At 39.3% G+C, this 72089-nt stretch overlaps 2 protein-coding genes across 3 annotated transcripts in view; both read left to right on the forward strand.

Annotated features, from left to right (window-relative positions):
- The first annotated feature begins 35121 nt into the window (after nucleotides 1-35121).
- On the forward strand, nucleotides 35122-51841 carry LOC121501029 (caspase-1). Of its 2 annotated transcripts, XM_041773144.1 has the most exons (11): nucleotides 35122-35256; nucleotides 35848-36114; nucleotides 37792-37854; nucleotides 39520-39774; nucleotides 43284-43399; nucleotides 44248-44421; nucleotides 45534-45768; nucleotides 46574-46717; nucleotides 47914-48023; nucleotides 49920-50047; nucleotides 51742-51841. In XM_041773144.1, exons 1-10 carry the CDS (start codon nucleotides 35250-35252, stop codon nucleotides 50016-50018), a joined length of 1470 nt encoding a protein of 489 aa, XP_041629078.1. In that variant the 5' UTR covers nucleotides 35122-35249; the 3' UTR covers nucleotides 50019-50047; nucleotides 51742-51841. The 2 variants fall into 2 exon arrangements, with proteins under 2 accessions (XP_041629078.1, XP_041629077.1); XM_041773143.1 differs by lacking the exon at nucleotides 39520-39774.
- An 11503-nt stretch (nucleotides 51842-63344) lies between these two features.
- Nucleotides 63345-72089, forward strand: part of LOC121499341 (caspase-12-like) — a 16574-nt gene continuing 7829 nt past the window's right edge. The window contains 4 exon segments of the mRNA XM_041769885.1: nucleotides 63345-63494; nucleotides 64620-64868; nucleotides 66194-66241; nucleotides 68865-69113. Of these exon segments, the coding sequence (XP_041625819.1) occupies nucleotides 63488-63494; nucleotides 64620-64868; nucleotides 66194-66241; nucleotides 68865-69113 (553 nt within the window). The 5' untranslated portion in view covers nucleotides 63345-63487.

Genomic DNA, 72089 nt, shown 5'->3' on the forward strand with positions numbered 1-72089 from the left:
CATATCAGTTTTAGAAGCACCTGGATGGCTCAGTCAGTTGAGCAGCTGATTATTGATTTTGGTTTAGGTTGTGATCTCAGGGTAATGAGATAGAGCACTGTGTGGGATTCTCTCTCTCTCCCTCTGTGTCTCCTCCACCCCTCTCTCTCCTCTCCCTCTCCAAAAAAAATATACATATCAGTTTTATACTTTGAACCTCTGAATTATGATTCTAGAAGCTTATCCCTTCATTTGTGATGCTGTAAACCCTTATGCAATACATTTTATGGTTCTATCTAAGTTCATCATGTTACTTTGCATATAAAGCCAGGCATAGAAATCTAAGTCTTTATTTTTCCTATCTGTATTAGTCTGTCTAGAGAGAAATACAATATATGATTTTTTTAAAGGAGGAAGGCTGTAACTCAAAATGTATCATTTCCTTTACACACAGAAAACTTTTCTTGGAGAAGTGCAAGTGGTTCCATCATCATCATCATCACACAACCCATAAATTATGTTCAAAAGTATTCTTGGTGTGTCACCTGACAGAAATATTTGTAATGGTAAATTTTTACCTATTACACTGTTTATTCCTATAAGTCAACGTCAATTTATATGATAACCCACTTGTATATTATACACAAATAATAGGGAATTATTCACACTGTCACATCTTGCTTTTTAATTATGTGCAAAGTACTAAGTTCTGGTAGGCAAAGACAGTTAACACATGCTAAACTTTTGTATTCAAAATATTTTAAAACTTGGGACATAAGAAAGAAAGAAATATAGAATACAGAGTATTATCAAGAAAATTAAATCTATGAAGGTCACATGTGGTATAGAATAATATTTCCTTAACTATTCAGATTGTCGAAAAAATTTTGGTATAAAACTGCATTTTTTGATAAATATTTATTTCCTTTACAAACAAGAATGAGGGCTACCTGATACAGACAGAATAATAAAAGAGATCAGACACAGTCCTTTCTTGCTCAGCTAATATTCTAGTAGGAGATATAAATAGCTTAAAAAGACTTAAAAAATATGCCATTTCTGGTTTCTGTGGAAAACAATAAGAGGCTTCTCTGAGGGGGAATACAAGAAAAGTTTCATATTAAATATGGCCATCTGTAAAGTAGAAGTTGGGTGAAATAATCCATCAATATGTTAATATTTCTAGAAAAGGGCAAAAAACAGTTACTGTAGCAGTATGCCATATGTTCAAACAGTTAAGCAGAGTCACAGAAGATATTAAAAGACCTAAATTATAGTTTGAGATATGAAAGCTAGAATATGTGAGGTGGAAAATACCCTTCATGGCATGAAGAGCTGATCTGATGTTTTAGAAGAAAAATGAGTGAACTTAAGGAAACAACCCAAGGTAAAACACCGAGAAACAACAACAACAACAACAACAACAACAAATAAAATAAAAAGGAAGAAAGAAAGAAATAGAAATGCAGTGTCAGTGAGCTCCAGGGCACACTTGAAAGGCCCCAGGTATGTGGAAATGGTGTCATGAAGAGGAAGGAGCAAAATAACATTTAAGGAAATATTGGCCAAAATATTTTCAAATGTAATAAAACTATAAACATAAGTTTAAAAAGGGTGATAAGCCTGAAATATTAAAAAAAAAAGAAAAGAAAAAATACAGCAAGTCCAAACATCAAATTTCAATAAACCACCAGTAAAAAGACAGTCCTAAAAGAGAAGGGGGGACAAACATAAATAGAAAAGGAATCATGCTATGTACAGAGAAACAGAGTTAAGGAACAGAAGCGGATTAATTATAGAAAGAATCCACACTAGAAAACAGTAGTGAAAGACCAAAAAAAAAAAAAAAAAAGTCATCCAAAAATTTTAAGTTCAGAAAAGCATAAAAATATTCTTCAAAATCAAAGGTGAAATAAAAATTTTCATCTATACCAAAGCTGAAATATTCCATCATGGTAAGACTCGAATTATTAGAAATGTTAATGTCAGTCACTCAGACAAAAAGGAATGATGCAACATGGAAAGACAGGTTTGTAAAAATGAATGAAAGTACCAGAAATGATGACTACATGGGAAAAATATGCATATATAAGATTCAAATTATAAAAAGATATATATAAATATACTAAATATTTATTTAATATATGTCATATATATAATTACATTATTAATAGAATAAATATGACATTTAATACTATATGTTATTTTAAAACATTCTTTAAAGTAAAATTGTTGGCTAAACTAAAATAACATTTGTGAAACTGTAAGTTAAATTTGTACTTTATAACCACAGAGTTTACCCCTAAAAGAACAAAATAAAAAAATTATACATAATAAGCAACAAAAGACAGAAAAAAAATCATAAAAACACTCAATCCAAGAGAAAGTAGAAAAACTATAAAGAAGGAAAAAGGATACATAATACAAGTTTTACAAAGTAGTAAAATAGGGGCCCCTGGCTAGCTCAGTTGGTAGAGCATGTGACACTTGATCTCGGGGTCATAAGTTTGAGGCCCATGTTGGGTGTAGAGCCTCCTTAAAAAATAAACAAATAGATAAACATAAAAAGTAGCAAGATAGATTTAAACCTTAACATTATAAATAATTCCATTTATTGTAAGTAGTATAAACACACCAATTAAATGTTAGATGTTATGAGATTGCATTAAAAATATATATATATAATGAAACAAATAGGTTAAAAATAAAATGATAGAAAAAGTATATCATGCTAACACTAGTAAACAATAAAATAGATTAGATTTAGATAAAGTAAATTTCTTATCAGAGAATATTACCAGGAATAAAAATGTGCATGCCAGAAGGATGATAGGATAAATCCATAGTGAAAACATAAAAATTCTAAACATTTAGACAGTTAACAGCAGTTTTAATATATAAGAACTCAAAATGGATAGAACTGCAAAGAGAAATAGACAAATATACACAGCTAAAGTCAGCGATTTCATTGACCTTCCTTCAATAATCGATCAAAAAAGGGCACAAACAAATCAAAGGAGACAGATAAAATATAAACAACATAATTAAACAACTTGATCCAATTGGCATATAAAGCAGCCTGGTCAAAACATGTCTATATAGTTTTAAAGTAATTCCAATCGTACAGAATATGTTCTCTAGCCAAAATGGAATAAAATTAGAAGTCAATAATAGGAAGGTCTGTAGAAAATATCCAAATATTTGATATTAAATAGTACACCTAAAGAGCACATGGATCAAAAGAGAAAATAAAATGTAAATTATAAATCAATTTTAATTGAATGTAAATTAAAACACAAGATACTAAAACACTAGCTGTGGGATGCTAGTGAAGATGCATTTATGAAGAATGTTAAGCCCTGTACGATCAAATAAGTAAACAAGCAATCTCTCCAAACAATGACTTCATCTTCCACCTTAAGAACTAGTTAACTCTTTGAAGAACCTCCACACAGTTTTCCAGAGTGGCTACACCATTTCACATTCCCACCAACAGTGCAGGAGGGTTCCCTTTTCTCCACATCCTCTCCAACATTTATGGTTTCCTGCCTTGTTAATTTTCCCCATTCTCACTGGTGTGAGGTGGTATCTCATTGTGGATTTGATTTGTATTTCCCTGATGGCAAGTGATGCGGAGCATTTTCTCATGTGCATGTTGGCCATGTCCATGTCTTCCTCTGTGAGATTTCTCTTCATGTCTTTTGCCCATTTCATTATTGGATTGTTTGTTTCTTTGGTGTTGAGTTTAATAAGTTCTTTATAGATCTTGGAAACTAGCCCTTTATCTGATACGTCATTTGCAAATATCTTCTCCCATTCTGTAGGTTGTCTTTTAGTTTTGTTGACTGTATCCTTTGCTGTGCAAAAGCTTCTTATCTTGATGAAGTCCCAATAGTTCATTTTTGCTTTTGTTTCTTTTGCCTTTGTGGATGTATCTTGCAAGAAGTTACTGTGGCTGAGTTCAAAAAGGGTGTTGCCTGTGTTCTCCTCTAGGATTTTGATGGAATATTGTCTCACCTTTAGATCTTTCATCTGTTTTGAGTTTATCTTTGTGAATGGTGCAAGAGAGTGGTCTAGTTTCATTCTTCTGCATGTGGATGTCCAATTTTCCCAGCACCATTTATTGAAGAGACTGTCTTTCTTCCAATGGATAGTCCTTCCTCCTTTATCGAATATTAGTTGACCATAAAGTTGAGGGTCCACTTCTGGATTCTCTATTCTGTTCCATTGATCTATGTGTCTGTTTTTGTGCCAGTACCAAGAGTTAAAAATATACCTGCCCTACCACCCAGCAATTGCACTGTTGGGGATTTACCCCAAAGATACAGATGCAATGAAACACCGGGACACCTGCACCCTGATGTTTCTAGCAGCAATGTCCACAATAGCCAAACTGTGGAAGGAGCCTCGGTGTCCATCGAAAGATGAATGGATAAAGAAGATGTGGTTTATGTATACAATGGAATATTACTCAGCCATTAGAAATGACAAATACCCACCATTTGCTTCAACGTGGATGGAACTGGAGAGTATTATGCTGAGTGAAATTAGTCAATCGGGGAAGGACAAACATTATATGTTCTCTTTCATTTGGGGAATATAAATAATAGTGAAAGGGAATATAAAGGAAGGGAGAAGAAATGTTGGGAAATATCAGGAAGGGAGACAGAACATAAAGACTCCTAACTCGGGGAAACGAACTAGGGGTGGTGGAAGGGGAGGAGGGCGGGTGTTGGAGGGGAATGGGTGACGGGCACTGAGGTGGACACTTGACGGGATGAGCACTGGGTGTTATTCTGTATGTTGGCAAATTGAACATCAATAAAAATAAATTCATTATTAAAAAAATAAAAATAAAAGCAATTATGTAAAAAAAAGAACTGGTTAAAGCAGAGTAAATGAAAAGAAAATTTAGAACAAGAGGAGATACCAGAGATTGGATTGGAGATTCATCAACTGGAAAACAGAAAAGGAACAGAGAAAGCACATGGAATCAAAAGATGGTTCCCTTGGAAGATTAACAAACCAGATAAAACTCCAAGCAGACTGAATAGGAAAACAGAGAGACACAAAAAAGTATTATCAGGAAGGAAAAGCTGACATGGCTATGATTCTACAGATGGTAAAAGGATAACAAGGGACTATAATTAACAAGACTATGCAAATGATTACTACAACTTCTATGAAATGGATAAATTCCTCGAAATACTCAGGCCATTAAAACTCAATGAAGAAGAAATAAATAACCAAAAGAGCCCAATATAAATTGCACAAATTAACTTTGTGCTTAAAAACATTTCCACAAAGAAAACTCCAGGCCCGAATGGCTTCAGTTTTGAATTATACCAAACATTTCAGAAAGATGTAATAGAAATTTTGTCTACACTTGTCCAGATCATTAAAAACTAAGAAATACATCAGAATGCATTTTATGGGACCAGCATTTCATGCTAACAATACTGGATAATGACATTATAAGAATGGCAAAATATAGCCAAATATTCCTCATGAATGTAGATGTGAAATTCCCAGCCAAAGTTTAGCAATCAGCTCCAACAGTATTTTAAAAAAGTAAATATCTCACGACCCTGGAGGGTTTATCCCCGGAATGCAAGGAAGGATGGAAACCTATGTGGCCATTTCAAGACACAGAGCAACCATTTGACAAAATCCAACAACCCTTTCTTATAAAAGACCCTCAGCAACCTAGGAAGAGAACTTTCTTATAGTGATGGAGAAGGCCTATGAAAACTCTGCAACTAATATATCTAATGGCAAAAGACGGAGTACTTATCTCTGAGATCAGAAATGAGACATCTGGACACTTGAGTCTCTTCTGTAAAAATGGAAATAACAACACCACCCATCTGGTGGGCTTGAGGCATGAATTTGATAAGAAGTTCCATACAAATCCCCCTGCACAGGTCCTGGCATAAAGCAAGTGTTCATGGAATGAAGGCTGGTGTCAGCTGGCACAACGGTGAGGAGAATAAATTACACACACATGTATACACACTCACAGTCCTTGGAGAAAGAAACATAAATAAAGCAAATACAGAAAAGTGTTAACAACTGGGGGTGAACATAATGTTTATTATAATTTTTTTCTTTGTCTTTCAAATTTTCTGTATGATTGAAGTAAACCTCATAATAAATGTTTCGGGGGAAAATATTGGAATCCAGACTTAAACATATAAGGGCAACTGATTTTTGGCAACATTAGGAATGTAAACCAGTGTGGAAGAGAGTGCTTTCCACGAGTGGTGCAAGGAAAATTGGATGTCCATATGTAAATAATAAACTCCTGTTCTCTGTGGGACCATACATAAAAATTAATCCCAAATGTAACTGAGACCTAAATATAAAACCTATAATTATAAACGTTCTGAAGGAAAAGTGAGGAGAGAATTCTTTGTGACCTTTGTTTATGCAATTATTAGCCATGACATCAAAAGCACAATCTCTTAAAAATGATATATTTGACTTTTATCAAACATAAGGTTATTTCCTCATCTAAAGACATATGTAGGAGAAGAGACAACTCTAGATTGGGAGAAAAGTTTTCATTTTTTCATAATATAAAAAGAACTTCTATTTATAACATGTAAAGCTTCTATTCGCAATATATGAAAATCAAAGAACACTCGATATTAAAAAAAAAAAAAAACCTAAACTAAACAAAAACAACCACAGAACTTTGAACAGAGTGCAAACCAAAAAAGCTTATGGCAAATCACTATGTGTAAAGGTTTACAAAAGTCGTAAGGAAAAAGCAAATTAAAACTGAAATGAGGGACAGCAGGGTGGCTCAGCAGTTGGGCGGCTGCCTTCAGCTCAGGTCGTAATCCTGGGATCTGGATCGTGTCCCACATCAGGCTCCTGTGAAGAGCCTGCTTCTCCCTCTGCCTATGTCTTTGCCTCTTTCTCTCTCTGTGTCTCTCATGAATAAATAAATAAATCTTTAACAAAAACTGAAATGATTAATAATGAATACCTCTTAGAATGGAAACGATATGGACACTTGGCACTCAGTCAACCAAACAACTGGTTTCACCACTGTTAATCTCTCTTCTGAATGAAGGTCATCTCTAGGAACCGATGCCCTATGCATGTGTTTGCCTGAGCTGGTACCTGTGAGATAATTCCTATTTGAAATTTGGTATACTATTTATATCCTTGCCTCAGTTTATTTTGAATTAACTTTATTGTGGTATAATTTCACATAATAAAATGCATCCTATTTTAGTTGTAAAGTTCAGGGTACTTTGCTGAAGGTACACACTATCAAAGTGTAGTTGCAGAATTTCCTTTATCTTAACAAGTCCAATTGCAGTAAATTGCATCAACCTGAGTTCCAGGAAACTCCTGATCTCATTTCTGTAACCATACATCAGCTTTGCTAGTTCCTTCTTTTCATGTAAATGGAATCAGATGGCATTACTGTTTGTGTAAGCGTGTTGATCAACAAAATATTTTTAAGTGTTTTCTACTTAGATGCATATAGAAGTAGGTAGTTCATGTTTTTTAGGATATGAACATTATTCAACAGTATGCTGTATCAACATGGATCAGTTTATCCATTCACATGGTGTTGGATATTTGGCAAATTGCAGATTTTAACTACTGTAATATCGTATCGTGGCTTTAATTTATATATTGCCAATAATTTAAATTGTGGAACATCATGTACATGGCTGTCTGTGTATCTTTGTTAGTGTCCACATCATCCCCCCACGTTTTTTACTGAGTTGTAAATATTCCTTAAATATTCTTGCTACAAGATCATAGCCAGATAGATGTATTATAAATATTTTCTTTCAAGCTATTGCTTGCTTTTTAATTTTCTGAACGGTATCTTGAGGAGCAAAGGTTTATAAAGTTACGATGAGTAAATCTTTTTTTTTTTTTTCATTCTTATGTGGGCTGTGATTTTGTTGTCCTGTGCCATGAGGTTGAGCTGTGTCTCAATTTCTGCTCTTAGACTTTATCATACTATTATCTTAAATTTACAGTGTGTTTACTGTGTTTACTTTAAGCACCAAAGAATTGTGTTTTATTTTTTTATAAATCCAGTCTAACAGTCTGCGTCTTTTATTCAGAATGTACAGGTAAATTATAATTAATCATTTAAGTTACAAATTTAAATTATATTTAATATGGTTCAGTTCAAAACTGACATCTTGCTGGTTGTTTTCTACATTTGTTCTCTGTTCTTATTCTTTTTTTTAAAGATTTTATTTATTTACTCATGAGAGACATAGAGAGAGAGAAGCAGAGACACAGGCAGAGGGAGAAGCAGGCTCCATGCAGGGAGCCCAATGTGGGACTCGATCCCAGGTCTCCAGGACCACACCCTGGGCCGAAGCAGGTGCTAAACTGCTGAGCCACCCAGGGTTCCCCTCTGTTCTTATTCTTGCTTCCTTTTGATTGTTTCTGTTTAGTATCTATTTTACTTCTTACCAGCTATACTAGTATTTTTTAGAAATTGCTATAGACTTTGCAATATGCACCTTTAGTTTATTACATTTTACTTTCAAATATTACTCTTATGTACACACAGTTTAAGTAGCTTACAAAGATATATTTATATAAGCACAAGCTTGGGGACCAGAAACCAGTATAAACACCTCCTTGTACTCCTTACCTTTCCTGGACTAATACAGGCGTATCTGGAACTAACAGAGACATATTTGGGACATGACAATGCCAAAGCTATTCTTTATCATGGGAATTATGTCTGAGCAGCTAGGGCCACACCTAGCCACCTCTCCACTCTGCAGAAAATCACAGCAGAGTAGTCCTCATGTATCTATATCCTGGAGGGAATGTACCTGTCTAGCGTGATTCTTAAAATCATTTTGTATTCCAATAATTCTTGTTATTAAATTAACTGAATATCTACTGTGTTATTTATTGTGAAAAACAGTTTCCCATAGGACTAGGATTAGGGTGGTCTGGAGAGCACAGGGGAAGAAGAGGAGCTGATGAATCTAGTTGAATAAACTGCATTGCACTTATGCCACTATAGAGGTTCATCTGCTCCAAAGTCAGTAGCCTGGAGTTCTTCTAAGACATGCTACCATAGGTGTCATTCATTTCCTCCTCTAAACTCCAGATTCCCATTAGTTGCTTTCTTGTGGCTTTAATCTCCTAGTCTCCCAAGTAGTAGTCATGGATTGAATCATCTATAGGATAGTCCTGATCTAGTAGCCTTACCACATGCCCAACATTGAACAGTTTTTGAGAAACTACCCCCATTTTTAAGAATAAGCTTACAATTATCATTATCCAGCCCAGAGAATGGAATGAAAAGTTTGTGTTATCTTAGTATAGAAAGTATAAAATAATTTGCAAGTTAATCTTTGTGTAGTGTTTTGTAATGACCTGGTCCCTGTGCCCTGGAGGATATCTCTTGGGACTCGCCCTTTGTGCTATACTCTCTTTTGTTCCAGGGAAGATTCAACATGGAGAATTGGTTCCCATATTTTATTGCTCCTATATTGCTATACATATAGCAATAAAATATATCTATAGCAATAAAATATTGCTCTCTCTTTCTCTGTCTCTCTCTATATATGTAGTTCCTTTTCTCAAAACCTATAATGCTAAATCAGCATTCTGTTTAGAATTGGAGAAAACATCTTTAGATATTCGTAGGAAAAAAAGAAGAAAAGGTGTTGCTAATGGTGTGTGTGTGTGTGTGTGTGTATAAGACAGAGATATAGGAAAAATACAAAAACAAGATAAAATTAAGGAAATAAGGGGGTAAAGAAAAGAGGAATGACGAAATTAATAAGAAAGGACATAAAGGCTTATTTCCTACGGTTATAATCATTTGTGAGAAAACATATATGGTTGAAGAACTCACAGTCACTAACTTCCTAACTCAGCAGTCTCTGGCTATAGCTTTCCTAATCAGTCTAGATCCTGCTCATAAGCTCTAACACTAATTTTTGTCTGCCACTCACTATATTATGTAGTAATTATGCACCATTGTGTAACAAATTGCCCCCAAAATGCAGTGGCTAGACATAACGAGGAATTGTTATCTCACTATTTACATGTGATAGGAATCCGGGCAATATGTAGCAAATAAGATGTCACCCAAGGCTTTTATCTCATCTGAAGTTCAATAAGAGGGTCAGACCTGCTTCCAGACTCATGTGCATGGTGAGCTGAATCTTGCTCACCAACTGGCAGGGTTAAGTCAGCACTGGTTGTTGGCCAGAAGTTCTGCTCAGTTCTATAGCATGTGAGTTTCTCCACAGGGCAGCTTCCATCACAGTGATTTAAGTGAGAATGAAGAGAAACGGGCACGATGGAAACCAGTCTTTTGGTCGCCTAATTTTGCAAAACACACCTCATCACATTTACTTTGCTCTATTTATTAGACTCAAAATACTGGGTTCCGCCTACCCTCAAGGAGAAGGTATTACACAAGGGCACAACACTGGGAAGTGTGCCATATTAGTGGCGGCCAGCTACACACAGCAATAAATCATTTCCTAGTTAAACCAGCTAAAGTAAAATAAATAAATAAATAAATAAATAAATAAATAAATAAATAAATAAAATAAACCAGCTAAAGTGGTTTCTGTTGTATGCAAATGAGCCATAATGAGAGCACTCACAAAGCATCCTGAGGTTATATTCTGCACACTCTGTGACACCATAGAAGCCAGTTCCAGAATTCTTCATTCACAATTTCACGAGAAGAGAGGCACAAATGGACTTCTTACCATCCTATTCATGATCTGGATTAGACCAGCCTGGAAGACTTTTGAAAAATAGATATCTGTCCTTTTATTTTCTTTTTTCTTTTTTTAATCCTCTTCAAAGTGGGAACAATAATGTGCATCTCACAGGGGTGTTGTAAAGCATTGGCCTTCTTTGTGTTCATCACGCTTGATGAAAGGTGCCTTCTCTAGCGTGGGTCTGTATATTTCAGAACTCCAATATTCTGCACTCTGACATGATGCAGGAAACTTCTCTTTAGAAATCATCTCTTCCAGGCAGCCCAGGTGGCTCAGTGGTTTAGTGCTGCCTTCAGCCCAGGGTGTGGTCCTGGAGACCCGGGATCGAGTCCCACATCAGGCTCCTGTATGGAATGGAGCCTGCTTCTCCCTCTGCCTGTGTCTTTGCCTCTCTCTCTCTCTCTCTCTCTCTCTCTCTCTCTCTGTCTCTAATGAATAAATAAATTAAATCCTTAAAAAAAAGAAATCATCTCTTCCTCACTCTTTGTATTGTGTCTATCTGGATGAGAGGTGATGAATTTTGGTCTCTACGATTTTTCACACCTTTGCATCACAATTGTGCATAAGTAATGTTACACAGCTATGAGTCTCAGTGGCTATAGTAACAGTGACTTAATGGTGACTGATGAATTGACTATAGGGAGACCATCCTGGATTATCTGATTGGGCCCAATGTAATCATATGAGTCCTTGACAGCAGAGAATTCTCTCTGGCTGGAAGCATAAGAGATATAGCAGAAGAAGCCAGAAAGATTCCAAGTTTCGTAAGGTTTTGAAACACTATTGCTGTTTCTAGGCAGAGGACCATGCATGTGGGCTAGAGAGAGATCACAGGGAGCTAGGAGTATCTCCCAACCAACAGCCAGAAAGGACACACAATCTCAGTCCTACAACACGAGGAACTGCATTCACCAACAACCTGAATGAGCTTGGTGGTAGATTATTTCCATATCTTGCAGTTAGAAACCCAGCCCTGCTGACAGCCTGGTTTTAGGCTAGTAAAACTTGTGTTAGAAATTTAAACCTATAGAACTGTGAAATAAATGTGTGTGTGTATGTGTGTGTGAGTGTGTGTGTGTGTGTGTGTTAAAGATTTAATTTATTTATTCATGAGAGACACACAGAGAGAGGCAGAGACCTAGGCAGAGGGAGAAGCAGGCTCCCTGTGGGGAGCCAAATATGGGACTCAATCTCAGGACCTTGGGATCATGACCTGAGCCAAAGGTAGATACTCAAACACTGAGCCACTCAAGTGCCCTAAATGTGTGTTGTTTTAAGCCACTATGTCTGTAGTGATTTGTCATGGCAGCAACAGGCTACTGACATTGCTAATATACTAGACTTTGTTATTCTAACCTACCTATCTCTTACTCTCTCTGGGAGTTTCCACCTCCTCATTTCTATTGCTGGATTCTACAGAGCTTATATGCATTTATCTCGCTGTTCAACAATCCATCATCAACTGTGTGTGTGTTTATGGATCTCACTCTTTCACCATTCTCTACATTGGTCATCTGTAGTTTTTATCTGAATATCCCAACATCTGGACTCCTTCTGACTCTAAATTCCTGATTTCTTGTTTCAGCTGACTTCCATTCATAGGACTTCTTTTCTAGAGTTGTTTCCCACCCTACCTCTCTGGTTCTCTGACTCTATGTTCTTAGGCAAGAAGCTTTCGTTTCCCCATTGACAAAGCTGCCTGCACATGTCATGTTCCTGGTAGTGCTGCGCAGGTAAGAACAGAACAAATCCTTAGACCTACTTCTCCACCCTCCCTCAGTAATATTTAGATACCTACCTGCCTACAGGTTCTGGCAGCATGTCCTACCACCTATGTGAAAGCTTCCTGTCTGGTCCAGACTACATTCAATGTCAGCTTCTCTGAGATCTTATTGTACTCTCAGCCTGCGTTCTTCTGTATTGCCATACAACAGTTCCCTGTGCTTATGCCTATCATCCTCAAATTATTTTGAGCTCCTTAAGAGTGTAGTCTGAGTTCTATGCTACCTGCAGATGTTTTTCCATGTTTCCTACCACAGTGCTAGGCTGGGGAGCAAGTCACACATCACATAGGGGGCCCCTTCTGCTGGGAAAGTCTCTGAACCACTGAAACTTAGAATTCTTCCTCATAAAACAGAGATAGATTTATTTAACATAGAGAGGCATATTAAAAAGAAAACATGGGAAGCCTGGGTGGCTCAGCAGTTGAGTGTCTGCCCTCGGTTCAGGCTGTGATACTGGGATCCGGGACTGAGTCCCATATTGGGCTCCTTGCGGGAAGCCTGCTTCTCCCTCTGCCTGTGTCTCTGCCTCTCTCTCTGTGTCTCTCATGAATAAATAAAATAAAATAAAATAAAATAAAATAAAATAAAATAAAGCTTAAAAAGAAAGAAAGCATAATAAGGGATATGAGGACTTGTTAAGTACTTGATATGAATAAATACCTTCTTGCAAGTCTATCACCAGTCTGATAGCAATCTCTTTCATTTGTAGCCAGCCAATGATTTTATAGATATCTACTGAACTCCCAAACACAGATAAAGGAAATGATACAGATGAGGTAACTATATAGATAAGGCAACCGAGTCTTTGATGACTTACCTAACTCATTCAGTATCACACAACTGTAAAGTGTACTTGAAACAAGGATGATTTGACTCCAAATCTGGGAAAAGGGGACAAATTCTAGAAAAGAAAAAGTCTTATATTTGATTGATGCTCTAAGATGTGTTCACTAGATCTAGCCTAGAAGGTCAATACCTAAGAATAGACAGAGGAATGACGGATGAAAGACTGGGTCTCTCCAAGAGTTATGGATGATACAGGTAGGTCTAGGGACCTTCTGTCTGCCCTAGCACAGCCGTTCCCTGCTCCCATACAAATCTGATCACAAATCTGAACTGTCAGCAGCAAATCAAATCCCAGAAATAGGATGTGGGCCTAGATTTAAATTTTCAGGTCATTCATTACCTGTCATTTAAAACACTGCTTATTGTTTACTCCATCATTCACTTATTGTATGATCATTACATCTGAATCCAAATTATACTCTGAATCCAAGTCTGTATCTAAACAGCGGTGGGTAATTCCAGTATCAGCCATTTGCAGGAGCCCTGTCCTCTTCTTGTGTAGTCTTACTGGACTTATTTATACATTCTTGAGTGGTCTCCAGAAAAATGAGGAAAAAAGATTCAAACATTATCATCATGGACATTTTTACTTGTAAAGCCAGGAATGGACTTTCATATCCAGTAGCACCCTACTAAGCTTCCAAAAAACTGAGAACCATGCCTGACTTTGGCAATCCTGGTGCCTATGGTTTTGCTTCCTGTTTAAGTACAATCTGACCCCTGTGATGTAAGGACATCACCTGTGCTTCCAGTGTGGTGTGTTTTCCCAGCTGGATGGGGCAAACTCATACACCTCTGACTCTTCTCCCAGTCTATGAGAAACTCTATTATTATGACAATATTATTCTTTTATGTTTTCCACAGTGACATTCCGAGTATGTACATGCTCCTGCACCTTATCTTTCTCTGGATGCCAGTGTCTTCCTGGACATTACTAAATTCTGCTTTGCCACAGTATTCCCTATGACAAGAAGACACAGAGCCTCCTACAAGTTTAGTTGAGGAAGTGGGAAGGGAAGAAAAAAATACTTTAAGAAAACCATCCATTAAAGGTCCCCAATTTTCTACTACACATTGCTGAGACAGAAGATCCTATTCCCAAAGAAAGCAAATGCCATTCTTTGTCAAGAGCACAAAAGACAAATGTGAACCACACACAAGCTTTGTTTCATCTGCGTAGTGTTTTAAAACAACAGCAAACCAGTTGGATTTTTTCAATAACATATAGAATACACACAAATGTAAGTTAGAGTAAACTGGATTTTAATTCTCCTGGGAAAAATCAGTTGGGTCTAAGGAGTCTGGGCTCTTCAGAGAGGACAAGCCTCCTTAAGTGGACACAGACCTTCCCTTCACCAATCTTTCCCACCTCAGGTGAGTACACTCCTCAGCTCACAGGCTGTGACCTGTGGCCCCTGGTTCAGATTATAAGTACACATCAAATTATGTCATACATATAAGCTATTAGTGAAAAATGTGATTCCTTAAATCTTCTGAGATTCTGTTCCCTTTAATTGTTAAAATATCTATTAAGTGTTGGGAACTATCTGTATTAGCATCTAGATTGCACTCCAGCTTTCAACAAATATATTGATGAAACATATGACCACTCTGTGTTTATTTTTGAGATTCTTAATTAAACGTGTAATAAAGGGATCCCTGGATGGCTCAGCGGTTTGGCGTCTGCCTTCGGCCCAGGGCATGATCCTGGAGACCCAGGATCGAGTCCCACGTCGGGCTCCCTGCATGGAGCCTGCTTCTCCCTCTGCCTGTGTCTCTGCCTCTCTCTCTTTCTCTCTCTGTCTCTCATGAATAAATAAATAAAATCTTAAAAATAAATAAACAAACGTGTAGTAAAGATCACTGACTTTCTCCTTGCCACTTTCTCTGGTCTCTCAATACATCACCCAATCTCCCCAACATGCCCTACCTCCGTTTATTTTCTCCTCCTTACATGTAGCACTCTTAACACAGAGTATTTTGTGTGTGCTCAATGAGTATATTTGTCTCTCGTTAAAATGTACATTCTGTTGCAGCAGGATTTTTTGTCTGTTTTGGTCACTACTCTATCCTTAGCATTTATTATAGTGTCTGGCACATAAATTGGTCCTCAGTATATATATCGGATGAATTAGTGAGATGAATAAGGGCTGTTACATGGACACACACAATATTTATCCAATGCTTCCTCTAAGCTAGGTACTATGTTAGTGACTTTTAAAATACTCATTAAATACAGAAACACTACAATATAGGAATTATCATGAAACCCATCTGTCAGATGGGGAAAGCAAACCACAGTTAAGTTCCTTGCCTATCATGAGCAGTGAAAATGTTATTTCAACCATTCTGGCTTCAGAATCCATGCTCTCAGTCTCTGCTATACAGTGTCCCTTAAAATGGAGCCTATCTGAAGAGCAAGAGCCTTAGATAAAAAGAAAAACCCATTTTCATTCCTAGAAGCCAAACAGCTTCTGAGGGACACACAGCTGGAGGTGGCCCTGAGCTTGAGTGAAGCACAGTACAAAGGAGTCATGATGTCTCCTCCACTTCACACAGGTTAATATGGGTGCAATCAAAACAAACAAAACCCCAGAAAACAGTGGGCCCTAGTGACAATGTGAGAAACAGGCAGGTGCTCTGCATCGTTGGCAGAAATCTAAATGGTGCAGCCACTATGGAAAATGGCAGTACAGTTCCTCAAAAAAACTAAAAATACAATTACCCTATGATCTATGCAGCCACATGACACAAAAGCAGAATTTTCAAGAGAAATTTGCACACCTGTGTTCATGGCAGCTTATTCACAATAGCGAAAGGTAGAAACAGCCCAAGTGCCCACTGATGGATACACGGTGGGGAAAATGCATTTGCGTACACACAGTATTACTCAAACTTAAAAGGGAAGGAGCTTCTACAACATGGGTGAGCCTGAACGGCGTTATCCTGGGTGAATTGTCACTCACTAGAGGACAAATACTGTATTATTCCACTTAGCCGAGCTAGCTAGAGAGGTGGAATTCAGAGACAGAAGGGAAGCAGCTGGGAGTTGCCAGCAGCTGATAGAAGGCAGACGTGGGGAGTTGGTGTTTAGTGGCAGCTAACTTCAATTTTCTAGGATAGAAAGAATTCAAGAGGTGTGGTGGGGATGGTTACACAACACGTGGATGCACACACTCAATGCCACTGAAACTAACTGAGCATCTGGAAACAGTTAAGATGGAAAATTTTATTAGTGTATTTTACCACAATTAAAAAAAGAGAGAGAGAGAGAAGTCCTAGTACTGGATTTAAGTGACAAAAATTCCAGACACTTTGGTTAACTGTCTAGTTGAACCTCAGTGACATGAAGATCCTTTAGTGCATATATTTAAGTGTGTGTGTGCCGTCTTATTTTTGTTCTCATTTCCTTGCAACGAGAAGCCTTGGTGAAGCAAATGTCTATGGGAACAATTCCTGCTACAATATAAGGTTCAGTGACCTGAAAACATCTTGGGAAGTGAGAATAATTTAAAACTTCTTAGGACATAATAATCATTAACACAGATATGTAGGTGTCATAGTTATTTCTCAGTCTGTGCTCATGCCCCACCTGAAAACATAGTGCCACCTTGATGCCATTTCAACCCCACGCCCAAGATGAGGGTGAGATGTCATGGCTGGCGAGTCTTGTTCAGCTTGGGAATGGGCTGCTGTCCTCAACAAGCTTGGTAAAGACTTACATAGGTGACCTTGGAGTGGAGGGGGAATAGAAGGAGGAAGGAAAAGAGCTCAGAGAGCCTTTTACAGTGTTTTTGAGATACACAGTATAGATCAAGAAGATTCTGAAGCTCCAGTCGTGTCCTGCTATTATTTTTCTAGTCCTACTTGAACTTGAAGCTATAAATCACCTGTAGATGAGAATAGGCACAGGAGGGTACCAGCAGCTTTGTTCCCAAATGAAGCAGCCTGTCCAACCCTCCAGAATCCAGGAGACTGGGGTGTGTCAAAGAGAAGAGTGGCCTGTGACCTTCAGGAGGCTATCGGAAAAATCAGGACATGCAGCCTCCCAGTTCACCCAGTGAGCATACGCGGGTGATGCAAAGACCAGGAAGAATTATGGGCAGATGATGCCTCCACACCTTGCCTGCCAGAGTCCAAAGTAGTAGACCTTTCCTCAAGACTGCTGACCCCATGGGCATGAAAGTTTGGCTAAAAAAGGTTAGAATGTCTGCTCCCCTGTTTTGGCGAAATGGGAGGGAAGCAGAGCTGCGTTTAGTACTTGAAGTGTCTTTGTGCTTCCAACAGACAAGGTCCTGAGTAAGAGGGGGAGGTGAGAGCCCAGGAAATGCCCTGCTGCCCTGGATGACCTAGTAGTGGATGGATGGATTTGCCAGGAAGAGGTGGATCAAGGGAGAGAGGAAAATGCCAGAGTCATGTCATGGATAAGGCTTGAGACTCCAGTGGTGCTGTGAGAGGAAAAGCATGCCATCGCTGCCGGAAACTCACCACACATGTCTGTGAAGCCCCTGATCATGCACAGGCCATGTGGCTGTGCTCAGGGAAGGTTCAAAGGCTTAGATCAGGGTTCTGGTAACTTCACCTTCAGACTCCATTCTTTTATTATTACATTTTTAAAGTTCATGTATTTATGTGTGTGTTTGTGTGTGTGTGGTGAGAGAGAGAGAGAGAGAGAAAGAGAGAGAGAGAGAGAGAGAATAAGCAGAAGGTGCCACAACAGAGGGAGAAGGAGAGAGAATCTCAAGCAGACTCTGTGCTGAGTGCAGAGCCCAACCTGGGGCTTGAACCCATGACCCTGAGGTCGCAACCTGAGCTGCAACCAAGAACTGGATGCTTAACTAACTGTGCCACCCAGGCACCCTTCTCCCCATTCTTCTATGTGTGGCCCTAGTGTGTTCTCTTATCTCTACACTTCTGTGCCCTTATGCCTTTTCAGGGCTCCCAGGGCTGATCACAATTTACCAAGATAGCAGCTTGTCTCCTATAGTTCATTCACACAGTCTAGATGTCTTCATCCAGAAGCATTGATGCAGTGTATGACATCTGTCCTCCCTGAGCTCTAGGAACTCATGCATTTCCTAGAAGGGAAGACTTGTACTCTTCTTCTGCCCACCTCCTTGCCTATAGCCGGCCTCCCTACTCATGTGCTTTTCAGAATATATAGTGACAGTGGAATTGTCAAAGAACAAGCCGAGTATGTACATAAAACTAAATGTGAATAAACTAATTACACATGGTTTCTGTTTTCTAATCAACTCTTGCTTTTTATTTTGTGAAACATTGCCCACCAGCATAGAGCCAGTTCTCTGAGGCCTACCACCTTTCCCTCTGATCCTCCTAAGAGCCCCAGTCTAGGTTCTGGTGTTTGAGCTGGCCCACATTGGTGGACTTTCTGCAGTTTTCCAAACCACTTCAAAGAAAGAAGGCATTAATGTAGGAGAAAAACAATCTGCTTCTGTGAAGCTGACAAATGTTTCCAGTGGTCATCTGCTTTGAATAAATCTCTCACTCTGGTAAGATGCTTGCTTCTCATCCTCCTGCCCCCATCTAACTCCAACAACAACAGCGATGGCTCTGGATGACTGCATTCTCATTGAGAAAAATGTTCCCCCTTCTTTTTGCTCATTGTTCTGTTCTCTTTTAATCCAGCAGACATGCAAACAGCCTAATTTGTTGCTTTTAGCTCCTGTTTTAATGGGAAACAAAGTCTTCAGTCAGCCTTTAACAGCATCATCTCTTGGTAATACACTCACCTGTTTTGCTAGTTTTTCAGAGCCAAGTTTATGACAATTACCCAAGGTAATAAATATCACTTCCTTGCTAGGAGAAGACCAGAGAAAACCCATGGACAGGTACTCCACTGCCAGAAAGAAAGCTTCCTCAAACATGTTCATCAAAGTACTGATAATAAATATGTCTCTCAGGACCAAATGTGCAGGGTGGAACAAGATGTGGCTTGCTGCCTGAGGAATGAAGATTTGTAGAATCACCCCAGTGTGATGGCACGTCATGGCTCTGCACGCTTCAGAGCAGGGAAATGGTCACTAATTCCAAGCACGCAGCATTTTCCTTGTGCATATAGTAATAAATAATGAAGTATGGTCTTCCAGAAACCTTGGTTTCTATTTTGTTATCTCATGCCACTAACTAAAATTTCTGGCAAAGATTGTAGCAAAGGATGAAAGACCAGGAATTAGGACCAAAACATTTATTGAATTTTCCAGGTTTGTACACTTTTGAACTTTTGATGAGTTTCTTATCAAGCTAAACTAAAACTTCATGTGGTTCTTTTACTTCTAGAATTTGTTGGTCATAATTGCTGGGGAAAAAACATACTCTGGGTGGATGCTACATACAGCAGGTGAAGATTTAAATTGTCTCCTTCCCCTGAGGAGTATATGCCACTGATGGAAAGTGTGTATTTGTGAGACACCAGAGAGTGGGGTTAGGGTTCATAGGTCCTATTTGCATATGTAATCAGAACCCATACCTTAATAAGTCCAAAAATGAAAGGAGTAGGAGGCTTAACAATACACAGACCTTAGTGAAGACATTTAGGTAGCTGAAATGAGTGTATTGGTTTTTCCAGTGATTTTTGCATGTGTTTTATGTATTCCTCTTTCTACCATCTCAGCTACCACAGAACTTATCCATAGCAACCAAACCCGCGTATCCCTGCCACGTGCAGTTTACCTACCATAGAATGATCTCTGCAAAGAGCAGTGGAAAAATCAGAGAGAAAAATGTAGAGATTCCCTAGACAAACACAAAAGGAAACTCAAGCAACAAAAAGCTTGTAGTCTGCCTAGGAGAACAAGACAAAGACTTCGGGGATTATTCAGCAGCATGGTTTGCCTAAAGTTAGTGAATGAATATTGTAGACAGCTGTTGGGAGTAAGTGTGATAGGATGTATTAGTAACACAGTTTCAAGCTTTAAAAGCCAAAGCAAGAAGTTTGTGCTAACCTAATCTGGATATGTATTCAAACCCACCTTTGTTTTCAAATGTGTGACTGCATAGTCCATTAATCTTGGCTACAAATTTTCACTGCTAATCCCACGGTGCAGTCGGGTTCCATGAGATGATTTACTAGGAAATGAAGCACAGCCCTTCCACACAGTAAGTGCTCCACAAAGATGAGGATGAGGAGATTGACAACTGGGATGGGGACCCCGACTGTCTCAACTAAGATGCTCCTGAAAGCAGAGGTGGAGTCTGGGACTTGCATGCACACATGGCTTATTTAGAAGAGGTTCCCAGGAAGCAGTAGGGGAGAAGGAAAATGCAAGGGAGAAAATTACCCAAGAAAAGTATCATTAATGAATTTATTCCTATTCTGAGTAACCATATTTCAATCCTCTTGAATTGCATAGAATCTACCTTAGCAGAAGGTGGGAAATTGGGAGACACTTATCAATTGCCTCCAGTGGGGAGCCCAGAGTAGCACCCAAATTTCTGGGTACATGTACTCACAACTGAACAGGCCCTTACCTTTCTGCTAACAGTCTCTAGGAAGCAGAGCAGAAAGAACCAGAGGCATGGCAACTTGAGGTCGGACACTGACCAGGTGCCAGGCTCTGCACTTCAGAGGCGCTCTGGCCACATGGGCTCCAGTTCTGAGTGTGATAGTGATTTTCTCAGATTCATTGTCCAAATCTGCTCCACATACCACACTGCTTATGAGGCATGTATTGTATTACGGATGTCTTAAATTTCTTTTCTTTCTTAATCAACATAACCTCCATGTCACCCTCCCTCCACCCTTGAAGTGGCTATAATTGCTCAATCTTTGGAACTCCTTGCGGAAGTACACTGTTTCTCTCTTATGAGAACTTTTGTCTTAAGACACTTGATATTCTACTAGCCTTCTAGATACTTGAAGAGTTATATGAAAGTAATAATTAACATTACTGGACACCTGCTGTTCAATAGGTGATATTGATTTTCACAAATTAAATTTAATACAACTTCTCCAAGGCAGGTAGTTTTCATGAAGGGAAATTGACACTTGAGTTGGATAATTATCCGGTCAATTGTGGCACCAGTTAAGAATGGCTCAGTCCAAAGTCTGGCCTTTAATCTCCTCAGCAGAGGCCATAAATGCAAACACCCCACAGGCTTGGCAAGAGATATAAACTACATTAATCAAGTTATGTGGGGACAGACAAACTGAGAGAACATCTGAATATGAGAATGTAGCATATGGACTCAGTTCCAGGTACTTACTGTGCTGTGGAAATTCAGGCAAGGGAGGCCTGTAATCCAAGATTTTATTTAAAATCTCGTAATTTTTAACTTCTGATAAATAATCAACACCAAAAGAAATCAAATCTGTGAGGATCACAGAAAACACATTCATACTCACGATGGGAGTCTGGGGGTCACCGACATTTACCTTCTGTTCTAACTTGCAGTCTCAGCTCTGCTATTAAAGTACAGACCCTGGGGGCTGTGCCTGCTTCTCATCCACTCTCCCAAGGAGCGCATTGCTCTGAGGCTGTTTGCATAAACTTCATCTGTCAGTACAGTTCTTCTTTAGGTAGAAGATCTGGAGGCTGAACCCGGAAAAGAATTCCTTCTGCTTCTGCTTGAACACACCAGATGGAAGACCTTATTCATCCCTCCTCAAGGACTTGGCCGCAAAGTTATTTTAAGGTCAGCCTTTCTACCTTATGGAGGTCTCATGTCAATATTTTAATAATGCTGTTGGTATACAGATCTGAAACATGGAGGACACACCTCTCCTGACTGTCTGCCAGCCCAGACAAGCTCATTGCTGCTCCACTCTGGCTCACAACCTCTGCAGCTTCTTTTCTCAACCAATCCCAACTCCCATGTACTTCCATCTCATCTCTGGATGTCAAAGCCCTGGCCACTCAGGGGCTTGCTCCTGGTTCTTATGGGACCAGCAATGCCTCTAAGAACATGCCCTACTGAATCCCCATTGTTATGTTATGTGGGAGTCTCAGACAGCTTCTGCTTCCTCCTGACACTTTTTCGGACAGTCAGTAGGATCTTTAATAGAGAATATACATCACAAACACTTGGGATTATCTTTATATATGTATAAACCTAAGCCTCGCCTTTGGAGATTCTCATTCAATAATCTGGAGTAAACATAAATATCAATATTTTCAAAAGTTTCCACTAGCAGAACCAATGTAGATCAAGTGCAGTCATATCTCAGAGATATTGTAGGTTCAGCTCCAGACCATCACAATTAAGTGAACATCACAGTAAAGTGAGTTGAATGAATTTTCTGGTTTCCTAGTGAATGTAAAAGAAGGGAGGGCAAGGTGAAGAAATTATTAGCAGAAGAAAAGAAAGGATTGTTCTAGGTTAGGTCATCTTCCCTCAGGGAGAAGGGAAGGGAGTCTAGGTAGATTACCTCAACTTCCTTTGGAGGAAGGAGAGGGACCTTGTGACAGATTGCCTCATTGATGCTGATCAGAATATTCCTGACTGACCTGTTAAGAGAACATTTCTGGGGAAGGCTAGAACTGCAATCCAGTTAAGTATTAAACTCCAGTTTGGTGACTTGTCCTAAGTAATGCCGTTGTGGGCTGGTGGTTTTTCTTTGTAACAATTTCCCCCCTTTTTTGAACATTTTATTTATTTGAGAGAGAGAGAACACAGCAGTGGCAGAAGCGGATTCCCCACTGAGCAGGGAGCCTGATGTGGGGCTCAATCCCAGGACCTGGGATCATGAGCCAAAGGCAGATGCTTCACTGACTGAGCCACCCACAGCACCCCAAATCTCCCACTTTTGGTCAGATTCTCTGTTTAACTGAGGAGGGTGATTAACAGTTTAAGGCATTAGTACCACTTTCAGCTACTGCTCTGAAATTCTTGAAATGTTTGCTGTTCCTTCAGGGTGGCATCTATAGGTCATTCCATTTTTGCTTAACCCCTGTAGTATAGGGATGTCTAGGTGGCTCAGTGGTTGGGTGTCTGCCTTTGGCTCAAGGTGTGATCTTGGGATCCAGGATCGAGTCCCACATTGGGCTCCCTGTATGGAGCCTACTTCTCGCTCTGCCTGTGTCTCTGCCTCTCTCTCTCTGTGTCTCTGATGAATAAATAAATAAAATCTTAAAAAAAAAACTGTGATATATACAGGTCACAGTAGTCAGTCATTCTCTTTGCTTCTCCTCCAATATTCTAGTCTTAAGGAGATCATTGGTTTGGTAGTTAGTGGCCATAAACATGTACTAGAAGCTTTTAAGAGGACACAATGCAACAAGGAGAGCTTTATGATAACTATAAGCAGGGTATTTCCCAATGTTTATTGTACACGTCAGAGACATGGTCCCTAGGAGCCAAACCAGTTAAAGAAAGAGCCCATTGAAAGAGTCACTCTTTTAAGCCAAGTGATTTGCTCAGTGATCTTATATAAGAGAATCTCAATTTCCCCAGAAGTATTGATCTTAGTATAGAAGGTAGTGTTGGACAAGCACAGATACCTCCTTGCTTATCTAAAGGACATCCTATTTTCAAGAACTTGGCCAGAGAGATGAAGGATTTTTAATGGGCAACTATTGCTTTAGCAGTGGATTCTGAAATCACAGGAATTTAGAAGATCCTGATCATTGATTGACTCATTTACATCCATCCCTAATCAGGGAAGTAGGGACCTACCAAAAGAGTGAATCCTGGATCATGAGAGCCTCTTTGGTAGGTCTTCTCTAACTGGACAAGGCAAGGTCAGAGGAGTTGACCAATAAGATGTCTTACTTTGCTTTTGAAAGATGGGGCGACACAGATTGTCCCCTAGCCTGAAATCTAAATTCCAAGTGCCACTTCCTTAGCAGTAGTCTGAGAGATATAGATGAAGGTGTCATCTTTCCAGGACAATGCCAGAGTAAAGGAGATAAAAAAAGAGAAGGGTTTAATGATCAGTTAAAGTATGAAGTCTTGAGCAGAGGCAGTTTACCTGGTTATCAGCTACTTCCCTTCCTCCACAATTTGATTCTGATGTCTGCAACATCTTGTAGTTTTTAGCAGCATCAATGGCCAGGAGCACTTGGTAAGGTCTTTTTTTTTTTTTTAAATTTTTATTTATTTATGATAGTCACACACACAGAGAGAGAGAGAGGCAGAGACACAGGCAGAGGGAGAAGCAGGCTCCATGCACTGGGAGCCCGACGTGGGATTCGATCCCGGGTCTCCAGGATCACGCCCTGGGCCAAAGGCAGGCGCCAAACCGCTGCGCCACCCAGGGATCCCGGTAAGGTCCTTTCTAATGGGATTTGAGAGCTGTCTTCCTCTCATCATCTCATTCCTGACATTTCCAGAATACTCAGTTCACCTGGCTCTAGACTGGGACCAACAAGGTCCTTTGAATTGGGATCTGGGAAAACTTCTTTAGCCTGTTGATGAAACACTTGAGTGTAAGGCATTAGAGATTTACAGGAGCTGGTCATTATAGCAAAAGACAACAAGGGATCAGCAGAAAGTTGTATACCATTAGATACTGGTCTACAGGTGCCTATCTCATTGTGGAATGAGTTTATGTTTCCCAATAGGGGACTGTGAACAGTCAGCAAGATCAAAGGCAATGCCCTAGACCAGGGAAGCCCAGTAGTTTTGGCAAGTTTAAAAATTTTAAGTTGGAAGATCCCATAAGTTCTCTCAACCTTGTCTGATAATGGAAGTGATTGGTATCGTGGTAATTCTAAGAAGCTGGTGGGGTTTTCATCATATTCATATCATTTGCCCAGTGAAGTGGGTACTTCGATCATTGGAGATGATGGAAAACAAGCCCGAAGTGGGAAACAGATTTTCTAACAGTTTCTCTACCACATAAGCACAGCAGCCTCACAGAAGGGGAAAGCTTCAGTCTGTCCAGAAAACACATACACAATGAGAACATACTGAAAACTCATCCTGAGTGGCAGCCAGATGAAGTCTAGTGGCAGGTGTTCAAAGGGTCCAGAGAGGTAGGAGATGTGAATGACAGACAAAACAGATCAGATATTGCTGGTTATCAGTTTTTACAACTTTACAGAAGTCTCCTCACCCACCTTTATTCACAATATGAGTCATCTTAAATGTACTACACATTTAATGTGAAGGATTACAAAAAAAAAAAAAAAGGAGGTCTGCCAAAAAGCCAGGAAGAATCAAGTGGCCATCCCAGTTTTCCCACAGCCCTGTCTGTTTAATTTATAGGCCTTTCTGTCCACCTTAATTTCTCTGGTGCAGGAGTAGACTGTTACCATGTTGCAAGAATATCAGAATAGCAAAAGCCTGGTACTTAGGGACTGCTTTTTGCAGAAGCAGAATGGATTTCATCCACATATGCCACAATCTTTATAAACTCTGCACAAAAGTCAGCAGGAGCATTCCTTAAGACTCAGTCCTTTTACTGTGAGCCTCAATTTTGATGACAGCAGTTTGAGAAGGTAAGGGAATAATTACAAATCATTACACTATACCAGGACATATCAAATTTCCAGGAATTTCACAGAATTTCTAGAACACTTATAGACCTGTGCAAATACAACATAAAAAGGATCTACTATCAGTTCTTATTTTTCAAAACCTCCCATGTAATTTAACATATCCAAGAAGCCTAGTTAGTTTAACAAATCCTTTGAAATGTCCCAAGGACACTCTGGAAAAAAATCAGGTCAAATGATGTAATTTAGATTTCGGTTTGATAAGTTCATCAAAAATACCAAAAAATTAAAAAAAAGAAGAAGAAAGAAAGAGAGAAAAGAGAGAAAGAAAGAAAGAAAGAAAGAAAGAAAGAAAGAAAGAAAGAAAGAAAGAAAGAAAAAAGAAAGAAAGAAAGAACGAACACTTGGTCAAAAAACGATCATAGGTCACTGAAACAATAAGTTATCTACTTAACCATGGTGACAGTTAAAGATTTTGCAGGCAAATACAGAAAGTTAAATAGGTGAAAAAGCAAACAAAAAACATAAAACCTGCACTTTTCTTAACAGATTTCAACTTTCTTAAAGAGCCAAAGACCTGGTAAAAACATGAAAAATCAACTTGACAAAATCCAGAAATTTTGTTTTCGAGGCATATTATTAAAAAGAAAACAACAAACAAAAAACGTTTGCAATCTCTTATCAAAAGCAGGCCAAGAGTCCAAGAAAACTGTCCTCCTGGAAAGGAAACCAAGTATTAATTTTGTAGCAACCTACATTTGATATTTAAATTCATTTTAATCTTAGCTTGCTTGACTACACATTAAAATTCCTTTTCAAAAAATCCTTTCCCACCAACCTTCTACAGCTTTCACTTTGCACTCAGATTTTCCCCTTTAATACAGTAACTACTATTTCATTATTTTATCTTATTTGGAAGTGATCTAAATATTCAATAAATTTCCATCTTTAATTTAACTTCACAAGGCTCTAAAGTTCTTTACCAAAAGTTTTGGAAAGCCGTATATAAGCACATGTATGAAAAAATTAAATCGTTGCTAAAAAGTTTATCTTTATACTCTTACTCCACTCATAGCCAAATCATTTGCTCTCAGAAATATGTTTAGATTACCCAGGAAAACTTCATGAGACATCAGACAAAATCAGCCATTGTTCTAGTATTTTTGCTGGTAAATTATAACAGGAAACATGAATGTAACTAGTAAATTCAGGTAGAATAAAACTTGAATTAACTGCATTATATTCAATGTTGATAACTCTAAAGACATGACTATTTTAATTAAAACAACAAATGAAATTGACTTTAATTTACCTAAGATTATCCCAGGAAGTGTGAACTTGGAAAACATTTGGGTTAGTTTCTGTGATATCTTTGAGAAAATTTATGAATACTGATTTATAGAAGTGCCTTTGTGTTTAAGACCACTAAAGAGAGCCCTTTTACAAGATGTTGGCAATACTGTCTGGAGGTAGAAAACACCACACATCTATAACACATATTTATAGGAACATATGAACATACAGATAGATAGAAATCGAGATCTCATAGCTTCTGTTTTAAAGTCACTCCATGAACAAAACTCACTCATTATAAAAGTTGGATCTAAATGTGTTTTTCCAGTAGATAGAAAAAGTTATAATTACCTGCCTAGATGGTTAAACCTTTTTCTACTAATATTTGTGGAGAAGACACAAGATCTGGATTTATCCTTGGTAAGTCTGGTTCCAAAAGACCTTTCTCTCTTTTGTTTTTTCTTGATAAAAAGTACCTCCTTCTAATTGGTCTCTCTGCTAAAACCAGATAGATCATTTACATTTCAAAGGCACAGGAGAAAAATAGGAGCCCTTCCTAGAAGGACCTGTGTTCCAGTAAGGCCAGGGTTTTTACAAGGCTTGCAAGCCTTCTGAGATTACATAGGGAAGCTTGGGATTGGTAAAAAATTATTGGTGGATTTTGAATTGTTTCTGGGGCCACACCCCTGGTGCTGCAAAGACGGGAATTGTAAAATAGCAGTCTTACGGTATTTGTTTGTATCTTTTCTCTCTTAAGTTTTTCATTAGACTTTTGCAATAAATATTTCAATGAAAGTATTTTGGAATTATGAAGCCTTTGGAGCCATCTACGTGCCAATTTAATTAAGTATCCCATTCTACCTGTTTGGGAACCCTTGTTTTCAAGGGCACTTCTTAAAGGATCTTATTTAATTTGAGTGTTGCCCGCAACTGGCCTTTGTAATTCTAGGTTACCTTTGGTAAAATTTTTCCATCTTGCTGGATGTTGGCAACTTTCTAGACGATAGTTCTTATGCATAAATAAGCAGGTGTGCGACAAGGATATAAATCACTGCATTATCTTCTCATTGGGGCTTTGGGTTTCTCAGAGCCAAACTAAGACCTAAGAGGGCCATGTCATAGGGCTGGGGACAGGGTATTTTACAGGGTACCTCTTTGGTCTCAAGAAAACCGAAGTTTTCTTGATTGGCAAGTAACTTAGTGCTGGTCTAACCGGTTCCATGACCAACTCGTCCTATCACAATACTCTTGATATGGCAAGTGCTCTAACCGCCTTTAAATGCTGACCTGGTCCAATCAGTGTTTGTGGCTTTATTTTTGGCTTTCAGGATTCCCTTTAGCAGCAAGTGGCCTTTATATAAAATAATACCAGAGGCCTCGCACCGGCCCCAGTCTGGCTAAAATCAAACCCAGTCTGATCCCAGACCACAGAGAGTTCTGAGGTAAGACCCAGACCAGTTCTTACTTCTGACCCCATCCAGTCTTCTGGTAACTATGAGAAATTCTCAGTGTGGACTAAATCAGCAGACTTCAGGAAATGCAGACCACAGACTAAGACTGAGGACAGGACCAAGCCAGGAAACCCTTGTTCAAGGAGACAGAATACAAGTGCAGAAGGTTCCAAGGCGGCACCATGGACCGAACTAAGGGCTGAGGGCTGGCGCTCCGCTAGAGCCTCCTGCTACTCTACCCTGCCCTGGTAACCCTGGGCTACAAAGCCAATTCAAGCTGGAGCTCAGGTACAAAAAGACTAGAGCTCAAACTGACAGGAACTCACCAATGGCCCTTGGAAATGGCAAAAAAGACCGTGAACTTGAAACTTGTTTGTAGGGCACCATGTCTGTGTTTCTCACTGTACCCAAATGCTGACAGAGGTTGGCTTTGGATCCTAACACCGCCACCAAATCTGTTAAAGAAAAAAGTTCAATTGAGTGAATCTGAGGATCTAACTACCTTTATTAAGCAATTCATGAAGCAGATAGCATCCTATCTGGCCAGTGGAGGGGAGCTCTGAGGAGGTGCACAAAATGGAAGGTGTTTATGGGAGGAGGCTCAAGACAGTCATCAGCAAAAGAAAAGAAAGAATTGCTCAAGGCAAGGTCACCTTCCCTAAGGGGGAAGGCCAGGGATCTTCTCAGGTGGACTACCTCAGCTCCCTTTGCGGGGATGGAGAGGGTCCATGTGACAGATCATATCATTGAAGCAGCAAGTTCTTTGCTGACCAGTTAAGACAATATTTCTGAACTTGGTTTAAACTGCAATTAGGTTAGGGGTGAAACCTTAGTTTATTGGCATGTCCTACATAACACTATGTTGGGCCTGTGATTTTCTTTTTAGCAGTTCACAACTTGGCTAACTATGTGGTCAAGAGGCTTAGCTCTCAACCTGTCTTGGCTTTTGACAGGCTTCTTCTCTGAGCTTAATCATCTCTAGCTTCTAGTTGAAAGTGAGAGAACTGTCACTTGAACTGTCAGAGGTCACTGAGGGTTATGCTGATTGGTTATGAGGTTGGGCTGATTTCAATATTGCTATCTCTCAGAGAAGAGGCTGGGGGCCAGAGAGACAGGGGCATAGCTGGCTGTTGGAGCAGTGAGAACACACACAGCATTTACTGGTTCACATTGTGGTCTGTTATGAGCATAGTTTGTGGTGCCCAAAACTATTATAATAGTAACATTAAAAATCACTCATTACAGATCACCATGACAAATATAATTAATAATAATGAAAAAATCTGAAATATTGTGAGAATTAACAAAATGTGACAGAGACACAAGGTGAAAACGGGGAAAATGGTGCCCATGGACTTGCTTGATGCAGGGTTGCCACAGACCCTCAGTTTGCAGAAAACACAATATCTGCAAAGGTAACCAGACAAGATATGCCTCTACTCATCCCAGGGCCTAGTTCTTGTTAAGCACTCAACAAAAAATAGCTATTTTGGAGCCATGTTCATATGACTTTTCTACTCAGGAAACCACATTGGTTCTCCACTACCTGTCACATCAATTTATATTTTAAATTCTTCACTGAGGCTCACTGTTGTACATCCCCACAATCTAGACCTAATCAGTGTCTCAAAACTCACCTCCTCCTGATCCCAAACACCCTTTAATTCAGGCAATTTGTCGCGCGCGCTGGGGGCGACAACCATCCAGGGATGAGGGTAAGGGAATGAGGAAAAGAAAAGAGACATAAACAGAGTGGGAGCGGGAGGGACATATGGCCGGATTCAGCCACAATGCCAACTTTATTTGTGTTACTCACTCTTTTATAGAGCAGGGTTGTATATTAAGCAGGATGTCCTAGGCTTAGATCTTCAAACATGTCTTTTTACAACATATAGCGATAGTATGCGCCCTAGAATAGATAGCCAAGGTATGCGCCCTTAGATAGCAATGGTAAGCGTCCTTGATTCACAAGCCTTTAACAATAAGGGTGAGACAGGTCGCCCACGGTTGGAAGAGTCACAGAGAGCCCTTGCTCAATCCATTAACCCCTTCCTGGCATGCGGCTCCCTACAGCAATTGTGTTTTTCCTTCCTTCTTATGATTCTGGCCTCAGTATTTTGTTTATATTATTCTCCTCATTGGGTGGTTCTGGTCGCACATTTTTACTTTTTGTAGATGATAGATAGATAGGTAGATAGATGATAGATGATAGATAGATAGATAGATAGATAGATAGATAGATAGATGATAGATAGATAGATGATAGACAGATGACAGACAGTAGACTTTAGAGTAAAGCAATCCACTGACACCATGGACTCATGGACTCTGCAATTGAGAAGGACTCTTGTCCACTCTAAGCTTCAGTGTTTTGATCTTTAAAATTAAGCTACTAGTAATAATTTAGCATTCTGAGTGGGTGAAAGAACCTAGTTCAGTACCTAGAACACAGAACTGTGTCTTCTCCCTCCTCCATTGCCAATCCCCAAACCATCCCTCCTGTAGCTATAGGGTATGTCCTGTCAGACTCTGCAGACTTCTTTAATTATTCCAGGTCATATTTAATTGCCTCTCTCCTGATAGCTCGCAGCACTTCTATCTATGCGTTCAATTATTGCTATTCTAGTTCTTCTCAATGCTTACGATTTATCTCTTCAAATGATCTACAGAGACCAATCCTTCTACTCCCCAGAGCAGAGAGGCTGGGAGTAACATGCCACCTGAGCAGGTAAAATGGGAGGAGATCTGTCTTCCCATTCAAGCTCCATGGTGCTTGCTGAGCCTCTGAACCAACTGTTTACTTTGGTCTTATCATTCATAAAATGGAATCCATGCTTATGGAACTTGTCTACTGCACACAATTGCTGTGACAGGCCATGAGATTTAGAAAATAATAGAAGCATTTTCCAAAACAGTTATTTTGACATGACCTACCTTCTGGGATATAGTTCATGATTACTGTTAGATGGGAGGCACTGGGGTCTGATCTGTACTCATGCCATTCCCTCCTGGAAAGTAAGAAAAAAAGCCTTCTCTCCCCATGCAGGTAAGAAAACGGAAGCTTAGAGATGTTAAATAAGTTTTCCAAGGTCTACAGCTGGAAGTTAATCCCAGGGCTGTTGGACCTCAAAGTCCATGATGATAGGATGCAGAAAAGGAAAGGTTTTAGATAAAAAGACTCCTAACTCGGGGAAACCAACTAGGGGTGGTGGAAGGGGAGGAGGGCGGGTGTTGGAGGGGAATGGGTGACGGGCACTGAGGTGGACACTTGATGGGATGAGCACTGGGTGTTTTTCTGTATGTTGGTAAATTGAACACCAATAAAAATTAATTAAAAAAAAGAAAAAAGAAAATAACATTTTATATTTGTTCAGCACTCTTACTGAGATGTATTAATCCTGATGTCCCAACAGCTCTAAAAATATAAAGAACACATGATGGATAAACTGAGGGAGAAGTGGCTAGTGTTGAAAATGGCATGGATGGTATATAAGCACAGGGATCCTCTGCCTTCTGTGTAGGAACTTTCCATATGTACTATTCTTAGAAATGGTAGTGTTGCACAGACAGGCTACCCCAGGCCATTCTGACATGAGGGCTGTTGAATCATTTTGTTCCATTTAAACACTACTTACAATTGGACTGCTACATTAATTTATTTTAAGATGATTTTTTTTCCATGTAAGGCTACTTGCTAGGTACATATTTTGGTCTTCAAACTAATCATCTCTATAAATTATCTCCATTCTGTCTACAAACCCACATTCAACTGTGGGTGACTCTGCTTTGGTCACTAATGGAACCTCTTTTCTTACCACTTTTGACCACTTTGTGAAGGCTTGAGTGCATCCAGATAAAAGGGAAGAAAATCCTTTCCAACCCAAGCTATTGTCATAGCCACTGATTTTAGTTTTCAAAAATCAATGCTGTCATGGTATAATTTACAGGAAATAGAATGTATCCCTTTTAAAGGTACAATTTAGTCATTAATGATAAAGGTGTGTTGTAGTATAAAATCATCCCACTCGGGATGCAGAACACTTCTGTCATGCCAGAAGGTACCCTTGTGCCCTTGACCTCCTCTTCAGGTGATTAGTAATCTGATTTCCATTCCAACTCACTAGATTAGGTTTTCCTATTCTATGACTTTATATAAGTGAAATTGTAAGGTAATCATTCTACCACACATGGCTTCTTTGAAATGCAATGGAAACATAATGTTTTCATCTGTGTTACTGGGTGTGTCAGTAATTTGCTCCTTGTTTACTGCTGAATAGTATTCCAGTGTATGCATGTAGCATGCTTTGTTTATTCATGCATGCATCTATAATGGATATTTGGGATGTTTCCAGTGTTTGATCTCTTCATTTCCGAGGAAACAGTGGGCCCTTGCTGTGGAGTGGCTCTCTGCCCAGCTTCTGGGGATGGATGATTCCAATTCTACATCCCTAGGTGTATTGCCGAGCCTCCTTCCTGTGGTCTGGATACCACCTTAGCAGGCTTACGCTCAGTGGTATGTAGCACTGGCTGGTGGAGAGACTCTTACACAAAATCCTCAAGGTGTTTCAAAATTAAATAAATATAAAAGTAGAAGGGAAGCAAGGCACATTTCTGCTTTCTTCCCTGCAATGTCTCTCTGTGTGGCAAGGAGCAAAAGATGATGCTGCAAAATGTGTGGGGTAAGTAGCTGTGTAAAATCAAATCACCCTGAGAAAAATCTCAGGTTGGAATCTACACAGTGCATTTTATTTTAATTAATAGAAATTTAACACTTATCCTAGAAAACAAGAAGCTAAACTGCCTGACTCACGTGTCAAAAGGCAAGTTCGTTTTTTATTGTACAGGGTTTTAGAACAACAGTAGTACAGCTATGGATAGTTAACATATGTGCACATAGCCACACACCCACACATGCACAGGATACTTTAATAGCTCTGGATCCTTATTCTCTTAAGAGAATAAGGCAATAATCCCAGGAGTGTTTTCAGGATATAAAGAGGTATGAAGGATTAATATCTGCATTTTTTGTTAGTCTCGTTATTAGCCCACCTTCCACCAAGTATAGCTATAAGATAAATTGGCTAGATTGAGTTTGTTTCTGGGACAATCAATTGAATATGTGCTTATAAAAAGCAGTGGCGTCTCTGGGTCTTCTTCCCAGGCTCCTTATTTTGAAGAGTCCTCCATTATTCTACAATCCACTTCTCCAATAAATGTTTGCTGGCACTCCCCACACTCTGACATTCTGAATATCCTGGTTACAGGTTGTTTTTCACATTTGTTTCCTTCTCTAGGATCTGAGACCATGGGAGCGAGGGACTGTTCTGTTTCACTTGAAGCCCTGGCATCTAGAAACAGTGTCAGATGGAGTAGGTCATCCATGTATATTTTGTAAATGAGTGGAGGAGATGCAAGAGGAGTCCCACCAAAAGTACATGTAACTCAACAGGAGGAATAGGCACTGCATGGGGAATATGGTCAGTGGTGCTGAGGTAGCGCTGTGTGGGGATAGACCCCAGGACACTTGTCGACAGCACAGCATGATGTATAGAGACATGGAGTCACTGTATTGTGCACCTGAAACTAATACAATGGTGTCATCTATATACAGATAAGAAAAGTTAAAAAGATAAGCTCAACTGGCTAAGCTGACAATAATTAACCTTCTCTATTTTTCTAGTGTCAAATATCTCTATTTAAAACAATAATACTGCTTATTGTATGCTTACAACATGCCAGGCAGTGTTCTCTGCAGTGTCTACATTTTCACTGACTTAATGCTCAGAACTCTTATGGAATTATTTTACAGGTAGAAGGACCAAAGCTTGAGAAAGTTCAATGTCTTGCCTGAGAATCAATGGTTAAAATGCCATATCAGATATTCTGAATCTGAGCCTGCCTTTTAGTCTTTATGGGGTCCCTAAAAACAGAGCCATCTGACATGGGAGAGCAATAGAAAAGAAAACTTTTGGTGCAGGTGCAAAATGTTCCCATTCCTAAAAGCAGCACAGCTTCACAGAAGCTCAGAGCTGTGGCATGGGGTACAGGACGCAGGCCTTCAGCTTCTGAAATGCTGTAGACCTAACATCTGTTTCCCCCCAGAATCTGGGTGCCAGAAACCTGTTGCCCAAGGGGAAAGCAGTAGGGGGTGAGCTTCTTTGGAAGCTGATTAGATCCGAGGGCAGAACCGAATGAGAGTCTCACCCTTAGAAAAGAGGCTCCAGGCAGACTCTTTGCCTTCTCCAGGATGTGAGGACACAATGGACACAATGGTCTGTCAGCAGCCTGCAATCCAGGGAGGGGCCCACACCACAGCCCCACCAGAGCTGTGATGAGTAGGCCCCTCTCCTTCACAAGCATCGGTCTGGGGTATTTTGTTTTAATGGCCAGAACAAAGATGCCAAAGCAGGAGTGACTTTTCCAGATGACACTTCCTAATTGCTCATGAACGGGAGAGTCAACATGGTGTGAGTTGGACCCTATGTGGACATTCCCACTTCTCACATATTCTCCAATCCTTCACTTCCTACTCTGATGTCACTCAAGTGCCAATAAAGGCAACTTTGGAAAATGCACTCCCAGCGCAGGCTAGGCTTCAGAGAACTGAGTATTTCTTGGTTGGGAAACAGGATGTGTAGGCACCAACTGTGGGTATTTCTCAATCAGTGTACACGCCCTGCTGAAAAGGAAGGTGGAATATGCTTTCGGTTTCATAGCACACATCAAGGCTGACAGAGACAAATCATGGCCGGTGAGTTCTTGCTGTCTATAAGGGCATGTCTTGGGGAAAAGCTGGTTCTGGTTGGCCTTGAGTTATGTGACTGTTCAGGGGAGCAGACATGAGTGCTAGGGCTGAGGAGCAGGCAGGAGGGCAGGGGAAAGGAGAGGGCTTGGGAGCTTTCCACAGCCTGCAGAAAGGTGAGGCTGGGCCAGGAGGGAATGGGCTTTGCTTGTCACTGTTTTGCAATCCTAACTCAATTTGAAAGGCCCTGGTCTGACAGGGGATGCCTAACTGGCACAGGACAGGGACCAAGAGCTCATGTCCCCAAAGGAAATTGGACATAACTGTTCACAACTCTCTGATGCAGAATTGAACACCCGTGGGGCTGTAGGGCTGGTCGGCGTGACCCCTGGTTTCCACATGCAAATGGCAAGAGTGCACATGGTCCTCAGGCTGCGGGGCCAGAGCTGCAGGAACAGAGTGACAGTAGGGTCTCAGGACTCCTGTGCCACCTGCAGAGGGTTGGCCTCCTGACTGCATGTAGAGCAGGTGACTACTTGTTGCTGACCTGAGAGGGAATGAGGCTGTTTTCATGACTTGAGGAATCCTTATCTTCACCAGACAAGGTCCTGAAGGACAAGAGAAGGCAGTTTGTCCGGTCAGTAGACATGGGGACCATCAATGGGTTGCTGGATGAACTCTTTGAGAAAAGAGTGCTGAACCACGAGGAGATGGAGCGAGTGCGGTGTGTACACTCTACAGTTATGGATCAGGCCCGAGTTCTGATTGACAACGTCCTTCGGAAAGGGCCAAATGCATGCCAGATTTTTATTTCTAATATTTGCAATGAGGACATTCACCTGGCACAGACGCTGGGGCTCTCCTCAGGTAAGGATCAGGGGGTCTAACTGCAGTCCAGAGAGAACCATGTCCTTGTGCCCAATGCTGGATTTCCTCCTTGGTTTGTTTAGTTTGCAGACACCTGCCTTGTTCCTGGCTCCAGGGCCCCATTTCTGTACCCCAGCTCTACTGCGTGGTTCCTGTTTCTTTCTTCTACTTTCTGGCCCTTTGGCCTCAGGAGCCTCCTTTGATTAAAATTCATTCTCCATCCTGAATATGTGGTGGCTCCTTTGTAGAAGTTCATGAGGACAGTCTGAAAATCTTCATACTATGTTCTCCACTCAACCTGGCAAAGCCCTCACTCAGTGTCTCTCTTTTTTCATTTATCATATTCCCCCCAAATTAAAGACAATCAATAGCCAAAGACCACATCTTTGCCCCATTCCTCTCCAAGCACAATCCTGGAGCCCTGGAGGCACTTGTCCAACCCACTGAGAAACTCTCAAGCTGTCACATGATGCTCTTTGTCAGGGCTGTCATGGCTTTGTCTCTCCCTCTTCCATCTGCCAATTTTTCTATGTCCATAGATTATGACAATGAGATGTAGTATCTGGATGCACTTGAAGGGGAGAGACCTTCCTAAAAGAAAGTTCTTGGTCATAAGAAGACCTATTGCGGATGCCATAGATAGGCCTCCTCTAGAAAATGTTCTTGAATTCACTTCTGGTTAATTTATTGCAGCAGTCTTGATGGAAAGGATGGGCCAAACTGTGGTATGCTGCCTTTGGCTTGAAGCTTTGACTCCCCTCCATGTAGAGAAGGGAAATGGACCATATTTTGTCTATGGATATCCTGTCTTCAATAAGTACTGTGAAATGAAGATTCGGGAGTATTTCTCATTTGTTAGCTTATGCCAATTCCAGAGGCTTCCAGAATAAACTTCTTGGGTTTTGTCATACTGAGATCCTCATAAAACAAGAAACAAATTGATTCCATTTTTGCCCTTAAAACTGGCAATCATAAAAGTGATCCAGGAGGATCTATTGAAAGTTTTGAGTAACTCTATGCAACTAAACACTGTAACTGTGGCTTCCCATTGTTTTTCTCTTCTGTGTGAGGCTTCTTCCACCTAGTAGGGCAAGGGTGAAGGTCAGGGGTCTTGGCACATGTGTAATGAGACCAGGCCGTTTGTAGGATGGAGGAGTAACATACTGATTAGGGCCCGTGGATGATTGTGGGGACAGTTTGCATTTGTATCTTGGCTTGACCACCTTCCTGTCCCATGACACTTGGGAAACTGACTTATCACTGCTGAGGGTGGACCAGGTGGGCCACCTCACCCTCATTCTCTGCTGTCATAAGTCTTAACAGAGCTTAAGTGCACATGTGGCACGCACCTGTTAGGCAGTAGTGTTCATCCCAGGAGCCACCTTGAAACATGAGAATTAAGAGACCTTTTGGTTCCATGTATGATGCTGTCTCAATTCCCCTTCATCATAGAAAGCAGAAATAAGGAGACTTACAGATACTCCTTTGCTTTGCCTCCAGTGTGAAAGTTCAATTACTCAGGCATAGTCACTTTGGCTTCCCTGTGATAGCTGTAATGCTAAGCTAACTGTACCTTGAACAGGCCTGCAGGTGTGTTCAGGAGGGTTGTCCAATACAGCAGGCGGGATTCTTCAGAGATGATAAGTGACTATTTTAATGTCCTGAATCTTTGCTCAGGTTCACCATCTGGAAATGATCATACCAAACCAGACTCTCAAGTAGAAGTTCCTTCTTTACCAGGTAATGGTATTTTCCAAATAAGAACATTTTTTTGAACTTCATCTTTTTTGACATTAATTCTAGGTTCACGGGATGACCCCACGGTGAGAGGGCAATGGGTTATTCTCATGGATTGCTCCTATGTCTTTTTCTCTTAATCTATGTGTTATAGCAGAGGCCATCCCTGCAGCTTTACTACCATGTTCATACTCACAAATCTAAATGTGCCCCAAACCTGACCACCCACTTTAACACCACACTCACTATTCTAGTGTCTTCTAAACATATGCACTCATGTCTTCCTTAGAGAGTTTTATCTCTATGTACCAGAGAGCTGAGGTTATCATCATTCCCCTACCTTGCTTCTTCTCCATTTTTCCCCTGTCTTCGTTAATGGTACCACTATTACCCAGTTATTCAAACCAGATATCTGGATTATCTTGGGGTTTCTTTTCCCTCACTTCCAACATTCAAGCAGTGGCCAAGTTTACTGATTGATTCCTCTTTCAGATCCAGATCCTTCTTTCCACTTCTATTTTTTCCTACTATATTTCAGAATCCCTACTCTTACAGTGGCCTATGATTCTTCCAGCCATAACTCTTACTATACTTTTCTTGTCATTAAAAAAATAAATAAATCTATCATTTTCCCCCACTGAACTTTAATCTTTATGGGGAAATGAGACATATCTGAATTATTCATAGGTAAGTTCCCATCACAGTGGTTGTTGACTCAGTATGCGTGCAATAAATGTTTGTTAAAATATTATTTAACTGAATAATTTCATCAAAATTGCTAGTATCTAGGCCATGTGAAAAATATTTAACACATACCAACTGTGTTATAGATCTTGCTCTATGGACTGTTCAGAGAGTAATGGACAAACAAGGTTCCTGCCTTTATTCATCTTATAAAGATACACAAATATGAAAGATTAGGTATTTAAGAATTCCCACCATCAAATTAAAGCTAGCCAAAAATTGGGGGTAAAAATGACACTTATATAACCATATCAGCTAAGATGATATGGAATGCTATCCCAGATAGTAGTAAATTAACCAAGTGTCAAGTTAATCTACCTTACTGAAAGAACTCTAGATGTACTAATTCATGTATTCATTAGTTTATGCATTCAACAAATATGTAAGTGGACCAAGTATTTTAAGCACAAAGATATGGGAATGAGATGTGGGTACAAAGATATGAATTCAAAGACATCATACTTTCACCAAGAAAATTAAATACAGGCAAAAGAAAAGATCCTACAGTCTAGTGGGAAAAATGTACAGTTCTAGGCAACAGCATGGACTTTCTTTGGAACATGTATTAAAAATAGGACCGTCATCATCACTATGAGAAAGAGAAATAGGGAAGAAGTAGGAGGCCAGGAAGTTAGCATTAGGCCTAGTGTCACAGAAGAAAGATGAGAAGCTCCTCCCAAAAATCGTAAGTGGGGATGAATCATTAAACACAGCCAAAAAAAAAAAAAAAAAAAAAAAAAACACAGCCCAGTGTGAACAGGATGGGCCAAGAGAACTCCATGCGTACGAGAGAGGACATATTTTACAGGGCAGATGGTGAAAGAGAAGGTGTTTTCAGGGGTATTTCCCATAATGGGGAAATTGCTAGAGACGGCAAAACTTACGTAGTACCCATAGTTGAAGGAGTCTTTGTATTTCTGACAGAAGACAAACACGACAAAAATCCATTTAAGATTTTGGAAACTGTGGGCAAAGAACTCATTACTGATGTTTTGCATGGCTTGTTGGAAAAAGATATCCTGAAATTGGAGGATGCAGAAAAGAAAACATTTTATGATGCCAAACCTGAAGACAAGCCCTGGGTCATTCTGAACTCTGTGAGACAGAAACGCCAGGAGGCAGGTCAAGCCCTTGTCCATACTTTCTTTAATACGGACAAATATTCCACCAGTGTAGAAGGTAAACTGAAAGCACTTACAATGGGTGTCTCAAATTTTCCAGAAATTACTTAACTCCAAGGTCCCTCTAGGATCCTCCATAATCCCACCATCCTTCCAGTACTAAAGTATAATTTTGACTAACTCTTTCATCATCTTTTGAGAGTCCACCTTGTCTTTTATAGAAGGAGATCCAATTTCCAATTAGCTAAGAAGCTGAGTCCTCGTGCTTATATTGCTCACAGAAAGAGCTGACAATGCAAACTATGCAGTAAGGCATACCCACATGTGAGTCCAGGTTCTATCACTATGGATGCTCTATGATTTCATTTTAGCTTCCTAACCTCCCTGAGCATCAGTTTCAGCATCTGTGAAATGGTCACAATTTTGGCAACTTCTTCACAGGGTAGGTACATCGTGGCAGGCACAGGCTAACAACCTCTAAGACAGTAGGAGCTCTTACCCAGAATTCTCCTCTGGGCTCCAGATATACTTAGCACCAGAGGCACATTCAACATTTTTGCCCCAATACTCCACTGACATCACAAAACTACATCTACAGAGTTAAACGCTTAATTCCTCCCATCAGATTTGTTCTGCTTCTAATCTCTTTATATCATATTAAGAAGGACTACATGCCACCAAGCTTCTTCATCCAGAGCACAAGTGTTCTCTTCATGAGTGAATAGTAGCTCTCAGCACAGTGCCCGCCACCACAGGCATGTAATAAATATAGGATAAATACGACAGTGGAAGGACAGGCATGCAGCAAATATTAGTTATCATAATTATTATGATAAACCTTTCTAGGGCTTATGTATTTCTGTAAGTTACGAAATATGGTCAGGGGCACACCTGTAAAGTGTCCAATCTATTAAAACATTTTAAAACTTCTGACCTAGATTAAATTCTAAGTATTACTAAGGCATAAATATATATACTCTTGCCTAAGTTCATCAGTGACAGACTTAATTCACTGTAGAAGTTAACCTCAAAACCCAGCCCTGAGATCTCAGAGTTTATTAATAATAACAATAGCAATAATAAACAAAAGGCAACTGTAGGGACCTCACTATAGCATATATGCTTTTTCAAAAAGTTCTACATGGAGAAGGGATACTCTGTCCAGCCGGGCATACATACTAATCTGATGGGTGTTCAGTACCGTGGCCTAAGCTGTGTTCTCATTAATATTTAAGTTTGTCCTTACGCAGTTTTATTACTTTCTCTTAAATCTGAGGTAGAATGGGAACAATTTGGATTAAAAAATTTTCAGAGATAATTCAGCAAATGGGAATCAAAACTGAAGTCATGGGAGCTTCAAAATAATTTCAGCAACCCCAGGAATCACAATGAGCATCAAACTGAGATAACAGCGGGCCATTGACAGAGTCTGGCAGTCAGAAGGCAGGTGGAGGTCCTCTCACCATGTGTCCAGTGGCTCCCTGGGCTCTCTCTGCACACAAGATCTCTGGAGGAATCCCAGGGCACCTGCAAGCAGGGAAGCTGGATGAGCTGGGCTACTGGTGTACGTAAAGACCTTGACCTGGCCTTCTGGACACGGATATGATTCTGATTTATTTCATTTAACAAACTCCTATATGTGCATGCTATGTGACAGTCACTTAGTCTGAGGAGTAACTACTCAGATTCCTACTTGCCAAGGAAGACGGCTTGGTCTTACCATGTACAAGTCTCTTCCTTTTCGTGTCAGTTTAAGGGGCTTCCTGCATATTTCATTAAGTAACAGATAAGACAAACATTAACATTTCTATCTAAACTCCTAATTCTCTCATTTATTTCTGTGTGCTGCCAGGTGAACCGAACCCTCTTTGGGCAGCAAGCTGCCCTGTAATATTTATTATGTTGTAATGAAAGGATTCATTTTCATGCTTACTATTAAATGTGAGATAGAAATCCTATCTAACCCCCAATTTTATCTGCAAACATGGTATCTGTACACAGATAGAAAATGGTCATTAGGAGCTGATGTTTATTAAGTTAGAGTGTTCACCAAACCTGGACACAACCTGGAAACAGAGGAGACTTTTGAAGCGAAAACATATCTTCTGATCAGAGACTAACTAGCCCAGGACCCTGGATGTCCTCACATTGTAAAATGTTCTGGAATACAAAGAAAGAGCATGGGTCTCTTTTTAAGAAATGTCTCAAAACTTGGTTTCCTTCATCTCCAGAAGTCAGGTTCTTAGCATTCAGTTTAGAAAGACATTTTTTAAAAATGTTATTTAAAAATGAATGGTAACAAATGAGTAAAATAGGGAAAAAAATATAAAATACAAAAACTGAAAAGTTTATACAGGATAACATTGCTTTTCTCACTTAGATAAAAGAAAACCAGAGGAGTCTTGGTTGGTTTGTGTCACTGAACACAAAGGTTAATTCCTTTCATGAACAAAATCCTTGTTATATTAGCTCTTGGCAAACTGCTAAATTCTTTTTATGAATTCCTCTTCCTCATTTCTCCAAGGGCAGGCTCAGAGCTTTCCAAGCTTCTCACGCAATCTCAGTTAAGTGAAGTCATGAAGGGTCAGAGAGTTCTCCAATTCTCTAGGGATTAGGTCAGGGTGAGTTAGAGACAAACTTCTCCAAGTTGGAAGAGGTATTTCTTCATATTTGGAAACGTGGGTTGAAAACTTAGTACCAATTGTTTCACACTTTGGGGAAAGGAGACCCGGGGCATGTGAGAATCCCTGACAGACAACTGTCCCTTTGACCTTGGATGCAGGATATCATTTCTCCTTTAAGTTGCAACTCTGTTAGGAGCCACTGCAGCCTATCTCCTCTGCAAAGGTCAAGTGTACCAGCTGAGAAATACCTGGATGGTATACAATTCAAATTTTTGTGATGTGTCTGGTTTGTGCGTGTATGTCTATATGCACTGTATGAAATAGGAGTGGACTCAGGATTGTACGATGTCCTACAGGGTAGCTGTTGGCCACACCGGGCTACTCAGGGCTTGAGTTGTGATTAGAATACATGTTGAGAGGATGCGATTTCAGATATATCATGCAAAAATATATTAGTAATATTAACTAATTTCACCTGCTTCCTTTTAGTTTTTTAACAAGGACATTTTGAATTGCATATGTGGATCAATTATATTTCTAAGGGATAGCAGTTCAATAACATTAACCTAGGATGTTCTTGCTCAGAGACAATGGAAAGTCCACATGGATGAGTGAGGACTCAAGAGTAAAACCATTGGAAAAATCTAACTTTCTGCTGAATATGTAAAAGCTAAATTTGACCCCAAATCATCAAAGTGTTTTCCTAAAAATTATCAGAAATCTACTCTTGCATTTTCGGGTAGATCTGCTTTGTCTACTAACCGTCTTCCCCTTCTTCCCTACTCAAAATACATTTCCTCACATTAGAGGTTAAATACAATTATAACCCCTACATGTTGAAAAATCTTCTTCCCATGACTTCCCTTTTCTGTCAATATTCTTAAGAGATAATTTGATCACAAAGGCAGGTATCCTAATTTCTATACCACAATATATCCCACAGCCTTCGTGGAAAACATGCCTGGGCCAAACATTCCTGACTCAGAAGAATCTACAGATACTCTCAAGCTTTGTCCTCCTGAAACATTTGTGAAAATGTATAAAGAGAAGGCTGAAGAGGTGCTGTGCTCCATCCATGAAATTGAGAATAAGAGAGAAACAACTGCTTTCACTATCTACATGATTTCTTAAAGCACTAATTGCAAAGTTGGGGAGCAAAGACAGTGGTAATCTTACCCATTGATGCCCTGAGCAAGGAAGAAATCATGTGGCCTCACACAGACTTTGATTCTCTTTCAACCCCATGATAAATACAGATCTCTCATTTTGTTCATTTATTTGTTGTTGAATCTATTTGTGATTTATGGCAATTTTAGTTGTAGTCATAGAAGAAAAATGTTTATAAGAGACTATGACTGAGTAATAATTGTTTGCAATCTAGTTGAAAAGCCTAGATGTAAAGTGTATTTTTAAAATACAATTAAAGCCTGCATAGCATTGTATGTTGATATGTTTAAAAAAAAAAAAACAGTGCCAAAATAATAATGTCACCAAAGAAAAAGGATCATTGATGTATTTATTTTTGGCTGGAGCCAGTGTCAAGTGTCTCCTGGCTTTTACGAAACTGGATTTGAATCTTGAATGCTAAGAAAGATTTGACCAGGTAGAGAAGAGAGAAGAGGAGACAGTAGGAAACATTCTAGTCTCCTTAAGATTCTTAAGTAACCATTCCAGCGACATACTGGGTCCTGTTCTGGGCTCTTAAGAGATAACTTACTTCCAATTTGTACTTCTTGCTACTGCCAACTCAATCCATCATCAAGAGTTGGGGGGGCAATGTCTTCTGGTACAGGACAGGGGACAGGGCAGCTAAACGAGTCCTTAGCACAGTAACAATGACTGGTAGATGAGGGTTTAAAAGGAGATTTAGGTAAATCCAACTCACTGTCTATATCCATTTCCTGTAGATCTACCCAATAAAGGAGAGAAAGGATCGTACTCGTCTGGCTCTCATCATATGCAATATAGAGTTTGATCATCTTTCTCCCAGGAATGGAGCTGAACTTGACATTGCAGGAATGGAGAGTCTGCTGGAGGGCCTGGGCTACAGTGTAGATGTGAAACGGAAACTCACTGCTAAGGTAGGAGACCCTGATGTGCCCCAAACATGTATATATTCAACACGCATCCTACTACTAACATGTTAGCTTTAGCATATTAGGCAAATACTTTGATATTTGGCCGTGTGTGTGTGTGTGTGTGTGTGTGTGTTTAAGAAATGAAAGTAAGAGATGGGGAAAATCTGTGTCTCTTTTGAGCCTTAATATCCTCAGTTCCATAACTAGACAAGGTGATTGGCATGTGTATTTAGATAATCCTTAGTTCCAAAGTGGGATGATAAGAACTCAGCCCCACATTCTCCAGAAAACTCTAGAGTAATGTTTATTTAGTAGGAGTGTACTCATCACATAAGGACTGAGTCCCCACTTTGTCCCAGGCCTCTTCCTAGTGTTGGGCATAGGTCTGTACACACAATGGGAAGCACCCAGTTGCAGTGCTATAGGCTTGTTTGGTGCAGGATAATTGTACCATACGCCAAGCAGAAAATTTCACAGATTTGGTGTGTCTCTGTAAGAGTAGAAAGAACATTTAAAGTAAGTGAAAAGAGAAAGGAAAAATGAAATATGAGAGTGAACTAGTGAGTGGGGAGCAATGATGTTAGATGGGATGGTCAAAAGAGACTTGTTTGGGGAGTTAACACAGGAGCAGGCACATGACTATAGGGAGCAAGACAGCTCTGGAAAGTTATGGATGAACTACATTCCAGGCAGGAGGACCAGAAGGAGGAAATCTGAATGGAATGGGAAACCTGAGCAGGGTGACCAGAGCCCAGGGGAGGATGAGGCAGGGTGAGAGAGAAATATTCGTACATCAGAAGTTTAACTTTATTCTAAGCACACTGGGAAGAGTTTTACAAGGCTAGTGGCAGGAAGTATTTATGACCCAAGGCTTTTGTCAAGTAATGAAAGGAAAGATAGAAATGAAGAGGAAAAATGGAGAGTTTATATACTGTCACCTGGAGCAGAAAGTTCAACCCACTGCTCCATTATAGAAAGAAAAATCAAAAGACATTAGGGAGCAAACACTGCATGAAGGCATAGCAAGTGCAATCTTAAACTGCTGGTGATAAGCAGGAGGTGAGACCAACTGAAATGCTTGTCATATCAAACTAAGACCTGGTGGTCTTTTGCAGGGTATGGAATCAGTGCTACGGGAATTTGCCGCCCGCCCAGAGCATAAGTCCTCAGACAGCACATTCTTGGTGTTAATGTCTCACGGCATCCTGAATGGAATCTGTGGGACCGCACACAGCGTGGAAAATCCAGATGTACTAGCTTATGACACCATCTTCCAGATTTTCAACAACCGTCACTGCCTCAACCTCAAGGACAAACCGAAGGTCATCATCATCCAGGCCTGCAGAGGTGGTGAGTTCTGAGATAGAAACCCCAAAGGCCATGAAGGTGTCTGCAGAGAACTGCGCTGAGTGCTTTGTTTCTAGAGATGATCTTGGAGTCCATTCAGTGCAAATAAACTGGACTGAATTCAGGAAACACTAGTGCCTAGCGGGCTGGTATCACAAGCATTTGTCCTGTCAGCTAACACATTTCTGTTCAACTTAATCCAGGGTAAGTGGTGAAGAAGACTACCAGAATCCCTAAATCAAAGTGAAACACAAATATTCAGATCTTAGAACAAAATGACTTTAATGATGGTTTTCCTTATTCATGCTTTACAGTCATTTTGACAATCTCTGGCTTGAGAATAATTTTCTTTGAAAGTGAGCATATTATGTAAGAGCACCATGCTTTTCTCTCAGGCATGTTGAATGGGAAATGAGTAGGAAAGTGAGGGAACTTGGGATGGCAGTCAAAAACAATTCTTTTATCCTGACTTTCAATTGTCCTTGAGCTTTGTTGGAGCAATGTTTGGGGGAGAAGGAAACAAAAATAATTTAACTAAAACATTTAAGTGTGCTCCCTGAGATGAAGCAAATAAGCCTTTAATTTCTATGCTCTTCCTAGCAAATGGCTTCTTCTAGTTTTATGATGTTATCATTGTTAATCAACACATGGCTGTAGGGACCCCAGAGAAAGGCAGAGTGCTGTGTGTGTGTGTGTGTGTGTGTGTGTGTGTGAAACTGGTGAGAATAAATTCTTAAAAACAAAGAAGGGGGCAATTCTACTAGTCATACTGAGAGATACAGTGTGTAGAAAATTGATGTCTCCATAGAAAATCCTGGGGAACTGTGGGTCAGCGACTCTCCAAAAGCCTCGACAGACAGCTGGACACATCAACCTCTGATGCTTGAGAGCGATGCCATTCACAAGGTCCACGTGGAGAAGGACTTCATTGCTTTCTGCTCCTCAACCCCACGTATGTGCCTCTCCATTGCGTACAGGGATTTGTGGGCCTGGGGACACCACTGAATGATTCTAGAAAATCAAGATAGCCTCTGTGCAGCCAGGATCCTAAGTGAATTTTAAGTGTTGTCAATCTATTTTAAATCTTATCTAGTCTGTTCTATGGAGACAAATATTCTTTTTTTCCCTTAATTTCTAAAACTGTGCTTTTATTATAAGTGTTGTGCTTTACAGTAAAAGGTACACCAAACATTAAAACAATCTAATGCAAGGAACCCCCTTTACAATATGCCATTTTAAAACAGGTGATTGATTCTTTTCTATTAAATCATTCAACATTCTGAGAAGAGTTCTTAGATCCTGGGACTGGCTGCCCTCTCTCAAATGATCAAGTGCAAGGTTTTTGCTCCATACTATCCACCTGATGTTGTCTGGAGTGTTGCCATTGGATGCCTCAGCAGGAAGTAGACACCCCTTTAACAGAAGTAGAAAATGATCCTAAGGGGCTTATTAAAACTACTAACAGTATAGCAGTGTTTAGTTCTTGATTTCCATATAATCATCTAAAGAAGTCTTACATTTGGGTATCTATAATTTGCTAATTTTTATCTTTAGTCTTTTTAATCCACTCTATGCAATTAGGATTGACTTACAAAATGCTATGCATATTTACCATGTATGAATTGATGAGTTTGGAGATGAGTATATATCTGTGGAACTATCACCACAATCCATGCCATAAACATATCCATCTCCCCCAAAAGTTTCCTTTGGGTCTGTTCATCTATTTTGTTTGTTATATCATGAAAGACAGCACCGCACACAATCTGTAAATGGCCACCTGTGTAAACACGGGGACATTCTTGAATCCTTCTGAACTTCTAGTTTTTCCTCTGTAAAATGGGATAATTCCAGTTATCTCTCAGCCTCTTTTGAAAGCCAAGCAGATGAACATAGGGCACAGAGTAAAAAGTCAGTCAGTGCTAAGTAGACAGTGCAATTGCTATGCCATCTTCTGAAGTTTTGATGAGCTGCCCGTCATGTGGACCTCTGTTAATTTGTTTGTTTCCTCTTTGTGGAAAATGAGTTAATGTAAGGTTATAAGTGCTTCTCCTAAACACATTCAGATAATTACTAAGCTATGCTTTAGGAAAAACTGTAAATAAAATAAGGCCACAGCCCCAAGCTTACCACTTCCTGTCTTCATAGATAATGTGTCCTGGAGACATATCACAAAGGGATCTCTTTTCATTGCACAACTCATCACATGCTTCCAAAAATATTCCTGGTGCTGTCACCTAGAAGGGGTATTCCGGAAGGTAAGCTTGTCTTTCCTTTTCTAATCATTTGTTTGTTCAGGAAGGCTTTGCCAGGTGACAATGGCAAACTGTGTAAGGCAAACACAAGTAGAGTGGGACCTGGTTTCTGTCATCTAGGTATTTAAAACCTGATGTAGAAAAAAATGTCAATGCACTGTAGCAGGAGATAAAAATATTATCAAAAAATATATAAAATATAAGCTGTGTGTCATGGGGTATAAGTTCTTAAATTTCAAAGAGTGGGAGGTTTTTGCATTAGTTTTCGTTGTTTGCTTTATTAAATAAATATAGACTAGGTGGTAAGTTGTAGGCTCTATCCTGGTGACAAAGGGGTGAATGAGATACATAAGACTACATAGCACATACATGTTTATGAGACAGATGGTCACTGAACAAGTAGGCCAACAAACAATGTGTGATTACAGGTTATGATAGGGTCTGTAAAGAAAGAGACTGACCACATGTGGAAGTGAAGACAGGAGAAGACATTCTGTGTCCAGCTCTGAACACTCTTTAGTCCCTCCTCCTTCCTAGTTTTCTTTCCTCTGAAGCTCTCTCCTCCATGCACTAAGTATATGTATTTATATGTTCATTTTTCATCTGTATTTACTCACTCAAATGTGAATTTACAAAGGCAGGAATTTGCTAAATATCTCAACGTTCAAGCACATAGGAATTACTATTCATTGAATAAATACATAGATATGCCCCCTTTTTCATGGAGCAAGGGATTGGTATTAAGAATGTGGAAAAATATGGTTGTGTTTTTATTCAAAAACACAGAGAGAGGCAGCCCGGGTGGCTCAGCGGTTTAGCGCCGCCTTCAGCCCAGGGCCTGATCCTGGAGCCCCAGGATCGAGTTCCCACATCGGGCTCCCTGCATGGAGCCTGCTTCTCCCTCTGCCTGTGTCCCTGCCTCTGTGTGTGTGTGTGTGTCTCTCATGAATAAATAGAAAATCTTAAAAACACACACACACACACACACACACACAGAGAACAGTTGCACTTTTCTGGAAAAAGAAGGCTATACCACTAGTAAATTGGAGAAGACAGCAGAGTGACATGCGTTGGGGTCTCTGTGAATAGGAACTCAGGAAGATAAGTCCTGTTGAATGAATAGGATTTTGACATTGCACTTGGAAGGGATTTCCAGGAAAGGCTAGAAATAATTCATCTAGGTTAAGTAGGATTTCATTGATCAGTCTGTGGCAAAAGACTTCAGGTCAGCTGGTGGTGGGGACGTGAAAGTTGGTCAGTGTTATGTATTTAAGAACAAAATTCCGGGATTTGAGTCTCTTTGAATTGAGGACTTAGCCCTGGTGGACATAGAAAGTTGAGAATTCTCAAGATCCAGTTCTCATGAACAGACCTGTTCATGGAACAGGGGAACATGGAACAAGGGAAAATTGATCATCAAATCTATAGATCAGAAACAAAACAGGAAATGGAGTTTGAAAGGGTTTGGATTAGACATAAAGTGTTTGAGATAAAGAGCATATTCTGACATGGACATCACTTTTTTAAAAGAGTTTTTATTTATTTATTCATGAGAGACACACACACAGAGAGAGAGAGAGAGAGAGAGAGAAGCAGAGACACAGGCAGAGAGAGAAGCAGGCTCCATGCAGGGAGCCCGACGTGGGACACGATACCAGATTTCCAGGATTATACCCCAGGCCAAAGTCAGCACTAAACCGCTGAGCCACCAGGGCTGCCCATGGGGCATCACTTTTAAGAAGTAGGACAGCAGTGGCAGAGAGTTTGAGTGTCCATTGGGCTGGATCCATCAACCTTAGAAGCACTCTGCATTCCCAGAATTTTCTGGCTCATAGTGGAAAATCTTTTCTGAGAATTCATAAGAGGCATGTCTCATCTAGCCCATCTTTTTGTTTTTAGGTACAACAATCATTTGAAAAACCAGATGTGAAAGCCCAGATGCCAACCATTGAACGAGTATCCATGACAAGATATTTCTATCTCTTCCCTGGCAATTGAAAAGAATAAGTATCAAGAGCTGTTAGCAGGTGAAGTAAATGGGAAAGTAATATTGGTGGTGAGGCCCAATGGCCAAATGGCAGCTGACAGCTTAGGTGGTCACATTAGTGTTTCTTGTTGATATACTTTAGCAATTAGCTGCTATTTTCACTCTGCTTATGTGCATCCGGATCCTATATTCACCTCCACAATCAACCCTTCAGTGAGGTAAATGAAACCAAGAGAGAAGTAATAAATGTGAAGGACACAGGGTAGCAATTATTAAAACAGAAATGTCCTCATCCCTCCATTATTACTTATATTCACCTCTCGCATTCTCTCCCGGCCTGCCCTCTCACATGCCAAGTTACCACATATTACCTCCGATCCCCAAAACACAGAAAACAGAGGGGTTGATCATGGAGAAAGAAGGACTTTGGTCCTCTAAATACATGCACTACATCATGTCTGTGAGCTACCATCACCAGACAGCATAAAACCTACCTTGTACAGGGGCAGACTCTGGTTCTGCACTGTTCTCACAGTGTGGATCTCAGAACACTATGAGTGTGTGTTCACATTTGCACATACTGCTCAGAAACTCCTTTAGTATCCATCTTAACACTTATTATTGTTATTATTATTTTTGGTCAAAATATTTTAGAATGAGTATATCAAGGTTAGATCCCACAACTATTTTACTCACTCGGAGCAGCTTTATATCACTCTAAATCACTCATAAGCAATTATGAGTCTCCCTCTTAGAAACATAATTTAAATTCTATTTAATAGTGAGGTTTATCTCAGTAGTTTAAATATGTGCCCATGCCATCTCCTACCCTGGGTTTCTAACACATAGATTGCATAATTGCTCAAATATTTCAGTATAACAGCTTTTAAGGCCGAATTAGTCCAATAGAACAACACTTGGGGATTGAGTCACTTATGGGACAAGCACATCAAGCACATACTATGTTCTAGGTTCTTTTCTAGGTACCGGTACCAGGGAACAAAATAAGTGGAGTCCTTGCTCTGAGAAAGCCCACACACGAGTGAGGGGAGACAGACTCTAACCACACAAGAAAATCTATCCTGGGTCAGGAAGGGACAAGAGCTGCAAAAAATAAAGGAGAAAAAGAATAAAAAATAAGAGGCTAAAGAGACACACAAAGTGGATATTGTTGTGCCACAGATAGATTATTCAGGCAAAATTTCCTCCAAGTGATAAAATGGTGAAGTCAGAACAAAGAGTAGACATACTGGCGGGGGGTGGGAGGTAATCTTGTAGTACCTATGAGGGGAAATGTGTCCCAGCTCAGGGAATAGTAAATACAATCACCCTGAGGCAGAGACATGTCTCATATGTTTACAGAAGTGCAACAAGGGTGTAGCCTGGAGGAGAATGAAATTGGGAAAAATGGCAGACAAAATCAGAAAAGTGGTAGGAAACCTGATCACATGGACCTTAGTGGTCACATGGTAAAGACTTTAAATTTTTTATCCCCAGTGAGACAGAATCTTTTAAGTGCTTTTGCACAGAGAAATGATATAATCTAGTAACTGAGGTTTTGCAAAGGTCCCCTGGAGTATTTTTTGGCAAACAGACTATAAGGGTCACAAATATAAACCAAAGGAAATGGCAAAATGCACCTGGAGAAGGATGGCAAAGGAATCATGACAAGGGATGGACTGAAGGCTTCCAGGGATTACTATCTTGACATTCTGCTCTCTTTCTCTCCTTCAGGCAATCATGGGCAGTCCAGCTCTTCTTGACCAACTTCAAAAAATACCTTTGCTACCAGAGCATACTCATGTAACCTTTCGTATTTCAATAAAAACAAAAGCAAATGAACTGTGTCCTTTACGTCCTTTAATAGAGAATATGATTTCAGCTAAAATGTGACAGAATGGAAGTGGCATGGAAGAAGCTAGCCGGACTTTCCAGCCTTGTGACTCATACAGCGTCAGCACTTCTGGCTGAACATAACAGGCCATGACTTGCCCTCAGCAAAGGGTGACAGGAGAATGTCCCTATCTGGAGACAAGAATTGTAAACTGGTTAGATCCTCATTTATATACTTATCAAACCCTGGACCCATAGGATGATCTAGAGAAGTCTTCTAATTTATTATTTAACCAACATTATAGGTTGACCTCATTTTTTTCCTTCAGTAAACTATGATTTCAGCAAATTAATATATCTGTCCAAACACAGTTAGCAGGTGATTGCTCTGGACTTGCTCTGGATTATGAGCTATTAACCACTGTGCTGTGTTACCTCTTCAAAGCAAGAAAGGACTAAAATTGTAGGGATTCTGAATTGTAGGAATTAACAGAATTTTTAACTGCTAGGGTTAACTCACACTACAAAGATTCATGACAGTTTTATTTCTGGACTTTGCCTTCCCATGTAGACATATAAGTCACATCACAAAGATCCAAAAATACATAGCACAGATGCCTTATTCTCTGACTACTGAGTGGTAATATTAGAAAGCCAATAACAGAAAGACTACCTTGCAACTGCATGTAGTTCAAAATGGGGATACGGGGGCATCCTGGGTGGCTCGGCGGTTTCGCACTGCCTTCAGCCTAGGGCAGGATCCTGGAGACCCGGCATCGAATCCCACGTCGGGCTCCTGAATGGAGACTGCTTCTCCCTCTGCCTGTGTCTCTGCCTCTCTCTCTCTCTCTCTCTTTCATAAATAAAAAAAATATTTTTTAAAAAATGGAGATACACACATACACACAAGCACATACATATTCTATATACACATGCACAGAACTAAGTGTACATATACACACATACAAAAACAAGGAAGAAAAAACAAATGAACTAAGCATTCAACTTAAGGAGTCAGAAAAATACTAAACCAATACATAAAGAGAAGTAAGTAGATAATACAAATGAATAAGAATGCATGAATGAAATGGTAATGAAACAAAGGACTGAGCAGGTCACTGAAGCAAATGCTGGCCCTTTAAAAGAACTAATGAAATTGCAGGCATTCAGCAAGACAGAATGTGAGAAAACAGAATTAGCACAAAAACAATATCTGAGATTAAAAGGTACAGTGAATAGAGTTAAGAATAAATACAGGGGAGAAAAGTTAGAGAATATCATACATAACACAGAGGAAATATACAGAAAATTTTCTAGAAAAGGCAAATTAATAAAATTTAAACATGATAAAATAAAAAGCTGAATGGATCCATAGACATTAAACAAATTAATTTTTCTTTTCATATTTATCTGTAAAAAAGTTAGTAGACCCAAATGGTTGGAAAGGCATGTATTTCAAAACTTCTAAGAAACTGATGAGCTCTACTTTCAATAAACACTTCCCCATAAAAAAGAGAAGTAGGCTTTTGAATTCTTTAACAGGGCTTATACAAAACTGAAACAAAATTAGAGAAGAGGAAAAGTTAGAAAAATACTGACTGATTTCTCACAAACACTCATGTAAAGATTCTAAAAAACATGTTAGCAAAGCAAATCTAGCCATATCTGAAATAATATATTTATTAATTAATATGTAATGATACTAGTGTTTAAAAATGTGGTTACAGTTGAATAACTGACATATTTATGACAGCTTTCTTCAAAATAAAAGATTAAAAAGTAGGAGTGCCTGAACACAATTCAATAGGAGTGCATTGAACACAATCTAAAGTTTATCAGTCTGTTAAGCATCTGCTTTGGGCTCAGTTCATGATGCCAGGGTAGTGGGATGGAGTCCCATATCCAGCTCCCTGCTCAAGGGAAGTGTGCCTCTCCTACTCCTCCTAGCTGATGCTCACTGTCACTATCTCTGTCTCCTCCCTCTTTCTCAAATAAATAAAATCTTTAAACAGAAAAGATTAAAAAGTAGATGTAAAAATTTAAGAGGTTTATAAAGACATTCAATAGTATTGAGGATTCATTTACAGTTAAAAATAATTAAAACCCTAGAAAATCAAGGTGAAAAGCAATTCCTTAATCTAATGCATGTGTTTAATAAAGAGCGTATCAACAAAATAGAAATAGAGGGAAAACACTTAACATGAGAAAATCTATAGACTTCTTATGCAGAAATATTTGCATATTGCCTTTAAATAATATATAAGTAAAAACATTTCTATTTAATTTTGCAATGGATTTCCAATAAAGCCAAAAGTAAAAAGTATGGAACACAAGAAATAAAATCATCACTGTTCTTGAAAAATGTGATTTTATTCACTAAAAATCTCTTCAAATTAATAAGTTTCCTGGATTTGCAAGAATTCAGATCAATATACAAAATTTAACAGCATTCTTGTATTTAAAAGATGATAGGAAGTGTTTGCTTTTTAAAGCCTCTTCTTGCAATAGCAAGGAACATCATAAGATATTTGAAGGTAATTGCAAACCAATATTCGCAAGTTATATATGGAAAAATATTTTTAAAAAATCATTGAGTAACATAAAGGAAAGATTTAACTACTGTGAGGGATATCACCATCATTGACCAAAAGTCAAATGTAAATGTTTCAGTTTCCCACCCAAATTAATATATACCTAACAGAATAACAAAGAAAACCTAACATGGTATTTTCTTGAGCTCAATAGTTTGTTTATACACTTTGTTTAGAAGGAAAAGTAATAAGAATAGCTAAGAAAACAGCCTATGGAATGGGAGAAGATATTTTCAAATGACATATTTGATAAAGGGCTAGTATCCAAAATCTATAAAGAACTTTTCAAACTCAACACCAAAAAAAACTAATCTAGTTAAGAAATGGGCAGAAGACATGAATAGATACTTTTCCAAAGAAGACATACAGACGGCCAACAGATACATAAAAATATGCTGTCACTTATTATCAGGAAAATACAAATCAAAACCACAATGAGAGATGCCTGGGTGGCTCAGCATTTGAGGGTCTGCCTTCTGCTCAGGGCGTGATCCTGGGGTCCCAGGGTTGAGTCCCACATCGGGCTCCCTGCATGGAGCCTGCTTCTCCCTCTGCCTATGTCTCTGCCTCTCTATCTCTCTGTGTCTCTCATGAATAAATAAATTTAAAAAAACACAATGAGATAGCACCTCACACCTGTCAGAATGGCTAAAATTAACAAGTCAGTAAACGACAGATGTTGGCAAATAAGCAGAGAAGAGAGGGAGCTCTCTTACACTGTAGGTGGGAATGCAAGCTCACATTGCCATTCTGGAAAACAGTATGGAGGTTCCTCAAAACATTGAAATAGACCTATCCTATGGTCCAGCATTTACACTATGAGGTATTTACCTAAAAGATAAAAAAAACACTTATTTGAAGGGGCATATGAACCCCAAAGTTTATAGCAGCATTATCAACAATAGCTAAATTATGGAAAGATCCCAAATGTCCATGGACTGATGAATGGATAAAGAAGATGTGACAATGGAACATCATTCAGCCATAAAAAAGAATGAAATCTTGCCATTTGCATTGATGTGGAGGGAGCTAAAGTGTATTTTGCTAAGTGAAATAAGTCAGTCAGAGAAAGATATACCATATGATTTTACTCATATGTGGAATTTAAGGACAAAACCAGACTAACATACAGAAAAGGGGGGAAAAAAGAGAGGCAAACCACAAGAGACTCTTAGCTATAGAGAACAATCTGAGAGGTAATGAAGGGAGGTAGATGGGGATGAGCTAATTGTGTGATGCATATTAAGAAGGGTACTTGTTATGATGAACACTGGGTGTTATTTGTAAGTGATGAATCACTAAATTCTACTCCCGAAAGCAATATTACACCATATGTTAACTAAGTCGAATTTAATAAAAATTAGGGAAAAAAAGCTCTATCAGTTGGCATATGTAACAAAACAGAGACATAGAAGAGAATATAAAGATAAAAATGAGCAATATAGGCTATGTCATGTTGCAGAGGTAAAATAAAAATAATACAAGAAATCAGTTTGGAGAAAAGTACATAATCTCACATACATAATTATTCTACCTCAAGCCTACACAAAAGAGTACATACCCCAGGAAGTAAAGATCTCAATATGAAAACCAAAACTTTTAAGTTATTAGGAGGAGAAAAATAGAGGATAATATCTTCATGAAATTTAAATATTAGGAAATTTCCAAGATTCAGAAAGTATGTCACATAAAGGAAAAGAGTAATAAATTAATACAATAAAATTTAAGAACACTATATACAATGCTACACCGTCATTGTAGTAGTGGTATCCTGGTGGATGTGTGTGTCCAAACTCATCAAAATGTCTACGTTAAACAAATGCAATGTTTTGTATATAAATTACATTTCAACAAAGCTGAAACATGAAAATAAAAGTGAATTACAGATGATAAAAAGGTGTAGAAACCATGAGAAATACTTTTTAAAATGCACAAAATCCATAAAATATCCATTCACTCAGTAAACCTACAAATAATGAATAATGACTATGTCAAGCATTAGGCATTAAATAGAAAATCCTCATGGATATTGCAATTTATTTTTTTAAATATTCTATTTATTTCTTCATGAGAATACACAGAGTGGAGAGAGAGAGAGAGAGAGAGAGGCAGAGGCAGAAGCAGGCTCCATGCAGGGAGCCAGACGCAGGACTCAATCCTGGGTCTCCAGGATCACACCCCAGGCTGAAGGCAGCGCTAAACTGCTGAGCCACCCGGGATGCCCGGATCTTGCAATTTAGTGAGGAAAAGAGAGGGATAGAAGCTAAATAAATACATAATTTATCAGCAGAACAAGACCTGATAAAAGAGAGGAAGCCAGCCATGAGAAAGAAGGAAGAGCATTCCAGACAGAGGGAAAAGCAAAGAGAAATGGCCCGAGACAGGAATGTAGTTGGAGTGTTTGAGGAGGAGCAAGGAGGTTTGTGTGGCTGGAATCCACAGACAAAGAGACTAGGACATGAGATCATGGAATTGCCCAAGGTCCAGATTGTATAAGGTGCCATGGCTATAAAAGACCTTATAGTTTACTCTAAGATAGTAAACTATTAGAGAATTTGGAGCAGATAAATGAATCGAGTTACCTGAATTACATTTTATCAAGATCACTCTGGCTACTGGGTGGAGATGACAATGAGAAGGATGGGGCCAAGGAAGACCCAGAAAGAGGGTTCAGAAGACTACCGCAGAAATTCAGAGTTGATGGTAGTCTGGATCTGGATGAAATATGGAAAGACAGGGAGCAATCTTCACGTTTGGAGGGTAAAGCTAACAGAAGTGGAGAAAATTATATAAAGGACATAATAATTAAGTGTTCTACTCTGAAAAAACAGAGAATAACATGAAAACACCCTAACACGTGGTATATTTGGGGGGACTGAAATGTCTACCAGGCATTCAAATAGATGTCCATTTGATACGGGCTATATGAGTGTGACATTCAGGGGACAGGCATAGGCTGGAGGATAAAATTTTGTGCTGCCTTCCTATATATCAACAGTTTTTGAAACCAAGATACTGACTGGATCACACTGCCAACTAAGTGAGGACACATGGAACAGTGGCCTTGCAATATGAATTAACCAGCAAAGCTCACCAAGAGAAGCAGCCAGTGAAGTAACAGGAGACATAAGACAAGGTTGTGATTTGGAAGGCAGATGAATGAAGTGTTTCCAGAAGAGGTGCAAATATCACTATGAAATGCTTCTAACTGGTCAAAACAGTGATTGAGGATTAATAATTTAATTTGTCAATGTGAAAGACACTAATTACATTAATAAGAATTGTTTTGATACAAGGATACAGACAAAAGAGTGATTGGAACTGGTTTGAGAGAATAAAAGGAGCTTGGAGAGCTTTTGAGGAGTTGTGGGGAAGAGAGAGGTCTATGTGTGTGTGTTTAATAGGTTCATTATAATGTGTTTTATGGTTATAGCAATGATATCATTCAGTGGGAAAATGATACAGGAGAGCAATGGGACTATTATCAAACACTGTCCTCAAGTAGGTGAGAGTGAAGGAGTCAAGTGGGAAGGCATGCCTTAGACTTGAGCAAGAGACAAGTCTAAGGCATCTCTTAGCATGTACAACCAGGTAATAACAACATGATAGATCTTGAGGCTGTAAATATTCTTTGAATGTACAATTGCAGGAGGCATCAGCTCCAAAAAGAAGGAAATGTAGTTCCAACACAGCACTTGGCCAGAGAGTATATACATAGCCAGTATATTTATAGCCAGTATGAATGATTTTCATTGTTTTTTAACATTTACAGTTATTGTATTAACAAAGCATGGAACATTCGGTTATGGATGCAGAAGTCAGTGAAAATCTTTGGATATTTACACAATGAAAATAAAAATACAGGTTAAAAATAATAGTTTAGGGGCACCTGAGTTGCTCAGTGGCTAAGCATCTGCCTTCAACTCAGGTCTTGATCCTGGAATCCTGGGATCAAGCCCCAGGTTGTGTGTGTGGGGGCGGGTGGGGGGCGGGGCTGGTCAGTGGAGAGTCTGCTTCTCCCTCTGTCTTGCTCACTTTCTCTCTCTCAAATAAATAAAATATTTAAAAAATAAAAATAAACATGAAAATAATAGTTTAATTGTGGATGGAGGAAATTGTACAGGCATGACTATTATCAACTTCTATACAGAGAATTACATAGGGAGAATTAAGTACTGAGCAACATTTATGATAGGGATTGCATTAAATGTGTCAATTGCTTTGGATAGTATAGAAAGTTTAACAATGTTTGTTCTTCCAATCCATTAACATTAAATACTTTTCCATTTCTCTGTGTCCTCTTTAATATCTTTCTTAAATGTTCTATAGTTTTCAAAGTACAGATCCTTTACTTCTTTGATTAGATTTATTTCCAGGTATCTAATGATTTTTGGTGCAATTTTAAGTGGGATAAATTCCTTGATTTCTCTTTCTGCTGCTCCATTATTGGTATATAGAAATGCAACAGATTTACGCATGTTGATGTTATAGCCTGTGACTTTGTTGAATTCTTGTATCAGTTCTATTAATTTTTCAATGCAATATTTCATATTTTCTACAGAGTATCTTGTCTGTGAAGAGTGAAAGTTTGACTCCTTGCCAATTTGGAAGACTTTCATTTCTTTTTTTATATAATTTCTGAGACTAGGACTTCTTCCAGCACCATGTTAAATGATAGTTATGAGACTGGACTTCCCTGTCTTGCTCCTGACCATGGAAGAAAAGCTCTCAGTTTTTCCCCACTGAAGATGATATTACCTGTCGGTTTTTCATAAATGGACTTTATCATGTTGAGCTATGTTCCTACTAACCCTACTTTGTTGAAGGTATTTATTAAGAATGGATTCTGTACTTCGTAGAATGCTTTTTCTGCATCTATTGATAGAATCATATGATTCTTATCCTTTCTTATATTAATATAGCATATTATATTGATTGATTTGTGAATACCGATCCACCCCTGCAGACCAGGAATAAATCCCACATGACCATGGTGAAATAATTATTTTAATGCTATGTTGGATTTGATTTGCTAATATCTTCTTGAGAACTTTTGCATCCATGTTCATCAGGAACATCGGTCTGTAATTCTCCATTTTAGTGAGGTCTTTGTCTGCTTTGTCATCAAGGTAATTCTGGCCTTGTAGAATGAATTTGGAAGTTTTCCTTCCATTTCTATATTTTGTAACAGTTTCAGAAGAATAGGCATTCTCTCCTACTTAAAAGTCTGGTAGAATTCCCCTGAGAGTTCATTTGGGAAGGCATTTATTTGGCCCTGGACTTTTATTTGCTGGGAGATTTTTGATTAGTAATTCAGTTTCTTTGCTACTTATGGGTGTGTTCAAATTTTATATTTCTTCCTGATTCAGTTTTGGTAGTTTATGTTTCTAGGAATATATCCATTTCTTCTAGATTGCCCAAATTGTTGGCATATTAATTTTCATAATATCCTCTTATAATCGTTCACATTTCTGGTGTTGGCTATGCTCTCTCCTCTTTCATTTCTGATTTTATTTATTTGTATTTCTCTCACTCTGTCTTTTTTTTTTTATAAGCCTGGCTATAGGTTTATCAATTTTGTTATTCTTTCAAAGACTTAGCTCTTAGTTTTGTTGATCTGTTCTATCTTTTTCATTTGTTTGCTTTTATATCATATCTTTCTTCTCTGTTCTTAATTATTCTTCTTCTGCTGCTGGTCTTAGGCCTTATTTGATGTTCTTTATCCAGCTCTTTTAGGTGTAAGGTCAGGTTGTATATGTGAGACTTTTCTGGTTTCTTGAGGAAGGCTATATTGCTATACACTTCCATCTTATGGCTGCCTTTGCTGCCTCCCAAAAATTTTGGACCATCATGTTTTCATTTTCATCAACTTACATGTGTATTTTTCATTTCTTATTTAATTTACTGATTAACCCATTCATTCTTTAATAATATGTTCTTTAACTTCCATGCATTTGTGACCTTTCCTTTATTTTTTTTCTTGTGCTTGATAATAAGTTTCATAGCATTGTTCTTTGAAAGTATGCATGGTATGATCTCTCTTTTTGTACTTGTTGAAACCTGATTTGTGAGAGTATTGAATCTTTTCTGGACAATGTTCCATGTGTACTTGAAAAGAATATACATTCTGCTGCTTTAGGATGAGATGTTCTGTATATGTCAGTTAGGTCCACATGGTCCAGTGTGTCATTCAAAGTCATTGTTTCTTTGTGGCTTTTCTGCTTAGTTTATCTGTCTATTGCTGTAAGTATAGTGTTCAAGTCCCCTACTACTATTGTATTATTATCAGTGAGTTACTTTATGTTTGCTATTAATTGACTTCAATATTTGGCTCCTCCCAAACAGGAGCATAAATATTTACAATTGTTAGATTTCCTTGTTATATAGACCCCTTATTGATTATATAGTGCCCTTCTTCATCTCTTATTACAGTTTTTCATTTAAAATCTAGTTTGTCTGATAAAAGTATGGGTACTCCAGCTTTCTTTTGACATCCATTAGCATGATAGATGGTTCTCCATTCTCTCACTTTCAATCTGCAGGTCTTTAGATCTAAAATGAGTCTCTTATAGGCAGCATATAGATGGGTCTTGTCTTTTTTATCCATTCTGATATCCCATGGCTTTTAATTGGAGTATTTAGTCCATTTACATTCAGAGTGCTTTTTAAAAAAAAAAAAAACAAAATATTTTCGAGAGAGAGAGAAGAAACAGAGAGAGAGGGGGAGCCTCAAGTAGACCCCATGTTAAGCATGGAGTCCCACACAGGGCACAATCTCACGACCTCAAGATCATGACCTGAGCCAAAACCAAGAGTCAGATGCTTAAGTACTGAACTACCCAGGTACCCCCATTCGGAGTGATTACTGAAAGATATGATTTCAATGCCATTGTATTACCTGTAAAGTTGGTGTTTCTGGAGAATTTCTCTGATCCCTTCTAGTCTTCACTGCTTTTGGTTTTCTTTCCCACTCAAAGAAATGTCTGTAATATTTCTCTCAGGGCTATTTAAGTTGCCTTTAGTTTTTGTTTGTCTAGGAAACTCTATCTCTCCTATTCTGAATGACATCTTTGAAGAATAAAGTATTCTTGGCTGCAGATTTTCCCATTCAGCACATTGAATATATCATGGCACTTTCTTCTGGCCTACCAAATTTCTGCAGAGAGGTCTACTGTCAGCCTTATTTGTCTTCCTTTGTAGTTTAAGGATTTTTCCCCCTTTGCTGCTTTCGGGATTATTTCTTTATTTGTGCATTTTGCAAATTTTTAAAAATATTACTTAATACTTTAATACTTTAAATATATTACTTAATACAAGAAAATAATTGAAAATCATGATGTCTTTAAATATTAGGTAGCACAGGGAGCAGAGCAGTGTTAGTGAACTAGATCTTATTTTTCATATGAAGTAGCCAATAGTATTGTTTGTATTCGGTTTATCAAAAAATCGAAGGACAAAATAGGGATATTATTGAGAGTTCTGAAAATTAGCACAAGAAAATAAAAAAAAATAATTTAGGGAAATTGTATGTAGAATGTGGGACTGAATATAGGAGAGCTGTATTGGAGAATATGGTTTTTATTAACCTCTTTTCTGTACAACTGGATTAGATGCCTTCTGCATTAATTGGTACAATATTTAAAAATTATAATTTATCGGGATCCCTGGGTGGCGCAGCGGTTTGGCGCCTGCCTTTGGCCCAGGGCGCGATCCTGGAGACCCGGGATCGAATCCCACGTTGGGCTCCCGGTGCATGGAGCCTGCTTCTCCCTCCGCCTGTGTCTCTGCCTCTCTCTCTCTCTCTCTCTGTGACTATCATAAATAAATAAAAGTTAAAAAAATTTATAAAAAAATTATAATTTATCAACATTGCTAATACTAAATGGTCATCAAAAAATGAGATAGTTCCTAATGTTTTTACTCTTACAAACGTCTGTCATACATTGTGAAGTTATGCAAAGCAAATTGTAGGTGTTTCTCTCTTGGTGAGTAGCAAACTATCCCCAAAACACAATGGTTTAAAACAATAAGCTTTCACTATTGATCACAAATTGATCAGTCAACTGTGTGGTTCTTCTTATCTCCATGTGTCTGAGTTCACCTGCACACAGGGTAGCCATCTCCACATATCTCTTATCCTCCAGCAATCTAGCTCAGACTTGTTCACATAGAAGGTCAGGGGTCCAAGAGGGAGAAGTAGACCATGCATCTGCATAGCTGGCACAGTACTGCATAGGATCCATTTCCTGCATCATGATGGCAAAACCAAGTCAGAAGTGAGTTTATAGTCAGAGCAAAGGATACAAAGAGACTCTTGATGGTGGCCAGCAGTAATAGTACTGTTCTCAGTTCTTTTTAAAAACATAAGACAAAAATTCTCAATGGTGAGCATATAACTCTGGTTAGTTTGTAATATGAGATTAAAGAAGTAAATGATCTTACTCCATCTCATAACATTTTATTATGTATTGATTATTTAATTTGATAGAAAACATCCATTGTTTAAAAAACTAATTTTAAGTAAGAGAGTCAACAAACAGAAATATATACATTTTCCCAGAACTGACAAGTACACAGATCAGGAAAGAGAGAAGAAAAGAGATCACTTATTTGGGTTTTTAAAAACAGTGACAGAAGTATCAGTTTGTCTGATTCCAGTTGGCTTCCTGCTCCCCTTAAGCCTGCAGGGTCACGCCTCACTTCACGGGTGGAGTAGGCATCCCTGCAGTGAGGTGTTCCTTCCATTTAGTGGCTTAGGGGTGGCACAGAGACAAATGAGGGTCAATTTGACTTATTAACGGTGTCAAAATAGACTGCAAAACAGAACACAGAAACTGTGTGGCAGTAAAGAGAAAAGACAGATTTTACTTCTTGTTACCAAAGGAACTAAGGTACATATCAGAAGAAGAGTCAAATTCTGTCTCCTCAAAGACAAGAGAATTTGAAAGGCTATGGTTTCCCATTTAGGCAATACTAGCATGCCAATCCTCTGAGAGCAAAGGAAGAAGGTTGCTTTCATTTTCACTACTATTCCTGCCCAGAGAGCCCAAGCAGTGATGGCTGGTGAGTGCCTCCGGTTTTCTGTCCTTCATGCCTGTGTTTTGAGGGAGTTACAGCTCAGGAGGAAGGAGTGGGGGACTTGAGGAGCCACAAAGGGGGTTCTAACAAGACACAACTGTTTTACTGTGGGAATGGGAGGGCTGGGAGCTCAGGGCAAGTAGCAAGTGTGCTAACAGACAAAGTATTTCAGTTGAGAAGTTACAGCTTCTTGGGGGAAAAAGGGGAAATGTAAAAATCTGGACCTACATTCTTAGAACCTTCTGGTTCTTTTCTTTGAATTCATACTGACTGAGAATTCTAACCATTTCTTAAGCGTTCTTATCAGGGTGAGGGGCCATCAGTTGAGTATATTTCATTTCCTCCATATTTCAGCTCTCTGTATGACCTTTGTTCACAGCAGTGAGCAAGCCAGCCACAATGTGTGCTCTCAATCTCTGAAGACAGAGCCACCATGGCACCTCTGCCCAGGGAACAAACATGCATTCTTCCCTAGGTGGCAATACTTACTTATGCTTTACTGCTACAATCTTAACTATAGTATATTTTTAAATGAGGTATGATGAAGATGACAGGAAGTGAAGAAATAACAGGTGATACCAAGCTGAATGTGGTCATCACTAAGGTACTTAAGAAGCTGCTATCCGTCCCTGAGTGTCAGTTTCTCTACCTGTAAAAAAAGCATAGGATTGAGGAAGACTGGTACTACTCTGATGTGGTCCTCAGAATACTAGCTTTGACATCACATGAGATATTGGTAGAACTAAAGATTCGTTCACTCCACCCTAACCTATTTCTCAGATTTCTGGGAATGGATTATACCTGGGTGCCTCAGGGATTGAGCGTCTGCCTTTGGTTTAGGTCATGATCCTGGGATCCTGAGGTCCCAGGAACAAATCCCGCATGAGGCTCTCCACATGGAGCCTGCTTGCCCTTCTACCTTTATCACTGCCTCTCTCTGTCCCTTATGAATAAATAAATAAAATCTTAAAAAAAAATTTCTGGGAATGGGTGAGGGAAGTTCTGCTTGCCGAATTCTCTGATACTTTTCTATGTTAAATATGAGAACCATGGGCCTAGAATCAGAGATCTCAAGTCCTGTCCATTCCTCAAATCCTATCGTTCTCACAGGCAAGAGACAATCACAAGATCCCGTCAACGCAATAAAGGTGGTTGCCAGCACCATGCTTAATAGCTTTTTGGAAGACTTGAAGGAAAAGAATGTGTTAAATAAGCAAGAGTTACAAACAATGGGGCAAACAGTGAATGTCATCGCAAATAAGACTGAAAACCTGGTTGGTGATCTCACTGAGAAAACTCAAGTAGTAGGCAAAATATTTAAGGACCATTTCTTCAATTCCGGGAGCCTGCTGAGTTTAAGTGAGTATCTCTGGCCAAAGGACTAGTGATGTATTCTTTATCTGTTCTGCTTATGCAATCTCTGTCTTCTTATTTCTATTTGCAAGTGGAGAATAAACCATCCACATCTCCAGTAACTCCTTGCCTGAAGGCCCCGGACCTCCAAGCCCCTGGGTCAGCATCTGTAATCACTTTATACTACTGCACATCTTCTTTTTTCATCAGCAACTGTCATCTTCCATCATCCCATAACACTCTTTATTCACTGTGTTATATCTCCCCCTTGCTAAAATGGAAATTCCATGAGGCATGGAGCTGTGTCTACTGTGTTCATTAATATAGCCCCAAATCAGGGAAATAACACCTGATATATAATAGGTGCTGAGTAAATACTTGTGAAATGCATAAATGGTGCTGGAACTCTAGTATATTCAGGGACAGTCTTAGCTAATCCGTGCTATTCTGGCCACATGCTACAGACAAAAGATTCATTCCCACATGTACAAAGCGCTATAGAAAAGAAAAATCCACTTCTTCTGCTTAGCTGTGGCTTGGCCCAAGAGATAAATCCCTGAGAACCTAGATTGTCTTTGTTAAGGGAGTACCTAGGGAATTGGAGGGTTACCGGAACTAAGTGTGCCTTTCTCTCTGAAGCATGGGTTGGCACACTCTCTTTGAAGGGTCAAGATAGTCAATAGTTTAAGTTGTTTTTTTTTTTTTTTTAATTTTTAATTTTTTAAAATTTTTTAAGTTTTTTTTTTTTTTTTTTTTTTTTTAACTAAACGTTCTCTGTCCCAGTGACTCAAATCTGATGTTGTGGCATAAAATTAGTAATAAGTACAAAATGATTGTGGATGTGTTCCCAATAAAACTTTATTGACAAATAGTGGTATTGAACTGACCTTGACCTGTAGGCCAAATTTGCTGACTCCTACTGTCCAGTACCATATATACATGAGTATAATACCACTTCCTGGAACGTCCTTCTGGGATTATTCTGTTGTTGCTGAAAGACTACCTAACCTTATAGAGATGTGTACTTTCTTTCCTCAAAATGAAAAATGCTATTGCAGAGAAGCCTTGGTTAAATATTTTGATTGTTCCTTGAATCATATAAACACGAACATAACAAGTTCTTTGTTCCATGGAAACTCTGCCTCCTCCTTCACTTGGCAGAAAGTCATTGTCCTTTAAGACAAACCTGGAGCTTAGAAAATGGGCCAAACTTCCAGCCCTTAGAGGGTAACCCCATGCCAAACATAGTCACTTCCTTGTGAGTGTAAGGGAGTTTTAGATGTGGAGGTTCTGGAAACTTAACAGCAAATCTCCTTTTCCTATTCTTTCAGAATCCCATGCTGAAAATGAGGATGAGTGTAGTGAGTCATCTTCTGCAGGTGAGTGCCTTCAAATCCCACATCACAAATGAAAACTCTCAGACTTCTAGTGCTGTCAGAATGCACTGTAGTAAAGACCTAGAAAGTGTGTTTTTAGTCCATTTCCCATCTCTGGAAATAATCTTCAGCGTAGAATATTGATCCTAAACCTTTGTTCATTCCACCTCAGAATCTGAAGATGAAAGTGAAGAAATTGAAGAAGACGAAAAATGTTGAGTCATCCCAGGCACTGGCTCTTCCTCTAGCAAGTGCCACCAAACCCAGTGGCTCATGTAGACCCTCATACCTCACTCAGGGTAAGGCCCTAATAACAGGGGCCCTAAGTTACAGTAGAAAGACCACTGACATGGGTCCAGAAACCCTGGGTTATTTCTTCCTTTCTACACCTAACCAAGCCAAAGTAAGGTCAATATTTATACTCCTACTTTCCCATCTTCTAAGAATCTGGAAGTGAAAGTGAAGATCACTAAATTGGGGAGAAGGCTGGAGGCCACAGGCATGGCTTCTCTCTATGAGAGGCAGTGTCATGGACACCTGGTGACATTCTGTGAGCTAAAGTAGACAGAGGCTTATGGTATAGTGGAAAGAAAACTGGCATAAAACCCAAGCAATCTCTATACTGAGCTCATCACTGCCACTGTGTGATCATGCTCTCTGGTATAAATAACCCAACCCTTCTGAGACTCATAGCTCTCAATGAGTTTAACAACATCTTTAAAAGATTCATAAAACAACAGAGTTAAGCAACTGTAGAAATAGGACAAGGATGTGGTTAAGGAAAGTACCTCAAAAAATAAAACACAACAGGATGAGTCACACGTACTGTAGATCACTAAAGTAACGGATGACTTATTGAACCACATTAAAGAATCACAGTGTCTGGGATTCCCTGGGTGGCGCAGCGGTTTGGCGCCTGCCTTTGGCCCAGGGCGCGATCCTGGAGACCCAGGATCGAATCCCACATCAGGCTCCCGGGGCATGGAGCCTGCTTCTCCCTCTGCCTATGTCTCTGTCTCTGTCTCTCTCTCTCTCTCTCTCTCTCTCTGTGACTATCATAAATAAATTAAAATTTAAAAAAAAAATAAAAAAAAGAGAATCACAATGTCTAGAAAGGATTAGTGGTAGTGCTGTGCTCTGAATACCATATTTTCAAAAGTTCTGGACAAGCTTACAAAGGCATAAACACTTTGTAGTCTTTACTCACTGTTACATCCATTCATATATATTTATGAATACACATGAATTTCTATATATATATATAAATTGAAAACCTATTATAAAGATCCTGCTTTCATAGAGTTAATAGAGTAGTGAAGATACATATATGATAAACATGAAGGAAATAACCAGTACAACTCAGGCAACAGATAAAAGGAAAGAGGTGAGTCCCATGGGCCAGGGTGAACAATTATGAGAAGTGAGTTGGGGTCATATTTCAGTACATATGGGGTTGTGTACTGACAGAGAGGGGGTTGTGCCACACTCTGAAGTGAAAGCAACCCATAGAGGAGGACCAAGCCCAAGGGCACTGAGTAAAAAATGGACTTGCCACAACACAAGGCCAATCTGATGGGAAACTAGGAAATTAGGGGGGACATGGTGAGAGGAGATGTTATGGACTCAGGCTGGAGCTACCATACTGTTTGCAGCCTTTTAGAAATTGAGAAAGACTTTGGATTTTATTTGCAATCTAAGGTGTGGGATTTTGGGCAGCCCTGGTGGCCCAGAGGTTTAGCGCTGCCTTCAGCCCAGGATGTGATGCTGGAGGCCCCGGTTCAAGTCCCACGTCGGGCTCCCTACATGGACCCTGCTTCTCCCTATGCCTGTTCTCTCTCTCTCTCTCTCTCTCTTTCTCTCTCTCTCTCTCATGAATAAATAAAAAAAATATTTTTTTATAAATTTATTTTTTATTGGTGTTCAATTAGCCAACATATCGAATAACACCCAGTGCTCATCCCATCAAGTGCCCCCCTCAGTGCTCGTCGCCCAGTCACCCTCACCCCACACCCACCTCCCTTTCTACCACCCTTAGTTCGTTTCCCGGAGTTAGGAGTCTCTCATGTTCTGTCTCCCTTTCTGATAATTCCCACTCATTTTTTCTCCTTTCACATTTATTCCCTTTCACTATTTTTTATATTTCCTAAATGAATGAGGCCATATAATGTTTGTCCTTCTCGCAAGATACATCCATGAAGGCAAGAGAAACAAAAGCAAAAATGAACTATTGGGACTTCATCAAGATAGAAAAATCTTTTAAATTAAAAAAAATAATAATAAAGTCTGGAAGTTTTAAGTGGAACAGTGATAAAAGTGCATGGCACCAGAAAGTCCAAAGGTGTTCAAATATTTCATTTAAGAGATTATTGCTCTTAGATTTGAGGTGTAGTAATGGAGACAATTGATTATATCTGGACCTCTTTTGGAGGTAGAGTCAACAAAAGCATTATTAAAAATAAAAATAATACACAACATCCAAACCTATCAAATCAGATTTCTCGAATGGGTGAGGGAAGTTCTGCTTGCCAAATTCTCTGATACTTTTCTATGTTAAATATGAGAACCATGGGCCTAGAATCAGAGATCTCAAGTCCTGTCCATTCCTCAAATCCTATCGTTCTCACAGGCAAGAGACAATCACAAGATCCCGTCAACGCAATAAAGGTGGTTGCCAGCACCATGCTTAATAGCTTTTTGGAAGACTTGAAGGAAAAGAATGTGTTAAATAAGCAAGAGTTACAAACAATGGGGCAAACAGTGAATGTCATCGCAAATAAGACTGAAAACCTGGTTGGTGATCTCACTGAGAAAACTCAAGTAGTAGGCAAAATATTTAAGGACCATTTCTTCAATTCCGGGAGCCTGCTGAGTTTAAGTGAGTATCTCTGGCCAAAGGACTAGTGATGTATTCTTTATCTGTTCTGCTTATGCAATCTCTGTCTTCTTATTTCTATTTGCAAGTGGAGAATAAACCATCCACATCTCCAGTAACTCCTTGCCTGAAGGCCCCGGACCTCCAAGCCCCTGGGTCAGCATCTGTAATCACTTTATACTACTGCACATCTTCTTTTTTCATCAGCAACTGTCATCTTCCATCATCCCATAACACTCTTTATTCACTGTGTTATATCTCCCCCTTGCTAAAATGGAAATTCCATGAGGCATGGAGCTGTGTCTACTGTGTTCATTAATATAGCCCCAAATCAGGGAAATAACACCTGATATATAATAGGTGCTGAGTAAATACTTGTGAAATGCATAAATGGTGCTGGAACTCTAGTATATTCAGGGACAGTCTTAGCTAATCCGTGCTATTCTGGCCACATGCTACAGACAAAAGATTCATTCCCACATGTACAAAGCGCTATAGAAAAAAAAATCCACTTCTTCTGCTTAGCTGTGGCTTGGCCCAAGAGATAAATCCCTGAGAACCTAGATTGTCTTTGTTAAGGGAGTACCTAGGGAATTGGAGGGTTACCGGAACTAAGTGTGCCTTTCTCTCTGAAGCATGGGTTGGCACACTCTCTTTGAAGGGTCAAGATAGTCAATAGTTTAAGTTGTTTTGTTTTGTTTTTTTAATTTTTAATTTTTTAAAATTTTTTAAGTTTTTTTTTTTTTTTTTTTTTTTTTTTTTAACTAAACGTTCTCTGTCCCAGTGACTCAAATCTGATGTTGTGGCATAAAATTAGTAATAAGTACAAAATGATTGTGGATGTGTTCCCAATAAAACTTTATTGACAAATAGTGGTATTGAACTGACCTTGACCTGTAGGCCAAATTTGCTGACTCCTACTGTCCAGTACCATATATACATGAGTATAATACCACTTCCTGGAACGTCCTTCTGGGATTATTCTGTTGTTGCTGAAAGACTACCTAACCTTATAGAGATGTGTACTTTCTTTCCTCAAAATGAAAAATGCTATTGCAGAGAAGCCTTGGTTAAATATTTTGATTGTTCCTTGAATCATATAAACACGAACATAACAAGTTCTTTGTTCCATGGAAACTCTGCCTCCTCCTTCACTTGGCAGAAAGTCATTGTCCTTTAAGACAAACCTGGAGCTTAGAAAATGGGCCAAACTTCCAGCCCTTAGAGGGTAACCCCATGCCAAACATAGTCACTTCCTTGTGAGTGTAAGGGAGTTTTAGATGTGGAGGTTCTGGAAACTTAACAGCAAATCTCCTTTTCCTATTCTTTCAGAATCCCATGCTGAAAATGAGGATGAGTGTAGTGAGTCATCTTCTGCAGGTGAGTGCCTTCAAATCCCACATCACAAATGAAAACTCTCAGACTTCTAGTGCTGTCAGAATGCACTGTAGTAAAGACCTAGAAAGTGTGTTTTTAGTCCATTTCCCATCTCTGGAAATAATCTTCAGCGTAGAATATTGATCCTAAACCTTTGTTCATTCCACCTCAGAATCTGAAGATGAAAGTGAAGAAATTGAAGAAGACGAAAAATGTTGAGTCATCCCAGGCACTGGCTCTTCCTCTAGCAAGTGCCACCAAACCCAGTGGCTCATGTAGACCCTCATACCTCACTCAGGGTAAGGCCCTAATAACAGGGGCCCTAAGTTACAGTAGAAAGACCACTGACATGGGTCCAGAAACCCTGGGTTATTTCTTCCTTTCTACACCTAACCAAGCCAAAGTAAGGTCAATATTTATACTCCTACTTTCCCATCTTCTAAGAATCTGGAAGTGAAAGTGAAGATCACTAAATTGGGGAGAAGGCTGGAGGCCACAGGCATGGCTTCTCTCTATGAGAGGCAGTGTCATGGACACCTGGTGACATTCTGTGAGCTAACATAGACAGAGGCTTATGGTATAGTGGAAACATACCACTATATGTATGGTATATGACAGTATGGTACACTGGCATAAAACCCAAGCAATCTCTATACTGAGCTCATCACTGCCACTGTGTGATCATGCTCTCTGGTATAAATAACTCAACCTTTCTGAGACTCATAGCTCTCAATGAGATTAACAACAATTCTAAAAGATTCATAAAACATTAGAGTTAAGTAACTGTAGAAACAGGACAAGGATGTGGTTAAGGAAAATACCTTAAAAAATAAAACACAAAAGGATGAGTCACACATACTGTTGATCACTAAAGAAACGGATGACTTATTGAACCACATTAAAGAATCACAGTGTCTAGAAAGGATTAGTGGTAGTGCTGTGCTCTGAATACCATATTTTCAAAAGTTCTGGACAAGCTTACAAAGGCATAAACACTTTGTAATCTTTACTCACTGTTACATCCATTCATAAATATTTATGAACACACATGAATTTATATATATATATTTAAATTGAAAACCTATTATAAAGATCCTGCTTTCATAGAGTTAACAGAGTAGTGAAAATACATATATGATAAACATGAAGGAAATAACCAGTACAACTCAGGCAACTGATAAAAGGAAAGAGGTGAGTCCCATGGGCCAGGGTGAACAATTATGAGAAGTGAGTTGGGGTCATATTTCAGTACATATCTGACCAACAGAGAGGGGGTTGTGCCACACTCTAAAGTGAAAGCAACCCATGGAGGAGAACCAAGCCCAAGGGCACTAAGAAATGGACTTGCCACAACACAAGGCCAATCTGATGGGAAACTAGGAAATTACGGGGGACATAGTGAAAGGAGATGTTATGAACTCAGGCTGGAGCTACCATACTGTTTGCAACCTTTTAGAAATTGAGAAAGACTTTGGATTTTTTTTGCAATTTAAATTCTGGGAGTTTTAAGTGGAGCAGTGGTAAAAGTGCATGACAGTAGAAAATCCAATGGTGTTCAAATGTTTCATTTAAGAGATTATGGCTTTTAAGTTTGAGGTGTAG

Source organism: Vulpes lagopus, chromosome 10 (assembly GCF_018345385.1).
Source record: "Vulpes lagopus strain Blue_001 chromosome 10, ASM1834538v1, whole genome shotgun sequence".
NCBI lineage: Eukaryota > Metazoa > Chordata > Mammalia > Carnivora > Canidae > Vulpes > Vulpes lagopus.

Excerpts from the sequence above, each read along its gene's own strand:
- LOC121501029 (XM_041773144.1), top strand. Across the intron at positions 45,769-46,573 it reads CATCCAGGCCTGCAGAGGTG|AAAATCCTGGGGAACTGTGG; the intron begins GTGAGTTCTGAG and ends ATGTCTCCATAG. Across the intron at positions 46,718-47,913 it reads TTTCTGCTCCTCAACCCCAC|ATAATGTGTCCTGGAGACAT; the intron begins GTATGTGCCTCT and ends CTGTCTTCATAG.